At 44.1% G+C, this 72,089-nt stretch overlaps 1 protein-coding gene and 1 pseudogene across 1 annotated transcript; one reads left to right on the top strand and one right to left on the bottom strand.

Annotated features, from left to right (window-relative positions):
• The first annotated feature begins 17,553 nt into the window (after positions 1–17,553).
• On the top strand, positions 17,554–46,581 carry atp5f1d (ATP synthase F1 subunit delta). Its single transcript, XM_070859722.1, has 5 exons — positions 17,554–17,811; positions 27,538–27,691; positions 36,303–36,391; positions 38,671–38,805; positions 46,455–46,581. Exons 1-4 carry the CDS (start codon positions 17,668–17,670, stop codon positions 38,791–38,793), a joined length of 510 nt encoding a protein of 169 aa, XP_070715823.1. The 5' UTR covers positions 17,554–17,667; the 3' UTR covers positions 38,794–38,805; positions 46,455–46,581.
• Positions 46,582–50,660: 4,079 nt separating this feature from the next.
• On the bottom strand, positions 50,661–50,840 carry LOC139229565 (U2 spliceosomal RNA; annotated as a pseudogene).
• Positions 50,841–72,089: the final 21,249 nt, after the last annotated feature.

Raw genomic sequence — 72,089 nt, 5'->3', positions numbered from 1 at the left:
ACAGACGCTGTGTGCGCCAGAGCATACCCGACTTTGTGGCGGAACTTCGGAGGCTGGCTAGTTTATGTGAGTTCTCCGATGAACTAAGGAGCGAAGTACTGAGAGACTTTTTTATTGAAGGAATAGGCCATGCAGGCATATTCTGAAAGCTTATAGAGACCAAGAACTTGACCCTAGAGGCAGCAGCTCTGGTCGCACAGACATTCTTGGCAGGAGAAGAAGAAACGAGGCTGATCTATACTGCGGGTACGACAACTAACGAAACATCGGAACAAGGGGTTCACAGTGTGAAACAAGCCACTACCCCCACACACAGACAAAGGCAGGAGAGCAGGCCTTCAACAGCAGGCAGTGGCGCCAGAAGCCATCAAGGGCCACATGAACGGCCGTTCACACCTCATCAACCCACAATGCGAGCAATCAACTACAGACTGTGAGAAGCTCAAGAGAGATCAGCCAGACGCAGGTCATCCTTCGGAAACAATGGAAGCGGTCTATGCTGGAGATGTGGGGGAAGGCACTCAACAAGGGGGTGTCGATTTCATCATGCTGTTTGCAGAAACTGCAACTATACAGAGCATCTGGCTCGCATGTGCAGAAAAACAGCAGCTCGGCTGGTATACAAATCAGAAGGGTCGGAAAGCGGACCAGAAGACGGTGAGGACAGTGCCTGGGACACCGAGGTACAACGGGTCAACACGATCAATGTCCACTGTTCTTACAACAAGACGCCTCCAATAATGATGAGGGTCCTGCTCAACGGAATACCTGTCAACATGGAACTGGAAACGGGAGCTAGTCAATCTCTTATGAGCATCCAACAATTTGAACAGCTGTGGCCGCACAAAAGCAACAGACCGAAACTCACAAGGGTCGACACCAAACTAAGGACCAGTCCTTGGCAGTGCCATGCTCTCAGTCACACACAAAGGGACGGTGAACCGACTTCCCCTGTGGATTGACCCCGGAGATCTCCTAGCACTGTTGGGGAGAAGCTGGCTGGCAAAACGAAATTGGAAATGGGATGATGTTCACGCCATGTCGTCAGAGGAACGGACCTCCTGCTCAACAGTTCTAAGTCATTTTGAACATCTCTTTCAGCCAGGTGTGAGCACCTTCAAAGGGGCTAAAGTTAAAATCTACATCACACAGGATGCCAGACCGGTCCATCACAAGGCTAGAGCTGTGCCTTATGTGATGAGGGAAAAGATTGAACATGAACTGGACCGGCTTCTGCGGGAAGGCATTATATCACCCGTGGAATTTAGTGACTGGGCAAGTCCCATCGTCCCCGTCATGAAGACTGATGGATCCGTACGAATCTGTGGGGATTACAAGTCTACCATAAACAGAGTCTCCCTACAGGACCAATACCCACTGCCCAGAGCGGAGGACCTATTTGCCACATTGGCTGGAGGAAAACTTTTCTCGAAACTAGATCTCACATCTGCGTATATGATGCAAGAACTGACCGAAGAGTCTAAGCTACTCAGCAGCATCAACACACATTGAGGCCTTTTCATGTACAATCGATGCCCATTCGGCATCAGGTTGGCAGCTGCTATATTCCAGCGCAACATGGAGAGTCTGCTCAAGTCCATCCCGGGGACGGTTGTGTTTCAAGATGACATACTCATCAAAGGCAGGGACACCGACTCCCATCTCTGCAATTTGGAGGAAGTACTAAGTCGATTGGATCGGGTAGGCCTAAGAGTTAAGAAATCCAAGTGTCTGTTTCTCGCGCCCGAGGTTGAATTTTTGGGCAGAAGGATTGCCGCTGATGGAATCCGCCCAACAGAATCCAAAATCGAAACAATTTGTCTGGCACCCAGGCCCCGGAATGTCTCGGAACTGCGCGCCTTTCTCGGGCTACTCAATTACTTTGGGAACTTTATGCAGAACTTGAGCATGCTGCTGGAGCCTCTCCACATGCTACTCAGAAAGGGGTGCGATTGGTTTTGGGGGGACGCCCAAGAACGCGCCTTCAATAAGGCACGCAACCTTCTATGTTCCAACAGTGTTTTAGCCTTTTTTGACCCAGGTAAAAAGCTAGTTCTTACATGTGATGCGTCAGCGTATGGGGTCGGGTGCGTTTTACAGCATGTCAATGATGCGGGTAAATTAAACCCATTGTTTATGCCTACAGATCACTTTCGCAGGCGGAGCGCGGGTACGGTATGGTTGAGAAGCAGGCGCTCGCGTGCGTGTACGATGTCAAAAAGATGCACCAATACCTTTTCGGGGCCAAGTTCGTGTTAGAAACCGACCACAAACCCCTCACGTCCCTGCTATCCGAGAGCAAGGCAATAAACGCCAACGTCTCGGCGTGCATTCAGCGGTGGGCACTCATGTTGGCGTCTTACGACTTCACAATAGGCACAGACCAGGCACAGACAACTGTGTCGATGCACTTAGCAGGCTACCCCTGGCGACCACGAGGACTGTGAGATGGTCATGGCAATCAATGCCTTTGAATCCACAGGTTCGCTCATGACGGCTCGCAAAATCAGAGCCTGGACGACCAGCGACCCCAGGTTATCCTTAGTCAAAAGATATGTTTTAACTGGTGACTGGGCAGAGGCTCACGATGCCTGCCCCGAGGAGATCAAACTTTTCCATAGGCGCATGCATGAACTATCACTACAGGCAGACTGCCTGATGTGGGACAGCCGAGTAGTAATGCCCTTGCGAGGCAGGGAGGTGTTTGTCCGGGAGCTCCACCGCGAGCACCCAGGGGTCGTCCTTATGAAGGCCATCGCCAGATCCCACGTCTGATGGCCTGGCATTGATGCGGACTTGGAGCTCTGCGTCCGGCGGTGCACCATTTGTGCCCAACTCAGTAATGCCCCCAGGGAGGCCCCCCTAAGCCCCTGGCCCCCCAAACCGTGGTCACGGGTGCATGTAGACTACGCGGGTCTATTCATGGGCAAAATGTTCCTCGTAGTCATTGATGCATTTTCAAAGTGAATCAAGTGCACCATTTTAAACTCGAGCACCACCTCCACCACTGTGGAGAGCCTTCGAACCATGTTTGCAATGCACGGAATTCCTGACATATTGGTCAGTGATAATGGTCCGTGCTTCACCGAATTTCAAGATTTTATAGTTGACTATGGCATAAATCACGTTAAGACGGCACCGTTCAAGCCAACCTCCAATGGCCAGGCGGAGCGAGCAGTGCAAATCGTTAAACAAGGCATGCTAAAAATCCAAGGTCCCATACTGCAGAGCCGCCTGTCGCGACTGCTGCTGGCAGACAGATCTCATCCGAATTTGTTGACTGGGGTTCCCCCCCGCGCAACTATTGATGAAACGGACCTTAAAGACTAGGCTCTCGTTAATCCTCCCAGACATGCATGAAATTGTTGAGGCAAAGCGCCGGAAACTAACTGAGTACCATGACCGAAATTTGAGGGGGAGGTGGAATGAGATAGGGGACAAAGTGTTTGTGCTAAACTATGGCAGGGGTTCCAAATGGATTGCAGGGACAGTAACAGGCAAGAAAGGAAACAGGCTACTGGTTGTACAAATGGACAATGGCCAAACCTGCCGGAGGCATGTAGAACAAGTAAAAAGTAGATTCACCAACAACACTGCAGAACCAGAGGCAGACTACAATGTGGAACTCACACCACACCTGGTGGACAGACAGAGGGAACAACCTGAGGAAAGGGCAGTCTCAACAGACAGCCCAGGCGAGATACCAGCAATCATACTGAACGAAACAGACAGCCCAGGCGAGATACCAGCAATCACACCGAAAGAAAAACAGGCACCAAGGCAAACAACTGAACCACAACTAAGATGCTCCACACGAGAGCGTAGACCACCTGAGAGACTAAATCTATAAAGACAATAAGACCTTGGGGGAGGGTGATGTCATGTATCTCACACTACTGTATATAACTGTATCTTACCATGCTATACATGACTGTAACTAGATATGACCTGTAACCACAAGCATACTTTACCACCAGGGGTACATTTGCAGGAGACACTGCACACCTGTCCCACACAGGTATATAAAGGCAGGTCTCAGGCAAGTGTGGCACTCGAGAGCTGTGAAATAAAGGTGCAGGTCCTGAGTGACCTTGACTTCAGCATGTGCCTCGTGTAAGTCTGTACTGCAGGATCAGGACTTTACACAAACCAGGTAACAGACAAAGATATTCATCCATTCTTCATTCGTAGGAATGAATTACCAGTCCATAAAGATTGTATCATGTGGGGTGCAAGAGTGGTTATACCAAATAAATTCTGGTCCAAATTATTAGGAGATCTCCATGACCAGCATCTGAGAATGTGCTTGACCAAGAGTTTTGAACGCAGTTACTTATGGTGGCCAGGTCTTGATAAAGATATAGAGTACATCATAAGTCAGTGTACGACATGTCAATCGGTAAGCAAGCAATCACCACCAGTACCATTACAATCATGGAAATGGCCTCCCAGGGTGTGGCAAAGGTTACATATTGATTTTGCTGAGCTAGAAGGACAACAATTATTCATTGTACTTGATAGCCATTCGAAGTGGGTCGAGGTGTTTCCAATGTGGAAAATAACAAGTAAAACATTAGACATTTTGCAAAGATTATTTTCTTCATTTGGCCTCCCAGAAGAAATTGTTTCGGATAATGGACCACAGTTTTGTTCAGAAAAATTTGTACAGTTCACGAGCAAAAATGGTGTGAAACATAGCAATATTCCACTGTACTACCCTGCTTCAAATGGTGCAGCAGAGCGCACTGTACAAATTGTAAAAGTTGCTCTCATCAAACTAATGTTGGATCCAAATCCAAAGAAACGACAGTTGTCATTGGACCACAAATTGGCTAATTTTCTAATAACGTATCGTAATACTCCTCACACAACTACTGGTAGAACACCAACAGAGTTGTTTCTCAAATGACAGCCACGAAACAGATTCTCATTGTTAAAACCAAACTTGGCACAGTCTGTAAAAGAGACACAATTAAGACAGAAAGGGAATCATGATAGAGGTAGAGTAAAAGAGAGAAATGTGAAATTAAATCAGAAGGTGAGAGTGAAGAACCATCACCATAAATGGGTAAAGTGGTTACCAGGAAGAGCGGTGAAGATATGTGGTCCTCGCACATATTTGGTCAAGATGTTTGATAATGGACAGGTTAGGTTTGTTCACATTGATCATATTTTACCCAAAGACATGGAAGTAGTTGAGAGTGGGAGTGATTCAATTATTTCTGACTCATCAGATAGTTTTGATACACCAGTAGCATATCCTACATCCAATGTACTGGAAACAAATCCAAGAGATTTGTCAGAATTTAAATCTGAGTCCGAGTCAGGAAAAGAAACAGTCTGAAGTTAGACGGAGTTCAAATGGAAATCAAGGGCATCCCTTGGAGAAAAACTTCCCTCAGGATCAACCTCGAATGAGTTTAAATTCAACACCATATTTGGAAGGTTCTGTTCGAGAACAAAGGTATCCTCTTCGAAACAGAAAACAAGTGGTTAAGCTTGATTTGTAAATATGACAAAATAAGTCCATATCCTTTGTTATGTATAACCATGCAAGTTATGTATGATTATTGTTTGTTATAATAACTTCTTCATTAAGGAGGGAGAAGTGTAATGTCTGTAGCTCCACACTGTGGATGCCTGTGTTACTGCAGTTAGTGCTGTTTAATAAAGAGCAGGTCACCTGACCAGCAGGTCAGAAGATTCCGGAACCTGCAGCCATCTTACAGGTTGTTTCTTGTGTGTTCTCCGAAGATATGACACTTTCCATACCTCGGGAGCCTATTATCAGCAAGGGCAGACATCGACGATGAGGTTCAACACCGCCTCCAGTGTGCCAGCGCAGCCTTAGGCCGCCTGAGGAAAAGAGTGTTCGAAGATCAGGCCCTCAAATCTGCCACCAAGCTCATGGTCTACAGGGCTGTAGTGATATCCACCCTCCTGTATGGCTCAGAGACGTGGACCAAATGCAGTAGACAATTCAATTTGCTGGAGAAATACCACCAATGATGCATATAATTACAGCCTTTGCATAACACCTTTAATGTAGAAAACATTCCAAGATATGTCACAGAGCTTGGCCAAAGAGGTGGATTTTAAAGAGACTCTTAAAAGAAGACTGGTGGTGGAGAGGAGGAGGGGTTTACAGAGGGAATTTCCAGCTCTATGTTTTAATGGGTGCATCTGCGCTGGCGTGTCCAGCGAGCTTTCTCCCAGTAAAATGGAGTGGGAGGCCTTTAAAACTTCTACCCACTTCATTAACATGCCTGAGATAAGCCCAAACCATAGGGAAGCCTAGGAAATTTTGGGGCAACGTAAAAGGAATTGAGAAGCGTTGAAATGCGTCTCCAACCCTTTTGCTGACTTTAGCGCTTGGGAAAATGGGACATTCCCTGTGGGCAAAAGTCTGGAAAATCTATTAGTGTTTGGATGGATATTATTATTGCTTCAAGGGCTTCTGTTAGCTGCATAAAAGGTTTTTTCCAATTATTGTATAAGCCACTTTGTGGAACTTAATAGCATCTATTAGGCTGTTTTCAATTGATTTGATTTGTTTAAATTTAAGGACTTTGGGTCATTGTACAAAGTTTGACTCGTAAAACATTCAACTAATGGATTTCAACCTAACTGGTCTGTACAATAAGTAGATTGACTGAACAAAGTGCTCATTTGCCATCTCAATGTATTGCAGTGAACAGTGCAAAGCTGTCTGCCGCTAAGATCGTTTTTCATGGCTGCTGGATGCACATCCAGGCTGCCTCACACCCACACTGATCTCTACAGCAATTTAAAACTCTGTGAATAACTGAATTGATAAGGGACTGATGACGTGCCTGAAACTGCTTTTCGAAGTATGCCTAAACTTGAAAATTGGACACTAACCAATACCTTGATGTTTGATGCAGCTGAAAAGAAAAAGAAATGTTTTGCAGTGCTCTATAAATGACTGACTGAAATATGAATGTTAAAACCAATGTTGCACACAGGGGATATGGCTTATTTTCAGTAATGCTCTTTGCCGTTAACGGGCACTCTCCTTTGGTTTATTGTTAAAGAGCAAAAGACTCATCGGTACTTTAAAGAAAATAAATGAACAGCTAAAAGCAACCATAATGTTAACATCTTGCTGTTTCTTTGTCCAGTCTGTTTCTACTGATTGAGTTGAGTTTGAGGAGGGCATGAGGGGATTGGGAGATAAATTAGAGAAAGATGCAGGTTCAGGGCTAGGGCGGGAGGAGTCATGGCTTGATGGGAAGGCGAGGAAGCAGCAGAGGCAGCTGAATGGATGGTCTCAGTCTTGGTGACAAAGAAGTTCAGGCGCTCTTCACACTTGTTGATGGAGGTGAGGGTGGAGGGGGCAGGGGAGGGGGGTTGATAGTGAAGAAAAGAAGTTGGATGTTCTCTTTGCTGTCCAAGATGATCCTGGAAAGAAAGAAGGAAAGATTTGCATTTACAGCGCCTTTCATGACTTCAGGCCAAAGCGCTTTACAGCCAATGAAGTACTTTTGAAATGTATCCACTGTTGTAATGTTGAAAATGTGGCAGCCAATTTACACAAACAGTATTGTGATAATAGCCAGATAATCTGCTTTGGTGATGTTGATTGAGGGATAAATATTGACAAGGATATTGGGTCGAAGTAGTGCCATGGGATCTTTCACATCTAGCTAAGAGGGCAGACGGGGTCTCGGTTTAACGTCTCATCGAAAGACGGATTAGTGGGCGGTTTTGGTCGAGAAGAGTAATGCCTGATAGTGCCTGATGTGGCCTACCCAGAACTAACAATTCTATGACTAAATGCTCAGGTCTGAGCCCCTTGGACATGAGGGAGCGAAGTGAAGACCATTCCAAAGGGGAATGACCGAGATGGGCAAGAGTACAGATTTCGCTGTAGACAAGGGCATTAAAGGTGAAGGTTATGGACTGATTAAGCAAAGCAATGGCTCCATAATTATTGGCATGAACGGAGGAGGGCTTTAGAGTTTGGAAGTGCAGTTTGAAAGTGAGAGTTCCAGGACAGACATAAAAGTAAGTGGGATTGGAAGGGGGTAGGAGGATGTGGGTGATGAGAGATGCAAGGAAGTGATCAGAGTTTGCCTTAGGATCCTGGGAATAAAAGACCACTGCAGTTGGCAATGTCGAGGAAATGGCCATGAAATGGTTCGGGGAATTTATATGGTGGGACAGGTTTAGGGAGGGTAGGAGGGCAGTGAATCTGATTAGAGTGGAGCTGAGCTGGAGATTGAAATCATCGAAGATGCAGAGTCGCTCAGTGCAGAGGCTGAAGGAGGAAAGGAGGGGTGAGAGGAGTGGAATACCAGAAGAACATGAGGAGAGAACACTTGGTGATAAGGGTTATACTGTAGCAGTTTGGGCAGGCCAGCTAGTGGAAAGTATAGCCAAGAAGGAAAGCTTCAGTAAGAGGCAAGGTGAAATTATATACTTACTGTTTGTGGAGTAGGTGTTGAACTTTAAATGAAACTGTGGGAGTAGAATGAAGACATGGGTTCAAACTAGAGAAGGGTACTTCAAGGACAGTTAGCAGGAATTTTTTCTTCATAGAACAAGTAATCAATATGTGGAATAAACGTCCAGATAGAATAGTGGAGTCAATAACAATGGAATTATTTAAGAAATAATTAATGGGATGATGTTAGGATCTTGTTGGATGAATCACGATGAGCCGAAGGCTTTTCTCGTATGCAATTATCTTGTGAAATTGTGATACCTTTCCTGGCTGGTGACCACTGCTGCAAAAGTAAGGGACACTAAATTTCAGCGTAAGAATTTGGCATCGAGGAAATGGCACCTTTCACGACTTTAGATGCATTTTACAGATGCACTTTACAAACACTTTTGAAGTGTAGTCATTGTTGTAATGTAGGGAAAAGTGACAAGAAATTCACACACAGCAAGGTTCCACAAACAGCAATGAGACAAATTACCAGATAATATTTTTTTTAAAGAAAGACTTCCATTTTCACGATCACCGGACGTCTCAAAGAGCTTTACAGCCAATTAAATACTTCTGGAGTGCAGTCACTGTTGTAATGTGGGAAACGCAGCAGCCAAATTGCGCACAGCAAGCTCCCACACAACAGCAATGTGATAATGACCAGATAATCTGATTTTTGTTGTGTTGATTGAGGGATAAATATTGCCCAGGACACCCGGGGATAACTCCCCCGCTCTTCTTTGAAATAGTGCCATGGAATCTTTTACGTCCACCAGAGAGGGCAGACAGGGCCTTGGTTTAACATCTCATCTAACAGTGTCGTACTCCTTCAGCACTTCATAAGAACATAAGAACATAAGAAATAGGAGCAGGTGTAGGTCATTTGGCCCGTCGAACCTGCTCCATCATTTAATAAGATCATGGCTGATCTGATCATGGACTCAGCTCCACTTCTCTGCCCACTCCCCATAACCCATTATTCCCTTATCGTTCAAAAATCTGTCTATCTCCGTCCAAAATAGAGAAACATAGAAACATAGAAAATAGGTGCAGGAGTAGGCCATTTGGTCCTTCAAGCCTGCACCACCATTCAATAAGATCATGGCTGATCATTCCCTCAGTACCCCTTTCCTGCTTTCTCTCCATACTCCTTGATCACCTTAGCCGTAAGGGCCATATCTAATTCCCTCTTGAATATATCCAATGAATTGGCATCAACAACTCTCTGCGGCAGGGAATTTCACAGGTTAACAATTCTCTGAGTGAAGAAGTTTCTCCTCATCTCAGTCCTAAATGGCCTATCCCTTATCCTAAGACTGTGTCTTCTGGTTCTGGACTTCCCCAACATCGGGAACATTCTACCCGCATCTAACCTGTCCCGTCCCGTCAGAATCTTATCTGTTTCTATGAGATCCCCTCTCATCCTTCTAAACTCCAATGTTTAAAGGCCCAGTTGATCCAGTCTCTCCTCATATGTCAGCCCAGCCATCCCGGGAATCAGTCTGGTGAACCTTCGCTGCACTCCCTCAATAGCAAGAATGTCCTTCCTCAGATTAGGAGACCAAAACTGAACACAATATTCCAGGAGAGGCCTCACCAAGGCCTTGTACAACTGCAGTAAGACCTCCCTGCTCCTATACTCAAATCCCCTAGCTATGAAGGCCAACATACCATTTGCCTTCTTCACCACCTGCTGTACCTGTATGCCAACTTTCAATGACTGATGAACCATGACACCCAGGTCTCGTTGCACCTCCCCTTTTCCTAATCTGCCGCCATTCAGATAATATTCTGTCTTCGCGTTTTTATCCCCAAAGTGGATAACCTCACATTTATCCACATTATACTGCATCTGCCATGCATTTGCCCACTCACTTAACCTGTCCAAGTCACCCTGCAGCCTCCAAGCGTTCCCCTCACAGCTCACACCGCCACCCAGTTTAGTGTCATCTGCAAACTTGGAGATATTACACACAATTCCTTCATCCAAATCATTGATGTATATTGTAAAGAGCTGGGGTCCCAGCACTGAGCCCTGCGGCACTCCACTAGTCACTACCTGCCATTCTAAAAAGAACCCATTTATCCCGACTCTCTGCTTCCTGTCTGCCAACCAGTTCTCTATCCACGTCAGTATATTACCTCCAAAACCATGTGCTTTGATTTTGCACACCAATCACTTGTGTGGGACCTTGTCAAATTTTGAAAGTCCAAATACACCACATTCACTGGTTCTCCCTTGTCCACTCTACTAGTTACATCCTCAATGTAATGTCCTTACACACTGCTATAAATTCACACAAGGCACATTCTGCAGACAAGGTCACTCTGTGACCTGAACCTTTATTCACAGGACCAAGAAGTGATGACCCTGCGTGGGACCTCCCTTTATATACCTGGATGACCAGGTGAGGAGTGTCTCCCACAAGTTCACCCACTGTGGTCAAGGTGTGCATTTCTTAGGTATATACAGTATGCAGTGTTGTTATGAAGGTTACAGTTACATGAAGGTTACATACATGACATCACCTCCCCCCCCTCCCCACAACGTCTTAAGGGGTCAAAGATTAAGTCTTTCAGGCGGTCGACGCTCTCTCGTGGTGCGCCGCAGTTGGGGCTCTTGTTGTTGAGCCTTGGCATGCGTCTCTGTCGCCTGTGGTGATTCCGGCTTGTCCGGGCTGGCCGCAGGGACTGTGCATGCTGCTGAATGTTCTTGTTGCTCGTTCACTGGCGGCGGTGTGGGCAACATCTCATGATCTTCCTCAGGTTCCTCAGTGTCCATGCTGAACCTTTTTTTTACTTGGTCCAGATGCTTGCAGCATATCTGTCCATTGTTAAGTCTGACCACTATGACCTTATTCCCCTCTTTGCCAATTACAGTACCCTCAAGCCACTTGGGCTCCAAAGCGTGCTTGAGAACAAATACAGGGTCATCGATTTCTATACATCTCCCCTATGAGTTACGGTCATGGCACTCATTTTGGCACTGGCGCTTGCCCTCAACAATGTCTGACAGGACAGGATGAATGAGGGACAACCGAGTTTTAAGTGTACATTTCATGAGTAGTTCCACGGGCGGGACTCCCGTGAGCGAATGCGGTCGGGACCTATAGGCCAGCAGGAGGCGCGATAGGTGGCATTGAAGGGAGGGTCCTTGAATCGGAGCATGCCTTGTTTTATGACTTGGACCGCACGTTCTGCCTGGCCATTGGAAGCCGGCTTGAACGGTGCTGACCTGACATGTTTAATGCCATTACCCGACATGAACTCCTGGAATTCATAGCTAGTGAAACACGGGCCGTTGTCACTAACCAGGATGTCTGGCAAGCCGTGGGTCGCAAAGATCGCACGCAGACTCTCCACAGTGGTGGATGTCGTGCACGGATTCAATATGATGCACTCGATCCATTTCGAGTACGCATCAACAACAATGAGGAACATTTTTCCCATGAACGGGCCCGCGTGGTCTACGTGAATACGTGACCATGGCCTGATGGGCCAGGGCCATGGTACTGAGTGAGGCCTCCCTGGGGGCATTGCCCAGCTGGGCACATGTCGTGCACCTGCGAACACAGTGTTCCAGGTCTGAGTCAATTCCCGGCCACCATACATGTGACCAGGCAATTGCCTTCATTAGCACGATGCCTGGGTGCTCGCTGTGAAGTTCCCTGATGAATGCTTCCCTTCCATTCTGGGGCATGACTACCCGGCTGCCCCATAGTAGGCAGTCGGCTTGGATGGAGAGCTCATCCATCCGTCTGTGAAACGGTCTGAGCTCCTCAGGGCATGCTCCATGTGCGGGCGCCCAAACCCCAGTCAGGACACATTTCTTAATCAAGGTTAGGAGGGGGTCCCTGTTGGTCCATATTTTGATCTGGCAGGCTTTGATGGGGGAGCCTGCGCTGTCAAAGGCTTCAACGGCCATGACCATCTCAGCGCTTTGCTCCGCCGCCCCCTCAGTGGTGGCCAGTGGAAGCCTGCTGAGCACGTCAGCGCAATTTTTGGTGCCTGGCCGGTGCCGTATGGTGTAGTCATACGCAGCCAGCATGAGAGCCCATCGCTGTAAGCGAGCTGATGCATTGGCATTGACAGCTTTGCTGTCTGACAACAGGGATATTAACGGCTTGCGGTCCGTTTCTAACTCGAACCTCCTGCCAAAAAGGTACCGGTGCATCTTTTTCACCCCGTAGACACATGCGAGTGCTTCCTTTTCAACCATCCCATATCCCCGTTCTGCTTGGGAGAGCGATCTGGAGGCATAAGCCACAGGTTGGAGTTGGCCCTCATCATTACTCTGCTGCAACACGCACCCAACCCCATAGGATGATGCATCACATGTCAAAACCAATTTCTTACAGGGGTTGTACAGAGTCAACAGCTTGTTAGAACAAAGCAGGTTCCGCGCCCGATTGAAAGCCGTTCCTGACAGTGCCCCCAAAACCAATCGTAACCCTTACGCAGGAGCACGTGTAGCGACTTCAACACTGTGCTTAAGTTCGGCAGAAAGTTCCCGAAATAGTTCAAGAGTCCCAGAAATGAACGCAACTCCGATGTGTTGCCGGGCCTGGGCGCACGACGAATCGCCTCTGTTTTGGATTCGGTAGGCCGGATCCCATCTGCAGCAACCCTCCTGCCCATAAACTCGACCTCTGGGGCCAAAAACACACACTTGGACTTCTTTAGTTGCAGGCCTACCCGGTCCAGTCGACGTAGCACCTCCTCCAGGTTGTGGAGGTGTTGCTCGATGTCTCGACCCGTGATAAGGATGTCGTCCTGAAATACGATTGTTCCAGGGATGGATTTGAGCAGGTTTTCCCTGTTCCTCTGAAAGATAGCGGCCGCTGATCGAATGCCAAATGGACACCTGTTGTAGACAAACAGCCCCTTGTGCGTGGTGATGGTGGTCAGTAGCTTGGATTCTTCGGCCAGTTCCTGGGTCATGTAGGCTGAAGTGAGGTCCAACTTGGTGAACAGCTTGCCGCCTGCCAGCATGGCAAAAAGATCCTCCACTCTCGGAAGCGGGTATTGGTCTTGTAGTGACACTCGGTTGATAGTGGCCTTGTAGTCACCACAGATCCTGACCGAGTCATCCGTTTTTAGGACAGGGACGATGGGGCTTGCCCAGTTGCTGAATTCAACGGGCGAAATTATGCCCTCTCTTAGCAATCTGTCCAACTCACTCTCAATTTTCTCCCTCATCACATACGGCACAGCTCTGGCTTTGTGGTGCCCTGGTCTGGTGTCTGGGGTGATGTGTATCACTACTTTGGTACCTTTGAAAGTGCTGACACCAGGTTGAAATAGTGACTCAAATTTCTGTAGGACCTGTGAGCATGAACTTTGTTCCACAGATGAAATGGCGTGCACATCCCCTCATTTCCAGTTCATCTCGGCTAGCCAGCTCCTCCCCAAAAGCGCGGGACCATTTCCAGGGACAATCCAGAGTGGCAGCCGGTTCTCTGATCCATTATGTGTGACCACCAACATTGCACTGCCTAGCACTGGGATATCTCTTCGGTGTACGTCCGTAATTGTGTGTCAATGCGTTCTAGTTTGGGTCTGCTAGCTCTGAGTGGCCATAGTTTCTCGAATTGTTGGACACTCATAAGTGACTGGCTGGCCCCTGTGTCCAGCTGCATGCGTACCGGGATGCCATTTATTAGGACTTTCATCATCATAGGTGGCGTTTTGGTATATGAGCTGTGGATGTTTGCCACATGAACCCGCTGAACTTCAGTGTCCATTGCTTTGTCCCAAGCATCAACCTGCCTTGCAGACCCCTCTTCTGGTTCATCTGCCTCGTAAATTAGCCTTGCTGCGGGCTTCCTGCACATTCTGGCTAAATGTCCAATGAAGTTACAATTTCTAGAGATAAATTGTTGGAACCTACAGGTTTTTGCAGCATGTCTGACCCCACACCTCCAGCAAGAGCTGAGATCGTTGTGAACAAAAGGGCTGTTACCAGGCATTCCTCTCTGATTGTCTCTTTGATTACTCTTGAGCACTCTGTTAAAGGGTGTCAATGGTCCCATCCCGGGACGCAGTGTCCACCGTGATGGCGTAAATGTCCATTCAACCTGCCATTGTCTCTGTTGAGGACCCACTCTAGAGTCCGTTGCTGCCTGGGTGGTGTCAAATTGCCCTTGCCTGCCTGCGGGGTTCTGAGTCGCGTTTACAATGTTAACTCTCTGATCCATCGCTACATTGGAAGCAGAGTTGTGCGCGTATATTATCTTGGTTTCCTCCTCCCCCGCCATGAAAGTCTGAGCCATCAACGCCGCTACTTCCAAGGTCAAGTCCTTGGTCTCAATTAGCTTTCTGAAAATCCCGGCATGACCAATGCCCTCAATAAAGAAATCCCTTAACATCTCTCCTCTGCAGGCGTCTGTGAACTTACAGAGGCTGGCCAAGCGCCGAAGGTCCGCAACGAAGTCCGGTATGCTCTGTCCTTCCCGACGTCGGTGTGCATAGAATCAGTGTCGGGCCATGTGTATACTGCTTGCCGGTTTGATGTGCTCACCGATCAGTTTGCTGAGCTTTTCAAAGATTTTGTCCGCTGGCTTCTCGGGTGCGAGCAGGTCTTTCATCAGCGCGTACGTCTTAGGTCCACAACTGGTCAGTAGCTTGTCGGCCGCTGCGCTTGTCGGCCGCTGCGTCTCCCAGCCAGTCCTTCGTGACAAAGCTCTGCTGGAGCCTCTCAACGAAATCGTCCCCATCCTCACCAACACAGTACCATTCCTCTGTGCTACCGGTGGCCATGCTCGTGAGTCGTTGATTCCTGTTTCTTGTCGCCAAATGTAATGTCCTTACACACTACTATAAATTCACACGAGGCACATTCTGCAGACAAGGTCACTCTGTGACCTGAACCTTTATTCACAGGACCAAGAAGTGATGACCCTGCGTGGGACCTCCTTTATATACCTGGATGACCAGGTGAGGAGTGTCTCCCACAAGTTCACCCCCTGTGGTCAAGGTGTGCATTTCTTAGGTGTACACAGTATTCAGTGTTGTTATGAAGGTTACAGTTACATGAAGGTTACATACATGACACTCAAAAAATTCCAGAAGATATGTCAAGCATGATTTCCCCTTCATAAATCCATGTTAACTTGGATCGATCCTGTCACTGCTTTCCAAATGCGCTGCTATTTCATCCTTAATAATTGATTCCAACATTTTCCCCACTACTGATGTCAGGCTAACCGGTCTATAATTACCCGCTTTCTCTCTCCCTCCCTTTTTAAAAAGTGGTGTTACTTTCATATTCAATGACCCAGCCTCTAAAGCTCTTTGGGGCAGAGAATTCCACAGATTTACAACCCTCTGAGAGACGAAATTCCTCCTCATCTCAGTTTTAAATGGGTGGCCCCTTATTCTGAGACTATGCCCCCTAGTTCTAGTTTCCCCTATGAGTGGAAAAATCCTCTCTGCATCCACCTTGTCGACCCCCCTCATTATCTTACATGTTTCAATAAAAACAGCTCTCATTCTTCTGAACTCCAATGAGTACAGGCCCAACCTACTCAACCTGTCTTCATAAGTCAACCCCCTCATCTCCGGAATCAACCCAGTGAAACTTCTCTGAACAGCCTCCAATGCAAGTATATCCTTCCTTAAATGCGGAGACCAAAACTATAAGCAGTACTCTAGGTGTGGCCTCACCAATATCCTGTACAGTTGTAGCAGGACTTCTCTGCTTTTATTCTCCATCCCCCTTGCAATAAAGGCCAACATTCCATTTGCCTTCCCGCTTACTTGCTGTACCTGCATACTAACTTTTTGTGTTTCGTGCACAAGGACCCCCAGATCCCTCTGTACTGCAGCACTTTACAATTTTTCTCCATTTAAAAAATAATTTGCTTTTCTATATTTTCTGCCAAAGTGGATAACCTCACATTTTCCCACATTGTACTCCATCTGCCACATTTTTGCCCACTCACTTAGCCTGTCTATAGCTCTTTGCAGATTTTTTTGTGTCCTCCTCAGGATTTGCTTTCCCACCCATCTTTGTATCATCAGCAAACTTGGCTACATTACACTCGGTCCTTTCATCCAAGTCATTAATATAGATTGTAAATAGTTGAGGCCCCGGCACCGATCCCTGTGGCACCCCACTAATTACTGTTTGCCAACCGGAAAATGACCCATTTATCCCGACTCTCTGTTTTCTGTTAGTTAGCCAATCCTTTATCCATGCTAATATATTACCCCAACCCCGTGAACTTTTACCTTATGCAGTAACCTTTTATTTGGAACCGTATCAAATGCCTTCTGGAAATCCAAATACACCACTTCCACTGATTCCCTCCTTATCCACCCTGCTCGTTACATTCTCAAAGAACTCTAACAAATTTGTCAAACATGATTCCCTTTCATAAAACCATGCTGACTCTGCTTGATTCAATTATGCTTTTCCAAATGTCATGCTACTGCTTCCTTAATAATGGACTCCAACATTTTCACAACGACAGATGTCAGGCTAACCGATCTATAGTTTCCTGCTTTCTGTCTGCCACCTTTTTTAAATAGGGGCGTTACATTTGCAGTTTTCCAATCTGCTGGGACCTCCCAGAATCCAGGGAATTTTAGTAGATTACAACCAATACACTGGAGCGTCATCCTAGATTTATGTGCTCAAGTCCCTGGAGTGGGATAATGATGTTGATTGAGGGATAAATATTGGCCAAGGCACTGGGGATAACTTTCCTGCTCTTCTTTGCAATAGTGCAATGGAATCTTTTACGTCCACTGTTAAATCTCAGTTGAATGTCTCATCTGAAAGACAGCACCTCCGACAGTGCAGAACTCCCTCAGCACTGCAATAGAGTATCAACTTAGATTATTGCACTCAAGTTTCTGGAGTGGACTTGAACCCACAACTGTTCTAACTCAGAGAGGATAGTGCTAACCACTGAACCACGGCTAATGCAAGGCTCGAAAGCAAATGAGTGAGATGTGTTAAGTCCTCATTGGGAGCACTGCCAGCAAAACATGCCTCCCATTGCATTGTGGTGGTTGTAGTTCCCACTCAATGAGATGGAGAACTACAGAGACCAGAGGGCGCTGGTGTGTTTGCGCGCCTGCGCGGGGGGGCCGTGGTGCAGGCTGGGTAGCAGCTTGTCCTTGTCGGTCTGGCGGCGCGCGGCCATTGAAAGGAGCCAGCTTCCCTCAGCCTAAGCCCAGCCCGGCCCGGTACCACAATCCGCGGCATGTTCGCCCCCACCCTCCGCTCCATGATCCGGACCAACGCTTTGCACCTGGCCCGGGCGGCTCTGGCCCGAGGCTACGCCGAAGCGGCGCCGGCCGCCTCCTCGGCTGTCAAGATGTCCTTCACCTTCGCCTCTCCGACGAAGGTAAGGCGGCAGGGCAGGCCGCGGCCTGGGCATGGGCATGGGCCGAGCGCTGCGGGCGGCGCCGGCACTCTGAGGGTTCTGTGAGGGAATGTGTGTAACAAATGTTCAGCATGAGTTTCTTTTATTTTTAAATCTTTTATTTATATAATATATATAATAATTTAAAACATATATACATATATAAATATTTATATTTAAATCATATATTATCTTCTATATGTAATATATTTATTTATTTATTTTTAACTCAAGTTTCCTCTGGCTGAGGAGTCTCCAACTAGGGGTCACAGTCTCAGAATAAGGGGCCATTTAGGACTGAGATGAGAAAAAACTTCTTCACAGAGGGTGATGAACCTTTGGAATTCTCTACCCCAGAGGGCTGTGGAGGCTCAGTCTTTGAGTATATTCAAACAGAGATCGATAGATTTTTGGTGTACAGTTTTGGTCTCCTAATCTGAGGAAGGGCATTCTTATTGAGGGAGTGTAGCGAAGGTTCACCAGGCTGATTCCTGGAATGGCAGAACTGACATATGAAGAAAGACTGGATTGACTAGGCTTTATATTCACTGGAATTTAGAAAAATGAGAGGGGATCTCATATAAACATATAAAATTCTGACTGGATTGGACAGGTTAGATGTAGGAAGAATGGTCCTGATTGGGAAGTCCAGAACAGGGGTCACAGTCTAAGGATAAGGGGTAAGCCATTTAGGACAGAGATGAGGAGAAACCTCTTCATTCAGAGAATTGTGAACCTGTGAAATTCTCTACACAGAAAGTTGTTGAGGCTAGTTCATTAGATATATTCAAAAGTGAATTAGATGTGGCCCTTATGGCTAAAAGGATCAAGGGGTATGGAGAGAAAGCAGGAATGGGGTACTGAAGTTATATAATCAGCCATGATCATATTGAATGGTGGTGCAGGATCGAGGGGCTGAATGGCCTACTCCTGCTCATAATCTTATATTTTAAAATCATATATATATATTTTTTTTTCTGATTATCACCAGCTCAGGAAAGTTTTAGGCCTGTAGCCCTGAGAGCCAAGCTGCAGTCCACCTATCACCCCTACATTTACAGCAGACGTCAGTCATCTCAAGCAAACACTGCAAAATATAGCATTTTATTTAGTTTTGGGAATTGGTGTAATTCTACTTTAGCATCAAGTACTTTCTTTACTTTGTGCTCGATTCATTTGAAGCCTGAATCTCATGTGCATCACAGCAACAACTGGTCCGTGCTGGGATTTATGCTCCATGGGAGCTTCCTCCTACTCCATCTAACTCCATCTGTATATCCTTCTGATCCTTTCTGCCCCATATGTTTATCTTGTACTAATTTGAAGAAGAGCAGGGTGTTATCCCTGGTGTCCTGGCCAATATTTATCCCTCAATCAACATCTAAAACAGATTATTTGGTCATTATCTCATTCCTGTTTGTGGGAACTTGCTGTGTGCAAATTGGCTGCCATATATCCGATATTACAATAGTGACTGCACTTCAAAAATGTACTTTATTGGCTGTAAGGCACTTTGGGGCATCCTGGGGTTGTGAAAGATGCTTATATAAATGCAAGTCATTACTTTTTTTTCCCCCCTTAAATGCATCTATGCTATTCACCTCAACAACTACTTGTAGCGAGTTCCACCTTATTGCCACTCTTTGGGTGAAAAAGTTTCTCCTGAATTTCCTATTGGGTTTATTGGTAACTCATATTTATGACCTAGTTTTGGACTCTCCTACAAATGGAAACATTTTCTCTATGTCTACCCTATCAATCCGTTGCATAATAAAGACCTCTATCAGGTCACCCCTCAGCCTTCTATTTTCTAGAGAAAAGAATTCCAACCTGTTCAGCCTTTCCTGATGAGAATAACCGCTCAATTCTGATATCATCCACGTGGATCTTTTTTGCACCTTTTCCAATGCCTCTATTCTTTTCACAATATTCCCTTTTCAGCTGCACGCGCTCTGGAGGTCCCATGCAGCCAGCTCACTGGCTTTTAAATGGAAAAAAGCGCGCATGCGTAGAATTTTGAGTGGGCTGCGAAACCCCCCAAAAATTAGAGGGAACATTGTGGCACAATATTCCCAGTGTGGTCTAACCAAGCTTTGATACAAGTTTAACATAACGTTTCTGCTTTTCAGTTCTATTCCTCTGAAAATGAACCCCAGTAATTGATTTGCTTTTTTTATGGTCTTATTAACCTGGGTTGCAGCTTTGTGATTTGTGTATCTGTACCACTAGATCCCTTTGCTCTTCTATCCTATTCCAAGCAGTATGTGGTCTCCTTATACTTCCTACCAAAATACACCATATCACACTTGCATTGAAAGTAATTTGCCAATTGCTTGCCCATTAATGTCGTCCTACATTTTCACATTTGTTATATTAACTATACCTCCCAATTTGGTTTTGTGTACACACTTCAAAATTTTAATTTCGATTCCAGGGTACAAAATCATGAATGTACATTGTGAACAACAATGGTCCCAGCACTGATCCCTGTGAAACACCACTTCCCAGCTTTTGCCAGTCTGAGTAGCTACCCTTAACCCTTACTCTCTGTTTTCTGTTTTGTAGCCAGCTTACTATCCATTCTGCTACCTGTCCCTTCACTCCATGTGCTCTCACAGTAATCAACAGTCTACTATACGGTACCTTTTATCTAAAGCCTCCTGAGAATCCAAATATATTACATCTGCATTACCCTTGTCTACTCTTTCTGTCACTTCTTAAAATAATTCAATTAGGTTGTCAAGCATGAGCTTCCCTTTTGAAATCTGTGCTGACTACTCTTATTTTCTGTTTCTAGATTTTTTTTTTCCTATTACATCTTTGAGGAAAGATTCCATTATCTTTCCTATCATTGACGTTAAGCTAACTGGTCTAAAGTTCCCGGAACTTTGTTCTAGCTCCCTTTTTAAATATAGGAATAACATTAGCTGTCCGTCAGTCCTCTGCCACTATTCCTTTTTCTAAGAATTGTTAAAATATGTAATAGTGCCTTTGCTGTCTCTTCACTAACTTCTTTTAATATGTGTGGAAGCAATCCATCCAGACCAATAGTTTTAACCTCTCTAAGTTTGATTAGTTTATCAATTATCTCCCCCTTTATCTTAAATGTGTCTATCGCTTTTGATGTAGAGCTTTCTATCTCTTTTAACTGATTAATTCTTAGTCTCTTCCATCCTCTTTTACTGTCTTCATATGTTGGAAGGAGTCGGCCTCAGGGCAGACATGTTGCCAAAGCCTCTTATTGAGCACGTGCATTAAACAGTTGGTAATGGGTAAGACTGGTAGGCAGTGTTGGACTTGGCCTTCTAGGGCATCACTAGTGGGCAGTGTTCAGCTCCATTTGCAATTCCTCAGATAATGAAGCAGTCCATGCAGCAAGACCTGGACTACATATTTGTGTTTTAATGGATTGGAGGAGGGGCTGTGTTGGGGTGCGGATTGTTGGTGCACATTGTCTCATTCTTAATCTGGCTCGCCTGTCTTGATTAGGTTGCAGAGGACATAGGCACCTATGAGGCCCTGCACATGCAACCTGAAAAAGCACTTTTTGCTGGGTCATGTGGTATTTGTCCATATTGTGGTCAAAACGATGGTGACAGTGCATAATTTGTGCAGCTCACCTGTGCCACTTGGAAGGAGCTCTGTTACTTAGCAAGTCTATCCAGGCCATGAGGGCTGCTGATGAGATTCACTAAGATCGCGTAGCTTCAGCTATGATAAGAAATTGGGTCTTTTTTCATTACAACAAAACCGGTTAAGTGGAGACTTCTCCCAACCATGTTTAAAAATCATACTGGATTTGAGAATTCTATGACTAAATTTGAGTTATGCAAATTTGTGGCTATATATTTTTGTTACATTTATAGGGCAGTGTCAACAGAAATTGCACATTTGTACAAAATCATTCAAAGTAGTTTTCTGATATTCTGATGTCAGCAGCCACTTGCATTCTATGACAATGAGATTTATGATAGTTGTGTTCATTAAATTCCTACCTGTGGGAATGAATCTTGTGATAAAAGTCATGATACTTGGTCTTTCTGGAAAGCGAGCCCAATAGACATGAGGGAGATCGCCATGGTTTTAATTCCTTAATCCTAGTGTGGACCTATGAATTTTTTAAGTACATACTGAATAAAAACAAAATGCTGGAAACTATACAACAGGTCCGCCAGCATTTGATGAGAAAATACAAGATATCGTTTTGGGTGGTGATCCTTTGTGCTGCTGAATCTGTATTCGAGTTTCTTCCAATAGTACATTGGATTAGAAGCAGTACAAGTTGCTGGATAATGAGGAGAATGGGAGAGTGCTAATATCTGCTTTGGATACATGAGACATTGTCTCTGGAAGAGCAGCTAGATAACAGTGAGCAAGAGTGTCGGAGGCAGCACTCGCTCTGAAAAGCAGGGCAGGTAAAATAAATTGTACGTGATGCTAGAATTATGTTGCAAATGGTAGATGTCTCGGCTAGTGGGTTGAGAGTGTCATGAGTGGAGGTGTGGGCAACAGGACAGATGCAGGCAAAGGCCTTGTAACAATGTGAGCAAAATGAATAAAAAGGGTATTTTGGAAGCTCTGGCTCAAAACGTAATGGCCCAGAATTTGCTGTCAAAATAACGGTGGGGTTAATGGTGCCCGCTGTTATTTATGCGTAAATGGAACAGCAATTTCAAGCGAGGGGCAGATGCGCGGTTAAATGCCAATACCCAAAAGTTGCTGTCCGAGTTGTCCAGCTGCACCGCTAGCTTTGTGAAAACAGCATCTCGCTATCTGCCTTACCGTTGAAAGGCGTTAAGTTGCTATATTTGCAAGGTAGATACAAACTAAACTCGCCACAGAAAGTTAAGCCTGATCATTACAATCGTAAGTATCCTTTTCGCGACGTGGCAGTTGTTAATTACTGTCTCGATCAAGGTTCACTTTAAGCTGCACAGTGCTCCAGGGGTCCCGCACAGCTGGTGAGCCGGCTTTTTAATTGAATAAATCGTGCAACCCGTTAAAGGAACTGCCCGGCCCCAAAAATAATTATGGGGAACATTGCTGCCATTTCACTTCCCTGGCACTCATTCTGTCAGATTTTAATTAATTGTTGGATATTTTAAAAATGTATTTTAGAATTTTTAAAAAATGTTTTACTTTTATGTTTCTTTCTCTATCAATCCAATCTTTCTTTTTTCTGTACCTGATTTGACATTGATTTCAGTCACTAATTTGCACTTCCTTCTCTTCTATGTCATTTGTTTATTTCTCAGTCCTTCAATCTGATTGGTTAAGGAGGGACACAGTTGGTTATCCTGTTCACTTGCCTTCCAGGTGCCTCGTTATCAGCTCGCGCGAGTAGCAACTTTCCTTGCAAAACAGCTAGGGCTGGGTTTTTGGCGAAAAAGAGCTTTACGCCAAAATTACCGTTTTTGCTGCACTATCGTTTTTAGACCTAACTTTCGGCCTTTACATCTCGGTAAAGTCTGTGTTGCACGAGGTTTCGCAGCGCAAACCGCGAGTTTCGGCAACTTTAGTCCGAGGCCGGTAACGCTGCGAGAAAGGCCTTGGGAGGGGGGGAAAAAAACAACAAAAAAATTGCAAAAATCATTCATAAGACCATTACCTACTAAATCGCTGAAAAATAATTTAAAAATAAAAATATTAACTTGCCTTTTTTGCAGGTCTTCATACTTATCGCTGCTGGCCGGGCTGCACCGACAGGTACCTGTCGGTATTCTGGGTGTGGCGGAGAGTGCCGAAAGTACGACAGTAACGCAATCCGCGGCGTTGCATGTCGGCGCACCTCTCCCCGGCAGTACGTGGAAGCACCGCCCCAAGGAGGTGACCGAGGATCCCACTGACTGGATTTTTGCCTCTGAGGGTCAAATCGTGGCGAAAATCTAAATGTGCACCAACAAGTATAACTAATAGCAGGTGCTGTTAGATGCTCTACTACAGCATAATCTGAGCTATAGTCATTAGAGCAAATATGAGTTTAGTATTATTGGGCCCAAGTTTCGGGTGGAGTTGCTCTAGTTTAGTTGGAGTGTCTTAGAAATCGCAATTCTCGGCATTTAGTTTGCTCCAGTTCGAGTAAGTTAGTTTAGTTTCGTTTTAGTTTTTTTTTCCAAAAGGGGTTGTGTCCAGCCACTTAGGCCTGTTTTGCAAGTTTGGGCAGCGAAAACTTACTCCAAACTAACTTAGAATGGAGTAAGTGTCCAGTTTTGTAAGTTCTGAAAAACCTTACCTAGAGTTAAGTTCAGTGCAGGCACAGCCAGAGACGGGGGGGGAGGGGCAGCATTAAACACAAAGGACTAAAGCATTAACCCGTCACTTAAAATGGCCTAAAACCTCTTGCGATGATATTTTGCCTCATATTTGCTGAGTGAGGACAGTTGTTTCTCTTTTTATAAAGAAGCAAGTGTAGGCTCCCGGCTGAGGCAGACACATCAACAGGGGCGGGGAAGGGAAGTTAGAGGAGTTTCCAAAGCACTAAACACCTTCACAACAACATTAAAGAAGCATAAGTACATTTAAAGCAGTACATTTAAAGCACCAAGCACTAAACGAAGCACAAAAAGTAATAAGCAATTAATTATCAAATTAAAAAAATAGAAGGAACCCTGCACCTAAAGCACCAAGGCCAAAGTAATAAGCAACCAATCAATAACAAATAAAAAAATTATGTGAAGGGAAGGTGTTTCTGTCAGCCTCTCCATGTCTCTGTCAGTGTCTCTGTGTTTCTGACAGTGAGGAGGGGGAAAGGGGCTGAACGAGGGGGGAGGCATAGAGGTTTCGGGAAGGAACCACAGAGCTTAGGGCCTTGGCAGCTGAAGGCACGACTGTCAAGTGGGATGCAATGAAAATTGAGGATGTTAAGGAGGCCAGAATTGGAGGAGCGCAGATATCTCGGTTGGTTGTAGGGCTGGAGGAGGTTACAGAAATAGGGAGGGATGAGGCCATGGAGGGATTTGAACACAAACCAAACCGTAATGCAGATCCATCTCCATGTAAAATACATCACTGTCATTGTAAAGTGTAACTTAATTTAAGTAAATTTTCACTACAGAGTTTACCGAATGTGCTCTTTATCAGCTCTGTATCCCATTAATTTATGTTTGAAGTCCAGACTCTTCCATTTCAAGATGTTGCTGGCAAGATATCTGTATTTCAAACAATGGAACTTGCCGATTGCTCATTTAAAACCTCATTCAGTCCGCACCCCATCCCATCTTCCCATACAGTGCACTTTATGGTTATTTTGTATATTTTTAGAACTTTATGTTTAAAGTGCATTGCCAACTGTACTATTTATTATTTGCAGGCTTTATGAAACATTAGAACAAAATAATCCCTTAAAATTTGCAGCCAGTAAATACACTTCATAGAGTAACGAAAGTCGAGACCACACAGGCTCTGTCACATTGGCAATTGTAAAATCCTATCTTTACACTTTTACATGCTATGAACGCGGCAGCGGGCCTGCAGAGCGCCGGGTGGAGGGGCTGAGGGCGATTCTACCGTGCATGCGCGATCACGGCAATCCCGATCCTACTGCGCATATCCAGCATCCCGACACTGTTTCCAGCGCAGAACACTGGCTCCGCCCACAGACCCAGTCACCATGCCACGCCAGCAGCTAGAAGGCCTGGGACAGCGGCCAAAATCGGCTCGAAGATTTTTGGCGCACCTCCAAGCATGGAAAACGGGCGCACCTCTGGCAAGTACGCCAGAAATCTCTAGTGGCCAAAATTGAGCCCTCTGAATTTGTAGACACGGTCATGAGGAAATGGTGTTGCACAATTTAAAAGTCATTGCTTCCATAGTTGTGGAACTTAAAAGGTCACTGATGCTGTTGGGGGAACAAACTCCAGGATAAATTTTAAATTCTCTTGATTTATTGTTGCATTTCTGAGGTCAGTACACACACCAAAAATTACTGTACTGTCACTTCTAGTCATCGGCATAATCAAAACAGTATTTTATACAAATCACAATTGATCTTGGGCAAGGCAAAGGGGGTTGTAACCGTTTTGGATCGGTTAACCCAGGATTAGATCACACCCTTGAAATTACTCCCTGATTATTCAAAGAAAAAATCTCAATTGTGCATGGAAGATATACCGATCACATGTTAGTGCATTCCATGTCATTGACTTGTGGTGTTACAAAACACAGGATTTATTGATGTCGTTACTCCTGATGTTTGAGAAACCAAATACTCCCAGCTCAGGGAGAGCATGGGTTATTAGCAGCAGTATAAAGCTTTAAATATTCTCCCCAACCAACAAAAGAGCCCTATAATTGTGGTGTAATTTTTGATTTGGTGAAATGCTGTACTTTTTGAAAACGTAATTTTCTGTCCTTTTCTCAAATGTGTTGATCCCTTGCTTGGGGTACAGATACAGTGGCACTGGTTGCACTCTTGTAACTACACAAGTGGTCATTCTTTATATGAATATCAGAAATAGGAGCAGCAGTAGGCCATTCAATAAGATCATGGCTGATCATCGACCTCAACTCCACTTTCCTGCACTATCCCCATATCCCTTGATTCCCTAAATATACAAAAATTTTAGCGATCACTGTCTTGAATATACTCAACGTCTGAGCCTCCACAGCTCTCTGGGGTAGAAAATCCCAAAGATTTACCACCCTCTTGTGAACAAATTTCTCCTCATCTCAATCCTAAATGGGCGACCCTTTATTCTGAGACTGTGACCCCTAGTTCTAAACTCTCCAGCCAGAGGCAACATTCTCCCTGCATCTATCATGTCGAGCCCTGTAAGAATTGTGTATGGTTCAATGAGATCACCTATCATTCTTCTAAACTCTAGAGAATATAGGCCTAGTCTACTCAATTTCTCCTCATTGGACAATGCCCCCCTCCCCATCTGAGGAATCAGTCTGGTGAACCTTTGCTGCACTCCCTCTATGGCATATCCTTCCTTGGGTAAGGAGACCAAAACTGTACACAATACTTGCTGGACCTGCATGTTAACTTTCAGTGATTTGTGTACAAGGGACACCCAGGTCCTTCTGAACACCCAATCTTTCACCATTTAAAAAATACTCTGCTTTTCTATTTTTCCTACCAAAGTGGATAACTTTACATTTCTCCACACTATTCCATTTGCCATGTTCTTGCCCACTCACTTGGCCTGTCTATATCCCCTTGAAACCTCTTTGCATCCTCCTCACAACTTCCATTCCCACCTAGCTTTGTATCATCAGCAGTATCTTCATGCTGGAGCTTAAGGCAGTGAATGACTGCAGTACAGCTGACCCCTGGAGGCATCACTTCTGATTCAATCTCAATCTTGCCCTTGTGATATCCTTGCATAAAGTTCCAGTAACGGTCTGGGAGCAAAATGCCTAGTACGTTTTCCTTTCCCTACATTTACGGTAATGAGGTCAACTGTAGCATTTCTACTTTTTCACCAGAGATTAGCTCAGCGCAGACTAAAGATAGAACTTGTGACCTTCCTAGCATTTGTAGTTTATGGGGAAAAGTATATTTCAGTTGACAACTTTTTGTGTGGTAGCTGTGTTTCTAGTGACATAAGTTGCTTTTGAAAGTTACTAGCCTCTATGTAGATCCCTGCAAAATTTAGAACAATGATCTACAATGTTACATGGGTTTTGACTTTAATGGGGAAAGGTGAGGGTTGCGGAGACCTGTGCTGCAGTTTTCTTGGCTGTTAATTGTTTTATTCCCGCCAGGTATTTTATAATGAAGCCAACGTGAAGCAAGTAGATGTTCCAACACTGACTGGAAACTTTGGCATTCTCCCTGCTCATGTACCCACGCTGCAGGTGCTAAAACCTGGAGTTGTGACTGTCTTTGATGAAGAGGGTGCACAGACCAAGTATTTTGGTATGTCAATTTCTGTATTTACAGTATATAATTTAAAAATGGAATTTCATAATTGAAGAGCTTTCCATATTACTGCAGACATTTTCTACTGTCAATTGTGTAAACTGTAGGCCATTAACACCGATACTGCTACACCAGCTGAGCATCAGTATAATAATTGTCCGCATGCCCAACACAAGACTCCCAAAGCAAGCGCTCTACTAGGAACTCCTGCACGGCAGGCGATCCCCCGGTGGGCAGAGGAAACATTTCAAGGACACCCTCAAAGCCTCCTTGATAAGGTGCGGCATCCCCACTGACACCTTGGAATCCCTGGCCAAAGACCGCTCTCAGTGAAGGAAGAGCATCCGGGAGGGCGCTGAACAGCTCGAGTCTCGTCGCCGAGAGTATGCAGAAAACAAGCGGAAGGAGCGTGCGGCAAACCAGACTCCCCACCCTCCCTTTCCTTCAACGGCTGTCTGTCCTACCTGTGACAGAGACTAATTCCCATATTGGACTGTACAGTCACCTGAGAACTCAGTTTTAGAGTGGAAGCAAGTCTTCCTCGATTTCGAGGGACTGCCTATGATGATGAATAATGGATTTTTGTCGCTAATTTCCATTTAATTGACTTGAGTGTTAAAAATGTCGATAACCCTTGTGCAGCTTTTTGCATTGATACCATTTAGTTGTCTTAATGCTAGCATTGGTACAGGCTCATGTGCAGCCTGCAGTTTGATTACTCTAGCTGCAGTAACTCATTCATTGGCAGAAAAGCTTTTGTAGGCTACCCCCAAATATAAAGGATAAGTGCTTGTATCTGACACTGGCACACTTGATGATTGGGAACCAAACGGAATCTCAGATGTGTAACTAGTTTGAAAATTCTTGGATACGAAAATAGAAAAGCTAAGTTCAGAAACTAAAAATGAAGAACAATTATGCCAAAGCAATTTTTTTATCACACCTGTGCTGATGCTAGTTATTCAGCTGGAGCTGTCTATGCTCAAACTATTTCTCTGTATCTTTTTTCAAATCCTTATCCGGTTCCCTTTTAACCAATGCTGAAGTCTCTGCTTCAAAGTCATTTGTCATAAAGTTTCCATTATGAAGGCCCAAAGAAAATAACTGCTGTAGTTTCTGTGTCGGAGGATCAAATAATTACTGTAGTGCAGAATATCCCTTTGTAAACGTACTTTCTGCATACAGTTGTCGAATTTTTAGCACTTCTGTTTCAGCATTTGGCTCCTCTTTACAGCTTGTCGCAAACAGCTCCAAGTGTATAGTAATGCATCTCTTTTTTTTTTAAAGTGGGAGGATATTTTAATTCTGCCCTTTTCTATGATTGCAAACCTTTAGCTTTTGAGTTATTTTCAGGATCTATACTACAGTTGTAATTCAGGTGCTACCTCCCAAATCCGGAGCTCCAAACTCCGGTATGTTCCGAAATCCAGACATCGCACGTGGTGGAGGGGTTGTCCGAAATCCGTTAAAAATGTTCTGAAATCTGGACCTTTTTTTCAAAACAGTAAATAATCCCACTCCCCCCCCCCCCCCCCCCCCCCCCCCACGCACAGATATACACACACACGCAAAAAATAAGAAATCACAAAATATCCACAAGACACTTAACTATCGAATCGCTGCAAAAGAATTACAACATCAAAATTTAACTTGCCTTTTTTGCAGGTCTTCATACCTACCGCTGTCCCAAGGGCTGCAACGCAGGTTTTTCCTGGGTATTCTTTTTCTTACCACATGTCACCGCTGAGCCAAATAGGTTTCTGGATTTGGGACGTCAGATTTCGTCTCCGAAATCCAGAAATAACCAAACCTCAGCCCAGACATTTCCGGATCCTGGATGTCGGAAATATATTCCGAAATCCGGAGCGGCCTCGGTCCCGAGGTTTCTGGATTTGGGAGATCGCACCTGTATCCATTTGCAGGACATGGAAAGGCAGGTTTTCTTTTTGTAATAGGTTATATTTTTCTGAAATTGTGCAACCTCGTGTTTTTAATTCTTCCATCAGTTTTTAATTGAGTAACTACATCATCTGATGACCTGCTGTGGCCTGCAGTAACCAGGAGAACATTTGCCCTTTATATTCCAATTGTCTTGAAGGCGGCATCTAGTGGCAGGAAAGTAGAATAGCAATAAAGAAAATAAATAACCAGCATTTTCACTTCTTTGTTTTCCATGTTTACTTTTTTGTTTCTTTAACTGCTGTCCCGTTCTCATTTAACTACAAACTGCAAAACAAATCTTAAGTTAATGTTTTCACTGAGTTGTCGGGATCTGGAACGTTCTACCTGAAAAGGTGGTGGAAGCGAATTCCATAAATAATTTTAAAAGGGAGTTGGAAAGATACTTGAGGATGAGGAACTTGCAGGGTTGTGGACAAAAAACAGCCAGCACTGGCACGATGGGTCGAATGGCCTCCTGTGCTGTAAGTTTCTATGATTATATTCTATGAAAAATTGTCTATTTTAATTCTGACTCTTAATGTTATTCCCCTTCCCATTCTCTCGATTCTATGACCCATTTTTTAAGCAATTTCTAATAACCTAACCTCTCCTTTTTTAAAAAAAAATTTTAACTTCTGAACGCCTGTTGGCTCCTATTGTTTATTTTTGGAGGTGGGAGTAACTTTTAGAAACTGAGTTTTGATTAACTAGATACCGAATCAAAAAACAGTATTTTCTGATCAAAGATCTGAACACCAAATGACGCTGTTGCATGTGATTGTCAATATCTGATGTGGTTTTGTCCCAACTAGAATGTGGTCGCTGCAGATAAGCTAACTTGTCAATGACCCGCCCAGAGCACCTGAATGAGTAACTTTGGATGCAGCATATTCAGAACCAAGAATGCTAAAATGTGCCTTCAGTACTTTTGGTATGAGGAAAATCAGCAAGATCTTCCACTCCTGATTGCTATTTAATGACTCCTACTGGAAAGTGCAGAGTTGTGAACATGTAGTTAGGAAAGGATTGTATGCTGCTGCAGTGTTCTGCATGGTCAAATAGCTTGATGCCTGTGTGCTATTTAGACTCTGACACAACAAATGGTGGCTAGCGTCCTCTTGTACCCCAGCATGTAACAGTGCCTTCTGGAGAGCAGTGGACAAAATAGAAACTGCTAAATTAAACTCAATCTTTTCATAGTAGGTATGAGATAGATTCATGTATTTATGGTTGCCTTCGATTTTGACATTATTTGACTTTATTAGAGATTTGTTTGTGAATAAAATAAATAATGTGGCAATTTTTTCCCCATGCAGTCAAAACCATCATCATAGGCGGTCCCTTGGAATCGGAAGATTTGCTTCCACTCTTAAAATGAGTTCTTAGGTGGCTGAACAGTCCAATACGACAAACACAATCTCTGTCACAGGTGGGACAGATAGTCGTTGAGGGAAGGGCAGGCTCTTTCTGCTACCTGCACTTGATTTGTGAGTGCTCTCGGCGATGAGACTCGAGGTGCTCAGCGCCCTCCCGGATGCATTTCCTCCACTTAGGGCGGTCTTTGGCCAGGGACTCCCAGGTGTCAGTGGGGATGTTGCACTTTATCAGGGAGGCATTGAGGGTGTCCTTGTAACGTTGCCAACAAGCGAGAGGTTAACCACTGCCCCTTAACATTCAATGGCATTACCATCACCGAATCCCATAGTATCAACATCATGGGGGTCACCATTGACCAAAAACATAACTGGACCAGCCACATAAATACTATGGCATCAAGAGCAGGTCAGAGCTTGGGTATTCCCTCCTGACTCCCCAAAGCCTTTCCACCATTTATAAGGCACAAGTCAGGAGTATGATGGACTACTTTCCACTTGCCTGGATGAGTGCAGTTCCAACAACACTCAAGAAGATCTACACCATCCAGGACAAAGCAGCCCGCTTGATTGGCACCTCATCCAACACCTTAAATATTCACTCCCTCCACCACCGGCGTACTATGGCTGCAGTGTGTACCATCTACACGATGCACTGCAGCAACGTGCCAAAGCTTCTTCAGCAGCACCTCCAAAAGATCACTTGGATGAACTTCAGCAATTGTACATCCCTGCCTGGATTAAAAATAAAACAGGGAAGGTGGCTCAACCGTGGCTAACAAGGGAAATTAAGGATAGTGTTAAATCCAAGGAAGAGGCATACAAATTGGCCAGAAAAAGCAGCAAACCTGAGGACTGGGAGAAATTTAGAATTCAGCAGAGGAAGACAAAAGGTTTAATTAAGAGGGGGAAAATAGAGTACGAGAAGAAGCTTGCCGGGAACTTAAAAACTGACTGCAAAAGCTTCTATAGATATGTGAAGAGAAAAAGATTAGTGAAGACAAACTTGGGTCTCTTGCAGTCGGATTCAGGTGAATTTATAATGGGAACAAAGAAATGGCAGACCAATTGAACAAATACTTTGGTTCTGTTTTCACGAAGGAAGACACAAATAACCTTCCGGAAGTACTAGTGGACCGAGGGTCCAGTGAGGAGGAACAGAAGGATATCCTTATTAGGTGGGAAATTGTGTTCATGAAATTGATGGGATTGAAGGCCGATAAGATAGTTTGCATCCCCGAGTACTTAAGGAAGTGGCCATAGAAATAGTGGATGCATTGGTGATCATTTTCCAACAGTCTATCGACTCTGGATCAGTTCCTATGGACTGGAGGGTAGCTAATGTAACACCACCTTTTAAAAAGGGAGGGAGAGAAAGCGGGTAATTATAGACCGGTTAGCCGGACATCAGTAGTGGGGAAAATGTTGGAATCATTATTAAGGATGAAAAAGCAGTGCATTTGGAAAGCTGTGATAGGATCAGTCCAAGTCCGCATGGATTTATGAAGGGGAAATCATGCTTGACAAATCTTCTGGAATTTTTTGAGGATGTAACTAGTAGAGTGGACAAGGGAGAACCAGTGGATGTGGTGTATTTGGACTTTCAAAAGGCTTTTGACAAGATCCCACACGAGATTGGTGTGCAAAATCAAAGCACATGGTATTGGGGGTAATATACTGACGTGGATAGAGAACTGGTTGGCAGGCAAGAAGCAGAGGGTTGGGATAAACGGGTCCTTTTCAGAATGGCAGGCAGTGACCAGTGGAGTGCCGCAGGGCTCAGTGCTGGGACCCCAGCTCTTTACAATATGCATCAATGATTTAGATGAAGGAGTTGAGTGTAATATCTCCAAGTTTGCAGATGACACTAAACTGGGTGGTAGTGTGAGCTGTGAGGGGGACGTTAAGAGGCTGCAGGGTGACTTGGACAGGTTAGGTGAGTGTGCAAATGCATGGTAGATGCAGTATAATGTGGATAAATGTGAGGTTATCCATTTTGGGGGCAAAAACGCGAAGACAGAATATTATCTGAATGGCGGCAGATTAGGAAAAGGGGAGGTGCAACGAGACTTGGGTGTCATTGAAAGTTGGCATACAGGTACAGCAGGCGGTGAAGAAGGCAAATGGTATGTTGGCCTTCATAGCTAGGGGATTTGAGTATAGGAGCAGGGAGGTCTTACTGCAGTTGTACAAGGCCTTGGTGAGGCCTCACCTGGAATATTGTGTTCAGTTTTGGTCTCCTAATCTGAGGAAGGACATTCTTGTTATTGAAGGAGTGCAGCGAAGATTCACCAGACTGATTCCTGGGATGGCTGGACTGACATATGAGGAGAGACTGGATCAACTGGGCCTTTATACATTGGAGTTTAGAAGGATGCGAGGGGATCTCTCAGAAACATATAAGATTCTGACGGGACGGGACAGGTTAGATGCGGGTTGACTGTTCCCGATGTTGGGGAAGCCCAGAACCAGGGGACACAGTCTTAGGATAAGGGGTAGGCCATTTAGGACTGAGATGAGGAGAAACTTCTTCACTCAGAATTGTTAACCTGTGGAATTGTTGATGCCAGTTCATTGGATATATTCAAGAGGGAGTTAGATATGGCTCTTATGGCTAAGGGTATCAAGTGGTATGGAGAAAAAGCAGGCAAGGTGTACTGAGGGAATGATCAGCCATGATCTTACTGAATGGTGGTGCAGGCTCGAAGGGCCGAATGGCCTACTCCTGCACCTATTTTCTATGTTTCTAAACACACAATCTCTACCACCTCGAAGGACAAGAGCAGCAAGCACATGGGAACATCACCACCTCCACGTTCCCCCTGCAAGTTGCACTCCATCCTGATTTGGAAGCATATCGCCGTTCCTTCATCGTCACTGTCAAAATCCTGGAACTCCCTTCCTAACAGCACTATGGGAGTACCATCACCCACAGACTGCAGCGGTTCCAGAAGGCAGCTTACCACCACTTTCTCAAGGGCAATTAGGGATGGGCAATAAATGCTGGCCTTGCCAGTGATGCCCACATTCCGTGAACGATTAAAAAGTGGCCAGCCTTCATTTCCAAAACGATGTGCTGGAACATTTGGCTGTCTGAGGGATGTTAAATGTTAAAAAGATTAAATCTTGTCCCTGCTCAGCATACATGCATTTTATAGCTTGCTGGTTTATTCCTAATAGTTGCAGGAAATGGTGGAATACAAATGGCAGTCAGTAGTGCTGTTACTTCTCATCAGTAAAATCAAATATTTAATTGTAAAATACAGCTTGACTTGTAATTTTGAATCTGTTAATTGAACTTCAACTCACTTATGCTATTTCCTGGTTAATTGCAGGTAGCCCCACTTCCACTTGAGTTGTATAGTTCAGTGCATAAATATGGGCCTTTGGTCAGTGTATTATATATTCTTGATTTGCCTAGTCTCCTGGGCTACTCTTTTCAAATAGTGATTTGACAATTTATGATTTTTACCCTGTTTTTAATAACTTCCCATGTGCTCGTGATTATCTTGGCTACACAGAGCCTTGCCTGTAAATTAGGTTAATTGCCAGTGGCCAAATTTATGCAAAAAATGATATAAATAAGCCCACTTTTCTGGATGTTAAATCCTGTAGTCCATAGGTTATTTTTGAAAAGTTGAGGGTACACATCATGGCTCACAGAAAAAATAAATAAAGGGTCTTGTGAGCAATATTGGTTGCGGTCAGTGTTAGTGATTTCTAATACCCAGTAATGTTAAATTTACTGTTAGTTTTTTTTAGTTTTATTGTTTTCAGGGGCATTTATCATTCTGGTTATATTGAGGCACATGGGGCCCAAGTTTCCACATGATTCGCGCCTGATTTTTAGGAGCAACTGGTGGAGAACGGACTATTTTAGAAATCTCAATTCTCCACATTTTTTTTTCTGCAGTTCTAGTCAGGTAAAACAGTTCTAGTTTAGAACAGAATTTTTTCTTCAAAAGGGGGCGTGTCCGGCCACTGACGCCTGATTTGAAAGTTTCCACAGTGAAAACGTACTCCAAACTAAAGTAGAATGGAGCAAGTGAAGATTTTTGTAGAACTGAAAAAACCTGTTCTACACATTAAAAAAATCAGGCGCAGGTTACAAATTAGGCGTCCAGAACGAGGTGGGGGAGGGAAGGGAACTCATTCGACAATAAATCCTTATTTATACTTCTACAAATATTATACAAATAAATCCAACCTGAATAAACATTTATAAGCCAAGAAAAGATTAAATAAACCATCTTCCTACCTGTGTAAAAGTGCTTCAGCCAGGGAGAATTCTGCAGCCGTTCGTGCCGCTGGGAGGGGGAGGGAGGGAGAGGGAGGGAGAGGGTCGGGGAACAGGACCGCGGGTCGGGTCAGTCCGGGGGGGGGGGGAGCGGGTGTCGGGTCGGGTCGGCGAGAGTGGGGGGGGAAGCGGGTGTCTGGTCGGCGGGGGGGAGAGAAGAGAGCGGGTGTCTGGTCGGTGGTGGGGGGGGGGGGGGGGGAGAGAGCGGGTGTCTGGTCGGCGGGGGGGGGGAGCGGGTGTCTGGTCGGCGGGGGGGGGAGCGGGTGTCTGGTCGGCGGGGGGGGGGGGTGTCGGGTCGGGTCTGGTCGGCGGGGAGGCGCGGGTGTCGGGTCTGGTCGGCGGCGGGGAGCGAGTGTCGGGTCTGGCCGTGGGAGGGAGCAGGAGCTGGCCGTGGGAGGAGCCTCATTCACGCAGCCCCAGTGAGGCCATTGCGCCAGGACTAGGGGCTGCGTGCTTCGGGCCCCTCCCACACAGTTCGGCGCCTGGAGCTACTGCACTTGCGTGCCGACTGTAGCGCATGTGCAGAGGTCCCGGCACTGTTTTCAGCGCAGGGACCTGGCTCCCCCCCCCCCCCCCCCCCACAGCTCGTGCTGGCTGCACCTACGGCCAGAGGACCTGTAAGTAGGTGGAGAACACCAAGGATTTTTGTAGGCGCGAAAAACGGGCGCCCAGCTCGGAGGGGCGCCCGTTTTTTTTCTTGTGGAAACTTGGGCCACATGATGTGGTTGAGCATGTCTTTATGGTATTAGTTTGTGGTGAGGTTGTTAAAGCCAGTGATCACTCAGTGGCAGTGTAAAGTGTCGTTCTAAGAATAATAAATGCCTGATGTGTTTTAAGAATATATGCCATTCTAGGCTGAACAAAGTGTTGGCAATGTGCTAATGGCCAGAGCTGCAGGAGGAAAAATAGGTGAAAGATACCAGAAATTAATATGATCAATCAAAATCCAAGATTAGTGCTTTTGCACTGTATTGAAATGTTGTTTCTTTCTTTTCAGTGAGCAGTGGTTCTGTGACAGTGAATGCAGACTCTTCAGTTCAGCTCTTGGCTGAAGAGGCAGCAGCTATGGATGACTTGGATATCGCTGTAAGTACAAATTTATAGAAGTGTTGGCCAATTCTGATTGAAAATATTGCCTGATCCAGTCGGATATCAAGATTGTGCTACATTGCACTGCTTGAATCTTGAATCTTTATTGTGTGATTCAGGATTCATAAGAACATAAGAAGCAGGAGTAGGCCATACGGCCCCTGGAGCCTGCTCCGCCATTTAATACGATCTTGGCTGGACCCGACCATGGACTCGGGTCTGCTTCCCCGCCCGCTCTACATAACCCCTTATTCTCTTATCGTTTAAGTAACTCTGTCTATTTCTGTCTTAAATTTATTCAATGTCCCAGCTTCCACAACTCTCTGAAGCAGCGAATTCCACAGATCCACAACCCTCAGAAATTTCTCCTCATCTCAGTTTTAAATGTGTGGCCCCTTATTCTAAGATTATGCCTTCTAGTTCTAGTCTTCCCCATCAGTGGAAACATTCTCTCTGCATCCACCTTGTCAAGCCCCCTCATAATCTTATTCATTTCGATAAGATAACCTCTCATTCTTCTGAACTCCAATGAGTAGAGGCCCAACCTACTCAACCTTTCCTCATAAGTCAACCCCCTCATCTCTGGAATCAACCTTGTGAACCTTCTCTGAACTGCCTCCAAAGCAAGTATATCCTTTCATAAATATGGAAACCAAAACTGCACGTAGTATTCCAGGTGTGGCCTCACCAATACCCTGTACAGCTGTAGCAAGACTTCCCTGCTTTTATAATTCGATTCCTTTGGCTTTCCTGATCACTTGCTGTACCTGCATACTAACCTTTTGTGTTTCATGCACAAGTACCCCCAGGTCCCGCTATACTGCGGCACTTTGCAATCTTTCTCCATTTAAATAATAACTTGCTCTTTGATTTTTTTCTGCTAAAGTGCATGACCTTACACTTTCCAACATTATACTCCATCTGCCAAATTTTTGCCCACTCACTTAGCCTGTCTATGTCCTTTTGCAGATTTTTTGTGTTCTCCTCACATATTGCTTTTCCATCTTTGTATCGTCGGCAAACTTGGCTACGTTACACTCTGTCCCTTCCTCCAAGTCGTTAATATAGATTGTAAATAGTTGGGGTCCCAGCACTGATCCCTGTGGCACCCCACTGGTTACTGATTGCTAACTCGAGAATGAATCATTTATCCCTACTCTCTTTTCTGTTCCACGAGAATTTTGGTAACGTGTAATGGGAGTTACTGACCAGTGCCGACATTACTGACTGCACTTACAATAATTCATGTGAAGTGATTTGAGGCGCTGCTTGGAAAAGTGACCTGGTACAAGTCTTTTTTTGTGTGTATGAACTACTTGATTTGTTTCTCTGCAATTTCATGGATGTTTTACTTTCTGTGTAGATGTCAAAAGTTGCAAACACTACACTTTTTTTAATTTGAGAAGTTTCTTATATGGCAAACAGAGCAGATCTGACTGGATCCAGACTCTTTGTGATTAATTTCAAACTCACTCGTGCCCTGCACTTTAAACCTTGCCCCTTCATCTCAGTTTCTCAATTAGGAAAAAAAATATACTGTGCTGCCTCTGGCTTAGACTGGGTCTGCTTTGAGCTGGGCCTAACTTGAGGTCCAGTTATGGATCACATTATATTCTGAAATTAGTTACAGATTTTATAGTTAAATATGTAAAATTGTTTGAAGTCTAGTAAAGCAATTCTATATTGAAGAAATGGCATCAATCTTCTGTTACTATCACTAATAAATAGGGCCTCTGTTAAACTTCTGGAACATCAAAGTACATTTTGACCTTGTATCAAACTTTGGGGGGGGAGGGGTGTGGGAAGCTGTAGTTGTGTATAGAAATAGTATAAACTGGCAATGGTATTTTCAAATTGGATTAAATAAGGATTCCTGCATAAAAGCACAGCTGTTTGTGAAACATGTCATAATTCCTTTTATGGTCAGATTTTTCACTAGGAAAAATTAATGAAAATTGCTTGACTATTTTCCTTTCTATTGTTTAAATTGGTACTTGTAATGCTGTGTAAAAAATTTAATTCAATGCCTTCCTTTTGGATGGCCCAACTAAATTAATTGTAGAGCAGATTTTAAGATTAGAGTAATTAATATAGCACGTATTGTGTAAAATCTGCTTGAATTCACAGCAATTTTAATTATTCTGTTAGAGGTAAAAAATTAAATGCAGTCATACCCCTATTTTCGTAAAAAGGTGTAGAAGATGCTTTACTGCAGACAATGTTTTCAGTGCAATTGGTATTCTGTTATTAATGAATGCTTTGAACTTTTGTTGCAGGCTGCAAAGGCTAACCTGGACAAGGCCACCGCTGAACTATCATCTACCTCTAATGAGGTAGAACGGGCAGAGGCCTTAATTAGTATAGAAGCTAATGAAGCAATCATAAAAGCACTGGAGTAGCTTGATTATTGGGTAAGAGCTTATTTAAATTGAGCAAAGCCCTGGTAGTTTTGTTCTGACCTGCTGGACCGATGCTTGATTTAGTTTGTACTGTTTTTAAAAAAAAAAATGGAATTACTGCACACCTGGAGGATACGTTGCAGTAATTAAACGGTGAGATGTGCCAATAGAAGTGAGCTCTTATCTTCATTTCTAAGCATATAGACATCAAGAATTAGTCTGCTGGATACTTTTTATTAAAAAAAATATCAACTCTCATGTTTCACAATTGTGCAAGATAGTGGTCCACCAGGGAAAACCCTAATAAATAGTCAACCTTTGGGGTCAGGCCTTTATTGAAGCAAGACTTTTTTGGTTCAGTATTAGTTGATTAGTTCCCATAACAGAGAATTTTACATCATCTTACTTAAGCTTTTGCACTTTGAGGCGTATTACACTGCATCATTTATATTAGTATATTTTTAATTTCCAGAGCTCCACTTTATAAATTGCCAAACACTGACTCAAATCATATTGAAATGCATCATTGTGCTACAGAGGCGCTGCACTGTTCTCCCCTTACTATCATAAGGAGTGTGATTCTAACAAGGTTTTGATATTCATATGCCAGGTTCAGACCGTTATTATTGGCCCCAATTGCTACTTGCCTGGCTTTGATCACTCTTCTGCTGAATACTATCCAGTGGACTCCTTTGAGATGTGGTGTAAAGTTTTGGCACCACAAAAAGGGTTTGCTACAATGTTTTTTCATTTTAGTCCTTTTTTAAACAATCAAATGGGAATGTAGTGTGTTTATATTTAGGAGATTAGCTTTTTATGACCCTTGGGATGGGATATTCCATCTGGTTATCTGCCTTAAAGCTTTTGAGCCATTTCCACTGTCTGTAAGGAATTGCGTGTTCCTTTGAACACAAGCTTAGCATTCTGTTCAGTCATCCAAATTCTCGTCTATCTTTTCAGTAAAGATGTGATTTTTGAAACTAATTCAGATGGACAAGTTGTGGATAGCTGCACAACATCAGAGTGCATATAGGTTTCCACAAGTTCGAAGTGTGATATGTTTGAGATGAAATTAGGTGGAGCGATATCATTTGTAACGGGGTGTGGGGTGTGGTCTCTGGACAGTGATCTAGGGCCCAAATTTCCCCAAGAGTTGCTCTGGTTTTTTTTTTTGAGCAACTTGATTTTTCTGGAGTATCTTTTTAGTTGCAATTCTGGCCATTTAATTTGCGCCAGTGTAAGCAAGTTAGTTAGGTTTTTTTTTAGGTTTTTTTCTTCAAAAGGGGGTGTTCCCAGCCACTTGTGCCTGTTTTGGCCATTTAAATGAGTTTGGCCAGCAAATAGTTGCTCCAAACTAACTTAGGCCAGCGTATGTTGCCACTTCTGTCCGCACAGAAAAACCTTACCTAGAGTTAAGGAATCGGCACAAGTAACTACATTTAAAGCACCACCAAGCACAAAACGTAATAAGCATTAAATAAAAAATAACGAACTGAAGTAAATAATTAAATTAACAAATAAAGAACTGAAGTAAATCCTACCTGCAACTAAACTCAGCAGCGGCTGGCCGTGCGCAAGTCCCTTTGGCCTGGGATAAGTGCGGGAGAATGTGGCGGGGGGAGGGGGAGGAGGAGGAAGGGAGAAGGCTCAACGCTGGGGGTGGTGAACGCGGCATCTTAATGGGTGGGGGGGGGAAGGAAAGAGATCCACAGCGGGCCCGCCCTAGCTGGTGCGGGAACCGACCGGCCGGATCAAAACTCTTCTCTCTCTTTCCACCCCCCCCACCCCACAGAAAAAAAACACTACCCACCCACCCACCAACCTATCTCTTGTAGCCCTCAGCGCGGGAAGGCAGTGGCCAGCCATTCTGCCCGGGATAGGGATGGCGCGCGTCGGCTCCTCCCACACAGTCTGCATCACACACTCTCAGATTCTGGGGGCGAGGAGCTACTGCGCATGTGTGCACACTGTAGCACGCATGTGCAGAGGTCCCGGCACTGTTTTTGGTGCCGGGACCTGGCTCTGCCCCCGAATCCAGTTGCCACGCTACGCCACCATGGAGGAGAGGCTGGGGAGCGGCCATACTCTGCCCGAAGATTTTTGGCGCCCTTGGAGTTCTACAAAAGTGGTGCATCTCTGGTGAGTATGCCAGAAATCTGTACTGGCCAAATTTGGGCCCCTAAAGTGGACAACTTGGGTGCTTCCTCGAACCCTTACAGCGACTCTGGCCAAAATCAACTAACTTTTCATCGTCCAGTGATTGCACCTGAACATTCCTCACCTTCAAAGCTGACACACTGATTTTCACCAGTTAAGCCTTAGGGGCACTTACAATTAATTTTAGTGTACATTTGCAGGTTTTAGCTACTGCTTGGTTTCGATGTAGTTGCACTGCTAATGTTTTGCCACTAGATGACACACTTTGTAAATTGTGTACTTTATAGTGTAGTGTCTCTGTGGTATCCTAGGGCCCAAGTTTCCACATGATTTGCGCCTGATTTTTAGGAGCAACTGGTGGAGAACGGACTATCTTAGAAATCGCAATTCTCCACTTTTTTTTCTGCAGTTCTAGTCAGGTAGAACAGTTCTACTTTGGAACAGAATTTTTTCTTCAAAAGGGGGCGTGTCCGGCCACTGGCGCCTGATTTGAAAGTTTCCACAGTGAAAACGTACTCCAAACTAAAGTAGAATGGAGCAAGTGAAGATTTTTGTAGAACTGAAAAAACTTGTTCTACACATTAAAAAATCAGGCGCAGGTTGCAAATTAGGCGTCCAGAACGAGGTGGGGGAGGGGGAGGGAACTCATTAAATTCGACAATAAATCCTTATTTATACTTCTACAAATATTATACAAATAAATCCAACCTGAATAAACATTTATAAGCAAAGAAAAGATTAAATAAACCATCTTCCTACCTGTGTGAAAGTGCTTCAGCCAGGGAGAATTCTGCAGCCGTTCGTTGCCGCTGAGCGGGACGGGGGTGGGGGGGGGGGGGGGGAGAAAGCCGTTCGTGCCGCTGAGCGGGGGGGGGGGGGGGGGGGGAGAAAGCGGTTTGTTGTTGTGGAGGGGAAGGAGACAGCCGTTTGTTGCCGCGGAGGGGAGGGAGGGGAAGGAGACAGCGGTTTGTTGCCGCGGAGGGGAGGGAGGGGAAGGAGACAGCGGGTTGTTGTGGAGGGGAGGGAGGGGAACGAGACAGTGCTGATGGCAATGTGATTTTATTTAACAATGTTCAAAAATTAAACAGCTACAAAGAACTACAAAAATGGCCGAGTGCCAATGTTTTTTTTCACGCTGAGCATGCGCGAACGCTCCAACGCGCACGCGCAGCGTTGCCGGCAGGAAGAAAAACTAATTTAAATAGTACCCTCCCACTTACAAAATCGGCGCAAGTGTAGGCTCCGCCCCCCTGGGCGCCACGCCAAACAGACAAGTAGCTGCAAAGCGCTCGAGAATAGCGCGTTTTTTTTCTGGCGCCGTTTTAGGCGCGATAAACGGGCGCCCAGCTCGGAGGGGCGCCCGTTTTTTATCCTGTGGAAACTTGGGCCCCTAGTTTCTCCATTCTGGAGGATATATTATCTGTAGCTGATTATATTTCATTTTCCTTGCACCCGTGCAAAAGCTACACTTGGAAATGTTGTTTTTCCCCCCGAGTGTCTATCATCAAAACCCATTTCTATCCAAGTTTGATCTTTGGTCTGCGGAATTAACAGATCCCAACTGGGTCGCATTGCATTCTACAGTTGGCCTCCCTCAGCAGTGTTGGACTAAGGGGTGGGATGAATATCAGCCAGGCTTTCTTCTCTTAACCGTAACATTGAGGATACCGATGGAAATAGATTTGGGCTCCATTGTGGTGACGACATCTGATGGATAGCCTGAAGGCACTCAGTCATTCTCACACATTGGAAAATTATGCTTGGTTGGGGTACATGCAATTAACTTGAGGCTTGTGTGGGGTGGGGCAACAGGGAAACCATTTCTAGTTACCAGAACATTGGGAAATTTGGAAGGGGGAGGGGGCGAGGCTGAGCAATTTCATTGAACTGGGCTTTCTTCACAAACATGTTAAATTTGTGGGAGTGGGTAGAGAAAGAAGAAACTTTAAAAAAAATATTGAAAACTTCTCTCGCCCAAAGTAATTATAGAGTCTTATTGTTTAATGCTTTGGTGAGCTGCGCTACCACTAGTATGAAACTGGCTGTCCCTTAATTCATAAGGGTAGAAGAAAAGAGGTAGATTAAGTGAACAAAAGCAAGCCCAAAAAAAAGTATTAAAAGGGAAAAATTGCAGTAATGGTATTGTTGCGTTGACATTACTAAATGCCACTTCTGAAGTGGTAATAGAAGAGCTTTATTTTTACTTATGGTGCGGGCGTGTGTAGCTGATCTAAATGATCAATCTTTATAGCAAGGACATTTTTGGGAAATTATAATTGTTGATGCTAATTCATTTTTCCAAGAAAGAGGCATTGAGGTTTGTGAACCTGGGGACAAAGTGGTGGGAGGAATTGAAGATTAAGAAAAATTTCCAGTAATCCTAGGAATGCAAACATTTATTTTGGAATTGTGTTGTGTAATTAATGTGGGATTGGTTTAAAAAAAAAACTCAACTTTTGGTTTATAGATAACATTTCTCAGATTGGGAAAAGTTAATTGTTTTTGTATAAATTTGTAAAGAGCTCCAAAGAACAGCACTTGCAGATATGTTTAATTTATAGAGCCAACAAAAATGCAACCCTGGAAGAGGTTGAGTCTTGATCTGATTGAGCACAGCCTCCTGATTTTTGTACTTTTAAAAATGGCAATAACAATTTTTTTTTAAACCTGCAAAATAAATTTCCTTTACATTTGCTGAGCATGCAGATCAGAAATATTGCTACTTTTTGGGATTTCTCTCAAACTGTTTGGTTAAGGAACTTACAGGAAGATGTGTGTTTACTCTGCACATTATCATGTCTGAAAGGTCTCACTGCTGCTCCAACAATGATTTACAGTGAAGGCAGACACAGCAGCTGTCCTGTGCCCACCAACATCTCTCAAACTGCAATGTGGTGAAGAGCCAGTTGATCTGTTCTTGATTGAACAGCAACCAGAACTTGCATTTATATAGTGCCTTTTAATGTAGTCAAATGTCCCAGGGAGCGTCACAGGAGCAATATAAATCAAAATTTGACACCGAGACACATGAGCTCTTGGGGCAGATGACTAAAAGCTGGGTCAAAAAAGTAGGTTTTATTGAAAGAAAGACTGACTTGGATTTAATAGCGCTTTTCATGACATCAGGACATCCCAAAGCGCTTTACAGCCAATAAAGTACTTTTTGAAGTGTAGTCACTGCTGTAATGTAGGGAATTGAGGGAGGAACAGTGACCAGAAAACTCTGCTTTTTGAGCAGTGCTATGGGATTTAACACCATCTGAGCGGCTGACATTAGTAGAACACTTTCATCCAAGGATGGATTACAAATTTAGAATGGCCTTTTTTGTGCTTAATGGAATATTGATACTTTTGCAGTTCACCTTAAAACCTGGAAGATTGTATTTAGTTCCCTCGCTGCTTTCTACAGTTTTTCAGTCATTCCAGTTTACGGAGTATATCTGCTTTTTCTGGCTAATGACTTCAAGAAAAAAGCATTGCCGCTTGTGCGCTCTTTTCTATTTGGATAATCTGCCAAGCTCCCGTATTTTGCTGCAATCTTTGTTGTGGGAAAGTATTCTAATTAAACAGAGCAGATTGTACAGGTACAATGCATGCGTCAGGTTTGAGTTCTCGGTGCCTCATTGTTTTGTAAGTTTCTATGAGGATTAGCAATATTTTGTCTGTGTTATGGGGAATAGTAGATATTCATTCATGGTTTTAAGATGGTGTCATAAAGCACAAGATTAGTTCTCGAATTGTGGACTGAACTCTAAATTGCTTCCAGGTTCTTGTTTTGGCAGCTTGTTTTCCGAGTATAAAATTCCTCTCCCTCCCCCAACTCATTAGGTAACAACTGTGGCTAAAAGACCTACTGAGTGGCCTACTCTTGGATGAGACATTAAACTGAAGCCCCGTTTTGAGTCTGCTCTCAAGTGGACGTAAAAGATCCCATGGCATTATTTCTAAGAAGAGCAGGGGAGTTATTCCCTGTATCCTGGTCACTACTTATCCCTCAATCAACATAACAAAAACAGATTATCTGGTCATCATCACATTGCTGTTTGTGGGTGTTTGCTATGCGCGAGTTGGCTGCCGCGTTTCCCACATTACAACAGTGACTACACTTCAAAAAGTACTGCATTGGCTGTAAGGTGCTACGGATTGTACAAGAATAGCCCTGCAACATTGTTTTTCTTCCTTGTCTTGCGCTTGGTATATGGGGGAAATTAGGTCTCTTTCACCAATGCCTTTTACACCAGACTAAACTTTCAATAGGAAAAATTGAGGCCATTTTATCTGAGTGCACTGTATTTTCTACCGAATAAGCTGCTTAATTACCTGATTATGATATTGTGTAATTTATTTGATTACCGTTTCATCAAATAAATTACATTGGCTTTAATCTCTGACTTATTGGCAGTGTAATTTGTATGTGTATATCACGGCTGTCAGACTCACAGTTAGAAGTAACACTTATCAGCAAGACTGACGGAACCCATTTAAACATGCGGAACTGTGTTTCCTTTTCAGAGTGACATGCATCAAAATAGGTTACATTGCAAACTGAAATAAGTGTTGTGTCACTCCTGATAATTAACCAGGTCAGGTGTAGGAATGTATATTTGCGATGGGATGCTGGTCATTTATCTGTGCCGTCATCTTCAGAACTCTAGGTGCTTTCCAGTTCTATAGAATCAACATACAGGAAATAGCTAACCATCTTTATATTACATAATGGTTAAAAACTATTTTATATCAACAGTATAGTTTCAAATATTAAATGTTTATGGATTGAGAAAAAATAAACACATGGAAAAGCCTAGGGCAAGTAAAATTTAGTTAGTAACGCTAAATGTCGAGTCCCAAAGGATATTAATTTTAATATTTTCAAATGTGCTGACATTTGTTGATCCAGTTGTTTCTTAATGGGCAAAATCCATAATTATTTTTAATAGAAAAAAACAGTGCCCAGGAAGGAGAGACAGGAGAGATCCTGTCCCCTGGAAATACTACCATTTTAGGAAGTGTTTGGTCTTTATCTGGGGACAAAATGGTTGTCATTTTTAGTTAGACAGTGCTAACATCAGGGGTCTCCTAATAGGAAAAAGTCATCGGTTGACCTCTGGCAAATCACTCTCCAGCCATTCCTGTGAGTGGGTATTAGCGTCTTTTCCAGTACTGGATGTCAATCCTAGCATTGATGAAAATAAAAAAGTTCCGTACCAACTGGCATTCTAATATAGATTTAAAATACTTTGCCCAGGGAATTTATATCACATTGTCTGCATTTGCCTTCCTAACCTGGGAGTGCTTGATCTAGTCACAAAGAGCTTAAGTGGAAAATTGTTACATTCACAGCACTGATAGCCCACAACTTGATGAGTACAAACATTCAACCCCCAAAAAACAAGTATGGATACACTGCTTATATCCAGGTATGGCATTGATCGGTCTCAATGCTCTGTGCAAGGTTTGCATTTGTTCTTGCCACCTACAAGTTTTAAAAATATTTCTTCTTACAGGTCCCTTTATGTTGACAGGACGAGCTGTATGTCATGAAGCTGATTGTTCGACCTTCATTTGGGAAGAAGACAACACTTTGTACAGTTAATTGAGTTGAGTTTATGCAAATAAACATAACAACCAGTCTGTTTGGGTTTATTTTATTCTCTGAAAAAATATTGTTAAACTCCCATCACCAAGGTGTTGTTTCCTTGCAGAGGTATTGTTCCATAGGTGTTAGTCACCCTTCCAAGGTACTTCATCCAAGTGATCATTACTCTTGAATGAGGCTGGATGGTGAGTGTCAGAAGGCTACAAGACTTGGGGGACAGGGTGGGGTGAGGGGGGCGGGGGGGCCTTCACAGCCAAGCTGTATCCTATCCTCTGTCAATGCAGAGATGAATTGGTGTGTCTCTACCGCCCCTCCAACTGCGATCAAATAATTGCACTGACGAAGAATTAAACCTCTCGTAACTGATCTGTCAATGAATAAACTTTAAGCCATCAGGAAAGTCTGGGTTCTGCTTTTTTTTAACTAATATATTTCAGGAAAAAGATATGGACTTGGTGGCATTTTCACAAAAAATGCTAGGTTTGCAATCTAGAAGACTTTTATATTACTGCTACTGTACTTTGGCTTCTAAATAGTTGGATTTAAGGGCAAAGCATGATGCCACTGGGAAGATATAGAACTCATGATTCTGTGATCACCTTATATACTCAGCTTTATTATGTCAAATTAGTTTTGGCAAATGTGAGCTGAACATCGTAACCTGCTCAGGAAATGTTGTTTGCGCTAAGTCTCAAGTTATCTGCTGTAAATTCCACAATGATTTCAAATTGTCAGCTGAATTTTCTGTCTGAAATGCAACAGGGCAGGTAAACAGATTTTGTATGGTGACTTCACATTGTGTTGATTCAGCAAGATAACTATCAAGATGTCAAACTTGGGAGAGTTTTGCATGAATTTATAATGTGAACTATTCCATTAATATACAGTGTTTAAATCTTTGGATGATTTCCATAGTATGTTTTCTCTTGCTCCCTTGGACTCAATTGCTAAATGCACTGCGAGATAAGAAATTGCGCCACATGTTTTAGGGATGGTCATGGATTGATCTCTGATCTATACTAAGCTGATCTAAAAGCTTGGGCACTACATTTTGATTCTGCAACCTTGGGCTAGGAAGGTGAAAAATCAGATAGGGATCCATTGCTGATTACAGTCTAATGACCCCTTATGAAATGTACGCATGTGTGGATGTCTGGTAAGGACAGGATTGAATGCAGCTGTGATGTTCCCCCTGCTACCACCATCACCTGCATGCTTGAATTACTTGCCAGCCCAGTGTTAACTAACACCGGAAAGATTGTCACTTATGTAAAGTTCATGAAGGGGACTGACGCCCAAGGAACTACCCCAAGTTTGTGTCCCACCTTCAGGAGAGAAAGAGAGCAAGATGGAGAAAAGCTGCAGGACTCCAGCAAGGACTGCGGTTTCATTATGTAAAACACATTTGGTGACTGGCTTCCCTCAAAAAAAAACAATCGTCTCCATCAGCAAAGAATTATTAGCTTCAACATGTTCTTGTTTCTGTCTATTGTTTAGTGAGTGCTGATGACCGAGAAGAGAAACCAAAGGTCTTGGGTGTCTTAGTGAGTGACTGCATGAGAAGACTAATCTGATGCACACCATTTACACTGATTTGCTCTCTCAGGCAGCGGATTTGTTCAAGTCTAGATTACGTTTTTGCACGATTATTAACTTTGACGATTAGGCTGAATTTGTACAATTTTCTAAACGTTTAAAAATAGAATCTGTAATAGTATAAACTTATTTTACACTTAAAAGTATTGGTTCTAAGATCTTAGAATCTGATTTTTCAAAATATACTTTCTGTTTACAATGAATTGCAATGTATAATGTCCATTGTGAGTTTTCCCCATAATTTTCTTGATCTTTTTTCTTGATTGATTTTGACAATTACATTTTCTTTTAATAAAGTTACCCTCTTTGCCATGGATAAACCCGAGTGACCACGCTGTGCATAGTTCTGATTGTAGCTATTTATGGATTGCTTGTGGCCAATTAGAGTTTATTTGCAACTTTGTGGAGATAATTACAATGTCAATACATCCCAGAAACATGACGAGTATTGCATGTGATTACCTTTTGTATCAGTACACTCCCAGTATTCCAGGTTTATGTTTGTCGTCTTTAGCAGTGATCTAAATACCTTTCTGTGACTGAGCAATATTCACCACACCTTAGGGAAGTGCAGTTCATGACTATTTACAGATATCTATGCAAATTTTAAGATTATTTTTCCACATTTAAAAAAAAAAGGAGCAAAAGTTTTTTCTTTAAATCAGATTGATTTCTCTCTCCATTGTATTATATAATTATTGACCCACACTGAAGGAAGTAAAATATTGTCTAGATCACTACAGGTCATGTAGAATAATGTATGTTTGAAAGAATTATACAATAATTATTTTAATTTGAGGATCTAGGAGTTATCGTCACTTATGGATGCTGTCTGGATTCTAAAATTAAACCAACATTCAATTCCCATTATATTTTTTTTAAACATTCATAGATTATTTCACCCTGTCATCCTACAGTGTTTGTAATGGGTTATTTTGTAGTGCCTACATATGTAGCCTATAATTTTATTGTTCATGATGGTACAGTGTATTATACCAGCTATAAGTTGCCACAGTGTACTGGTTGGACCTCTCTGGTCCGGAAACATCCATGGTTCAGCATTAGTCACGGTTTCCCGTGCATTCTCTGTTCTGTGCTGCAGAACTGCTGCTTTGCATGGGTGGCGTTCCGGTTTCCCACACTTTCTAGCTCTGTTCTGTGAGGTAACCGGGCTGGGTAAGGGAAGGACAGGCGGCTGACTGATACGCCGAAGCTGGGCCTGAGGGAGAGGAAGGTTTATTTATTTTTTAAAAGCAACAAACCAGCTCGTTAATTAATAAATGTGGCTGGGAGATTTCTACACAGAGGGCGAGGCCGAGGCCAGAGTTTTGCAAGCGGAGTGTGACGGAGGCGTTCAGGAGCCCAGGCGTGGTCTAGAGTTACCAGTCAGCGTGACCTCCCGTGGTTTGGAAAATTTGCTGTTTCGGCACTGGCCAGGTCCAGAGGGTGCCAGACCACAGAGCTCCAACCTGTACTAATGTGGGTTTTCATCTGATTTTCCCTCCCCACCTCCCACCCCGGTTGATTTCCTGATCTCAACATCATGCTATTCATGTCAGGTGCTATTCACAGGAAGAGTTGGCGAGTCGGCTTCGGGTTACATATCTTCCCAGCTGTCTCGAGCTCCCACCAGTGTGTCGTCGTCGTCATCATCATAGGCAGTCCCTCAGAATCGAGGAAGACTTACTTCCACTCCTGAAGTGAGTTCTTCGGTGGCTGAACAATCCAATACGAGAGCCACGGACTGTCACAGGTGGGACATAGTCGTTGAGGGAACTGGTTTGCCGCATGCTCTTTCCGCTGCCTGTGCTTGATTTCTGCATGCTCTCAGCATTGAGACTCGTGCTCAGTGCCCTCTCGGATGCACTTCTTCCATTTAGGGCGGTCTTGGGCCAGGGACTCCCAGTGTATAGTACATAGAGAATGAATACACAATGGGGGAAAAGAGGAGCAAATTAGTTTTAAAGAATATTGCCTTCAGACAAATAAAAAATACTTTGAATCAAACTACTTTGTATTTTTTTGGCTAACTCCCAACAAATTGAATATGTATCTGAGGATACTTTCTCACCACTTGGTCATTTGATGCTGCAATTACCTTTTTGATTGTCACCCAGTGAGGTTACTGAAAACTAATTGTGAATAAATTAGCTCCATAGGTACAGCCTTAACACCAGCTGCCTTGGTGATCTTGTCATTACACCTGCACCCACTAATCATGCTGGTAGTAGCAGTCTCCAAACCAGTTCTTCTGATTAAATACTTGAGAAATACAGGAGGAGGAGGGCAAATAAGAATCCAAGTGCTGTTAGATAATACCACTTATTTGTGGTAGGACCTGGGTTTGCTCTCACTATCCCCCTACACAATGAATTCCCAGACTGAGCCATTTTCATTGTTGAGAAATGCTACACAGAGGGAGGGGCACTTTTTTTTTGTTCATTCTTGTCAGATCAACTCCAGCGCCAAAGATCACTTTGCGCTATTTACACTTGATCTTAGCCAAAAAGCCGAGAGGGGAAGCTGCACCGTTCCTGGAAACACTGCAATACCAGGTCGGTGCGTGGAGTGGACGGAGCAAGCCCCTGTTCCATCTCCCTGTTCCAAAAAACAATTTAATATTTGGTCCCCATAGGAGATATTAAACTGATAAGAACAGATACTACACTTGATCTTAGCCAAAAGGCCGAGAAGCGATGGGGAGGGGCACTTTGGTCTGTCATGCAACCCCTAGCAACTGGTTATAGAGTGGTATTAGTGGAGACCTGGGATTAGGTAAATTACTCCCCCTCTCAGTCAAAGGGAGTCAACAGGGAAATAAAAATAAAATGTCTTTCTTAAAAACATCCTAATTATTTATAGCTGATTTTGAGGCATACTGAAAATGTGAGCTTTAAATCATTTAATTACTGACTTGTGCTTTTATTTGGCTTTCCATATTTAACCTATGTAGTCATTTTATCAGTGACAACTGTGTATGTTTGCATTTCAGCAACACATTCTAGTTCAACCATAAGTAAATTGTGTTGAATTATGAGCAAGTTTATCACTTGCTACAATCTTATTTGTAGTTTAAGGCAGTCACTGCAATGACAATGCATCACACTGAACCCTTTAAGTACTTGTCAGAGCTTTTGGTGTACTTAACCATATGGCGCTCTTGTTTATTCAGCAGTCTTAACAGTTTAATTTATTCATAATCAAAATCTGCTCATCTGTCCACCTTCAAGGGAGCCAAACCATCAGGGAACACTGGTCCAACCTACACTGTTGGATTCAGAGGTTTTGCACAGAAGGCTGGGAAGCTGGCATTGGAGGACTAGTATCATTGTTAACACCTAAAATTCGCTTATACTCATTAGATTATTCAGCACTTATTTTTCTGAGGGTGATCTCAACATTTCTCTGCCTTACCCTTAGTGTTGGTGAGTGATTTTTATTTTTAATCTATTTTTCTTGTTCTTGGTTATAAGGGACTAATATTTTTTAACTAATGTTAAATGATCCGTGCCAGTTTTCTTAAGGTATTCGAAATAAATGGAGAAAATGGTACCCTTTAAATATGGATATTGCAGAATATTAAACAAAATGACTCCAGAAGAAATCAGTTCCCTTCCTACATCCCATTCTATAGCACTGAATGCTAGCACTCAAACACGTAACACCACAATAACTTGAAGGTGTGAACTTTTATTACAATTCTAGTAAGATTCAAAACGGTGAGGTTTAATTTCCTCAGGTAATCTATTGCTTAATGCATTTGTGTGCAGATGCCATGTGTCAATTAACGCAGTTGTTAACAATTGTGTTCAATTAGTGGAAAAAGAAATTTCGATGAATGTGTTAAGTTGATACCAGAAGAAATTAGACCTGTTACTGTCAGCTTGGCTGAATAGTAATACTCTCATATCTGAATTATAGGGTTGTGGGTTCAATCCTTCAGCACCCTTAGCTTGTAATTTAGACTGACACTTCAGTGAATTGTTGGAGGTGCTGTTGCTTTGGATGAGATGGTAAACTGAACAGTAGCCTATTCAGGTGGATGCAAAAATCCCATGGCCCTATTCAAAGAAGTGCAAGGGAGTTATTCTGGAATCCTGGCCAACATTTATCCCTCAATCAACATCACTAAAACACATTAATTGGTCATTTATTTAATTTGCTGTTTGTGACACCTTGTGTGCAAATTGGCTGCCAGATTTGCCTGAGTAACAATATTGACTACACTTCAAAAGTACTTTGGTTCTGAAGTGATTTGGGTTTTCCTGAGGATGTGAAAGACACTATATGAATAGAAATTGTTTCTTTCAATTCCTGTGTCTTGGTCAGGCATAATTGCTATTTCTATGAGAGCTTGTGATGGGGAAAGGGAAGCTAATACTCTATGTCCACTTTTATTTTTGTAAATGTTTGCTTTTAGGGAGTAAAATAAACCAAGGCATACTCTTGTGAAAAAGGTGACATTTATGGATGGTCTTCTTACTGTGTCCAGACCACTTTAGGATGAATCACGTGAGCTGAATCTGGCAACATCTACCATTCTCACCACAACCACAACAGTGGCTGTGATTTGATGTTATCTTTTATAGGAAGTCATAATAGTTTAAAACTTGCTCTAGATAGGATTATGAGTATCTTGCCATTTCTGGTTTGCATGGAACTGAAATCAAGGTAAGCTCCTGAACGACGCTGAATTTGGGGCCTGTCAGTTTTGGGTACCCTTTTTCGTATGAAAATTGTAACGCAATCCATATTGAGAAAGTGGTAAGGAAATTTGAAGTACTTGAGTCAAAATATTTCAAATTGTAAATCCCATAATAGGGCACCCACGCCAGTACAGCACTGCCTCTCTAGATACTGAAGGGTGTTACTATTGTGATGCATTATAAAGGTCTAAAATCAATCACATTATTTCAATGATGCACAGTGAATCATACTTGAGCTGACTCAGCGCTGCAGAAATGGGCAGGGTGTAAACTTCCTTAAACTTGGAGCAGTTCATCGAGGCAAGCCTACGTTTGGTACTCTGACTACCTATTTGAAAGGACTCCATTTCAGTCTTCAGCCTACTGCTGGCTTGGCTTTTCAAAAATGTAATTGCATTAATTATTCAATGGGATATCTGACTGAAAAACAACTTTTAAGATTGCTGTTAATTTCCTTAGAACCCTTTCTAGTGCAACTTAGTCCATTCTTGCATGTAGAAAAACCTTTGTGTTTAAACCCATGAGCCATGCTCAAGTCATTTTCTATTTAATTTCATTACAACTGAAGTGCAGTTTTAATTATAAGGCAAAGCCATAGATTTATTGTGTTCATTAATGAATTGCAGCTAGCACACACCCAGATAAATATAGCTTGAGGCTCCTACATTATATCATTATAACATTCATGTTGTATAATTTGCAGCAGAGATGCAAGGTCCAGCCATGTACAACAGTCTTATTTTGTTCCAAGTGAGTAATGCACACATCTCTCAAACAACACAAAGAATGTTTTGGCCAGATTCCTTCTATATTTAATTCTTCATTGGCTAGCAGCTGGTCTCTGCCATCTGGGCATGCATGCCTGGGATTTGCATTTAGGGTCTTGATAAAAGTGGTAGCCTCAAGGCAGAGTTCTCCATGGACTAATATGGTAAAAGAGGAATACAGACAAAGAAAAAGGCCACATTATTTTTTAAGTGAAATAAGGTCAAACTCACTTTTATAGTTGCTGGCAAATAATCCCTCCCTTGTAGTGGAAAACAATGGATGTACTTGTCAGTGAAGTGCTTGTATCTTGTTTTAAAAGTATCCAAAGACAAATTACACAACTTGAAGGACTGTGTGCTGCTGAATGAAGCTTCTCGCTGCCACATTAATTCTGTGCAGAATAACTGATGGTTTGCAGCAAATTACATGTGCACATACAATCAAGAGTTGGAATTGAGGTCAATATCTGCAAGAGTGGTTCCCACTAATATTACTAAACAACCCGAGGTTTATACAAATCATAAAAATAAAACCTAAATTCAAATAAAATTCTTCCCTGTTAGGAGCTGATCATTCTGCAATAATAAAAATCATGGGCAGAAATTAGAGTGCAAAGCACCTGTTTTTCGGGTGTAAAATGGGTGCAAAGCGTACTAATTTCGCAGTGGGGTGGCCTGTGCATAATCGGCATTGGACCCACTGATAAATATATGGGGCTCATTTGTTAGGCATCCAGGGCACTGCTGATCGAATCTCCCAAACGGCAAATCTTCCCCCTTCCAAGGATCTACCTGAGGGTCGCGGTGATGCCGGCAGCTGCCCAAAATTGACCTCCCGCAGCGGGCCTGATCAGAATTGGGCCTCGGGCATACCTGTTCCCTGCGCCCAGTTTGCACTGGAGACCAGCGCGCCGTAATTTCCACCCCATAGTGTCTCGTACCCATGCAAAATGGATTGGCACAACACTCGTCACTTTATGGAAGAAGAATTGTAGCAAAATATTTTCAGTGTTTGTTGTGTGGTGACGGGCGTGATACCAGCAGTGTGATAGTCTGGCATGAAACACAAAAAATTCGCAGCAACCAGTCCAATTGGGACTGCATTGTAAGGCTGGTTTGTCACTTTGGAAACAAGTGTATTTAAAAAAATGTTTCCAAATCAATTATGTTGCATCTTTCTTTCAGTGAAGTACAGAGTATTGCTGTGCCACCAGTTTGTGGTTAGTATGTGTAAGAGTGGCTTCCACATTTAAAAAACAAAATGATTAAAGCTGAAATTGAAACTAACTTCTAGGGGACTGAGTGAACCAGAACAATGACCTTTCAACTCTTGGTCTTGGTTTTGATTCCAGCCCCAGATGATCAAATGAAAGTCTCTCTAGCTCACTCTTGCTGCTGGCTCTAATACAAAATGAGTTTGGAATTCTGAACCAAGTTCCTGGTGATTGTGGGATCACAGCAGATACAGGTACTTTAGGTGTAATTTTCAGGTTTAACGTTGCCAGTGGAGGGCCTTGTTCCCGTTAAGAGCTCATATTGCGGGAGATTTTCAAGTTGAGCCCAGAATTGGTGTGGTATCGGTGGTGCACCCGTGGAGCTCACCCATGGCCACGGTTGGAGGACTTCAACCATTACCGGCTGCGGGCGCCAAATGGCCACTCTGCTGCGACCCACGGGGCTGGTGCGGCGGAAAATCGGTCAGTTTGTGCATGGAGCCGGCCACGGGTAAGGATCTATTGGAGGGGGAGTGGATCCTGGGGGGGCGGGGGTGGGGAGGGGGGGGAATGCTCTGCCGAAATTCTATTTAAAAAGCCAAGATTTACACGGGGAGAAGCCACGTGCAGCAGTCCATGCTGAGCTGAGGCCCGAGCCTAATTTAGCTTGGGGGGCTTCGTTTGAATGGAAGTGGCAAGCTATGAGCGCCCAACAGGCACCCTGATGCACCTCTGGGCCTAATGAAATCTGGCCGGTTCCAATGCTGAGCTGGCCCACAGGAACGTCCTGTGGAAGCCAAAGCCAAGAGAGGCGAGCCCGGGCCGACAGACCCGCAGTATTTTTGATGTGTCGAAAGGAGCACTCCTGCTTCTGTGGCTCTACAAAAATATAACTGAAAATGTTTTGTGACTTTTTTTTAATGAGTGTCCTCGCTGGTTATTCTGCTCAAGACCTACCTGAATTTTTGCATCTGGGGCTTACAACCGCATAGGACCCGATTTGCGTAGTAAAGCAGCCTTGTGCTTGTTTCAGGTTGGTCGGCTGCTTGGCCATTTACAAGTTGGTCTGGAAATGGCTCAGGCAGGCCTTGGGTAAGCAGAGGTGCCTCAATCCACATTTTTAATTCCTGGCCGCTTATCTTTCAGGCACATAACGGACGATCCGAGTTGAATTTCTTCTCATTTTTTGCGTGGTCTCATGGTCGCTTCACGGACCGCTGGTTAGGCTGCTCAATGCCTGGGAAAACCTGGGGCTAGCATGCACTTCGGATCCTCCACCCATTGCTCCGTAAAAATCGCATAGGACTCCGATTGCATATTTAACCAGCCTTCTGCCAGTTTTGGGTTGGGGGGAGGGTGGGATGCAAATTTGTGTGTCAGCTGTGGCTCAGTGGGCAGCACACTCTCCTCTGAGTCAGAAGGTTGTGGGTTCAAGTCCTACTCCAGGGGCTTGAGTACCCCAAAAAATCTAAGCTGACACTCCAGTGCAGTGCTGAGGGAGAGCTACACTGTTGGAGGTGCTGTCTTTCGGATGAGATGTTAAACTGAGCTCTCTTAAGTGGACGAAAAGATCCCACGGCACTCTTTCAAAGAAGAGCAAGGGAGTTATCCTCGGTGTCCTGGCCAATATTTATTCCTCAATCAACATAACAAAAAAAAACGATTATCTGGTCATTATCACATTGCTGTTTGTGGGAGCTTGCTTGTGTGCAAATTGGCTGCTGCATTTCCTATATTACAACACTTGAAAAGTATTCATTGGCTGTAAAATGCTTTGAGACATCTGGTGGTTGTGAAAGGCACTATATAAATCCAAGTTTTTCTTTTAATGGGGATGTGGTAATGCCAGCCTGTCCCATGATATGCAATGGCTGCATTACCATTATACCAGTATATGTTAGACAAAATGAAAGCCAACTAATATTGTTCTTTGCTTCTGTTTGAGTCACTACCTTGTTTTTCTGGTCTTTTGCATTTCTGAAATATTTCAGTCTGGACTCAGACAATAAAGAGAACTCTTTGTTGCCACTAATACAATGAACTTGAGTGTATTAGGTTAACACCCTTCTTTTGGCTATGTCTCACGAGTATCCACAATCGTGTTTGAGCGTGTAGCCTTCTGTCCATTTGGATTGCTGTGATTAAGTGAACAATTTTAGCTGTGTTAAGCGAATACGTTTATTTCCCTCTGCCAGTTTTCTCCCCTCACCTTCTGAAAGCAATTGAATCCTCACTGCAACAAAGCCTTACAGGCACCAGGCATTCTCCGGTACCTTGCACAAGTGGCCACTGTTTATCATTATTCATGTGAACACAAAATCCAAGCTGACACTCCAGAACAGTATTGAGGGAGCGTCGGAGGTGCTGTCTTTCAGACGAGACGTTAAACCGAGGCCCTGTCTGCCCTCGTCGATGGACGAAAAAGATCCTATGGCATTATTTTGAAGACGAGCGGGGGTATTCTCCCCACTGTGCTGGCCAATATTTAACCCTCAATCAACATCACTAAACAGATTATCTGGTCATTATCACATTGCTGTTTGTAGGAGCTTGCTGTGTGCAAATTGACTGCTGTATGCCCTATGTTATAACAGCGACTGCACTTCAAAAAGTACTTCATTGGCTGTAAAGCGCTTTGGGACGTCCTGAGGTCATGAAAGGCACTATATAAATGCAAGTCTTTATCTTCACGTGTGAACCTTGACAGTGAGCATCAACAGGCTATTCAACTACAGGGAAGATCAAAGCCTAGCTTCACCCTGTCCTCGCTCACCATCCACACACAGGCACACCCAGCAGTAATCGCCAGACAGCAATGAACTCTTTGTTTTTCTCCGCCCTAACCCAGAGGCGGCCAGGCCAAATTTAACGTCCCGGCTGAAATCAACTAACATAGCAACAGATCGAACTGGGGTCTTCTGTGTCTATATGCATTAGCCGCTCACTGGACAGACTCAATGAGCCATCAGGGGAGCCTCATTTTTACATCCAGATTACATATTTGTGGTTAGAATGTAAAACTCGCTACCACCAGGAGAAGTTGTGGGAATAGCATAAATGCATTCAAAGCGCTGCTAGATAAACACATGAGGGAGAAAGGAATAGAAGGATATGCTGTTGGGTTTGATGAATAGGAGTGGGAGGAGGCTCGTGTGGAGTATGAACACTGACATAGAGCAGTTGGGCCAAGTGGCCTGTTTCTGTGCTGTACATTCGATGTAATATTTTTTTTCTGTACTTAGACTTGAATTACAAATACGCCTCTTCATGATGTATTGCATGACTACAGTCATTTCCAGAATCTACTGAATAACCGCAGTAATAACCTTATGAATCATTTCACATTTTGGAAAACCTTCAACAATAATAAAAATTCTGCAAAAAACTGCAAATGTAGCATAAACATCTGAACTTGTAAAGGGTTGTAAAAGTCAATTATTCCTTTAAATGTTCTTCTAACAAAATGCTCTTCAGATGAGGTATTAAACAGCGTCTGCCTAGTCACTCTAGAGGCTTGAGTACTGAGGGAGTGCTGCACGGTCGGAGGCACCGTATTTCAGATGAAACATTAAATCGTGGACAAAAAAGATCCTATGGCGCTATATTTAAGAAAAGTAGGGGCGTTCTCCCCAGTGTCTTAGCCAATATTTAATCCTCAACCTCATAAATACAGATTATCTGGCCATGATCACGTTACGGTTTGTGGGAGCTTGCTGTGCGCCTATTGGCTGCTGTGTGGCCCTACATTACAACAGTGACTACACTTCAAAAGGTACTTCATTATCTATAAAGTGCTTTGGGATGTCTGGTAGTCCTGATAAACACTATATAAATGCAAGTCTTTTCTATTCAGATGGACACGAAAGAACCCATGGTGGGCACTATTCGAAGAAGAATAGGGAGTTCTCCCGGTATCCTGGCAAATATTCCTCCCTTAATCAACACCACAAAAATTGTCTCATTGCAATTCGCTTACTTAACGACAACCCCTGGACTTAACAAAGTAAGTTATTGAACGTGAAGCACTTTGAGATGTTTCTGAGAGATGTGATAAGATGCTTAATAAATGAAAGTGTTTCTGGAGGTCTTGTTGAGCCCAAATGGTTCAGCATGTTTATCCATTGAGCAACTGAATCATCCAGCTCGGGGAAGTCTCTTGCCTCACCTGGGATGATGGAAGGGGTGCTACAGTTAGCTTCAACAGCAACAACAACAACAACAACTTAAATAGCACCTTTAATGTGGTAAAAGGTCCCAAGGCAAAATTTGACACTGAGGCACACAAGGAGATATCGGGGCAGACGAAAGAGTAGGTTTGAAGGAGCGCCTTAAATGAGGAAAAGAGGTAGAGAGGGTTTAGGGAGGGAGTTCCAGAGCTTAGGGCCTTGGCAGCTGATTTAAGGAGGGATATACTTGAAGCAGTTCAGAGAAGGTTCACTTGGGCTGATTCCTGAGATGAAGGGGTTGTCTTGTGAAGAAAGGTTGAGCAGGTTGGGCCATCACCCTTTCCTTCAACCACTGTCTATCCCACCTGTGACAGAGACTGTAATTCCCATATTGGTCTGTTCAGTCATCTGAGAACTCACTTTTAGAGTGGAAGCAAGTCTTCCTCGATTTCGAGGGGCTGCCTATGATGATGATACTCTTATTAGAGTTTAGAAAAATGAGAGGCGATCTTATTTAAACGTATAAGATTCTGAGGGGGCTTGATAGAGTAGATGCAGAGAGGATATTTCCCCTCGTGGGGGAATCTAGAACTAGGGGGCATAGTTTCAGAATAAGGGGTTGCCCATTTAAAACAGAAATGAGGAGGAATTCTTCTTTCAGGGTCGTGAATCTTTGAAATTCTCTACCCCAGAGACCTGTGGAGGCTGGGTCATTGAATATATTTAAGGTGGAGATAGACAGATTTTTGAACGATAAGGGGGTCAAGAGTTATGGGGAGCGGGCAGGGAAGTGGAGTTGAGGCCAAGATCAGGTCAGCCATGATCTTATTGAATGGTGGAGCAGGCTCGAGGGGCCAAATGGCCTATTCCTGCTCCTATTTCTTTTGTTCTTATGAAGGCACAGCCACCAATGGTTGAGCGATTAAAATCAGGGATGCTCAAGAGGCCAGAATTAGAGAAGTGCAGATATCTCAGAGGTTTGTGGGGCTGTTTAACACCGAGCCACATAAGGAGATATTATGGCACATGACCAAAAGCTTGATCAAAGAGGTAATTTTTAAGGAGTGATTTGAAGGAGGAAAGCAGTGCCCCTAGGTTATGGAGGAGAAAATTAGCCAGGGTGCCAACTCCAATATTATTTTGAAGTGGCACTGTGTTGGTTTCCCATTTATTTTCTGATCGTATTGATTGATACTGCTTTACCCATATCAGTTGACATTAAAGCGTATCACAATAGACAGGGTACAGGAAAGGATGCCACAATTGGCTGCAGCAGGGAAAAGCAGTCAGGGTTCCCACTTCTCATCTGCTATTCAGTGAGGTGGGTGGGGTGGCTTGACCCATCCACCTCCACGGAGGTGTGTGGGGGGCCTGACCCATCCACCTCCATGGCACGAACCTGGTATTGCAGTACTTCCAGGAACGGTGCAGTGGCTCTCGGCCTTTTGGCTAAGAGCATTGGCACAGAGTGATCCTTGATGTGTGCAAGGTGACCTCTGGCGTTTGTGATTTGACAAAGAATTGGAAAGATTGGCAACGAAAAATAAAAAATAAAAAAATCTGCTATTCAATGACCACTGCTGAAAGTGTGAAAGGGATACCCTCAAAGCCTCCCTGAAAAAGTGCAACATGCCCACTGACACCTGGGAGTCCCTGGCCAAAGACCGCCCTAAGTGGAGGAAGTGTATCCGGGAGGGCGCTGAGCACCTCGAGTCTGATTGCCGAGAGCATGCAGAAATCAAGCACAGGCAATGGAAAGAGAGTGTGGCAAACCTGTCCCACCCACCCTTTCCCTCAACGACTATCTATCCCACCTGTGACGGGGACTGTAGTTCTCGTATTGGACTGTTCAGCCACCTAGGACTCATTTTAAGAGTGGAAGCAAGTCTTCCTCGATTCTGAGGGACTGCCTATGATGATGATGATGATTGGGTGAGGATATGACTGGATTGGCTGTGATGCTTCTACAGTCAAATAGTCTGGTAACACTCACTGTCATGTCTCACACATAGACAATGGTCACTTTGACAAGGTGCCCGGCAAGTCCTGTAGATCCAGCTTGGAGATCCATCTTAAGATGGAAAAACCAGCACAATTTTTAAATTTTAAATGAACAGGAGATTGCCTTTGAAAAAAAAAATTCTACAATGTATGTTTGCCCCAGGCCAAAACGATTGAGCAGCTTTCATACCTGAGGCATCCAGGCAGCACGTGTGGAACATCAGACCACTTTTATTTTATGCATTCAGGGGGCCAAAATTGCCCCTTTGAACAAGGGACGTTAGGGGGCAGACGACGGAAGCGACGCGGCCCGGGTTGCGCCCTGTGTGAGAAGTTGCCCCGCGGGAGCCTGGTCAGCGCCGGGCAATGTCACCCACAGCTTTGCGGGGCGCAAAGCTGCCAGTGGCTGGGGCGCTGCAGCCTCCCTTAAAGGGGAGGGCCTTATGCGCGGCCGCCATCTTAATTTGATTGTCGGCCGACTTTGGAGTTGGCCCGACAATGGTGGGCCGCTGGTTCGGCCGGGCAGCCCAGCACCCTGAAACCCTGCCTGGTGGCCCAGTGGGCGCCACGGAGCCGGCGCAAGGCTTCGCAGCATCCCACCCCTTTAAGAGAGGGGGAGGGACGTTGCGACGCATCAGCGCGACGCTGACTCATGGCGCCACGCTCCCACCCCGGGAGTGCCCCGCGAGCACCAGCATCTTTTTTTTTCAGGTAAAGAGCCCAATTCCGGGGCTTATGTGTCCTCCTTCTGCCAGGCGATTAAAAAATCGGATACATCAAATTCAGCCCCCCAAACCCCAGTGCGGGGAAATTTTGTCCCCTAAGTATCTAATGGGGAAATGTAATTTTCTAGTGGGCCAAGCATACTACAGCAGGAAAGGTCATGCACATAGATGGTGCTCAGAAATTTGGATGGCAGAGTCATAACCTAGAATTGCACCAATTATTTCATCCTTAGTTAGAATATAGGGTTGAGATGTATCAAATCTAGGCATGGAGGTCAGTAAGTAAAAATAGTGAATGTTTCATGGGTGAATTATAACAATGTATGACATACTGAGATCTTTGGGAGATTATGTATAAGCCCATAACTAATTAGCAAGGTCATTGATACCTATAATTCATCCCTTGACTCTCGACTATGTATCCAGCAAACTTTCTTTTATGTGCTTGTGCATATGAAAAATGGTTGACGCTTCCTCTGATATGAATTTAGGTTGTACTGATCAATGAAAAGTGAGGAACAAAATGTGTGAGACATGAAGGGGAATGTCGCAGAATGGAAGTCTGTCATCTGAGCTGCATAATTATAAAGCCAGAACTGCCCACTGCAACATCAGCACGTAAAGTGCACAAGGATATAATCTACAGAAAAATACAGGAGGCAAAATACCTGGTGCACATTAAAAGATGATAATTGTGTTTAGAACATAGCTACAGGAGTAGGCCGTTCAGCCCTTCGGGCCTGCTCCGCCATTTGAATAGATCATTACTGATCTGCGACCTAACTCCACATACCCGCCTTTGGCCCATATCACTTAATACCTTTGGTTATCAGAAAGCTATCAATCTCCGATTTAAAATTAGCAATTGATCTAGCATCAATTGCCATTTGCGGAAGAGAGTTCCAAACTTCTACTACCCTTTGTGTGTAGAAGTGTTTCCTAATTTCACTCCTGAAAGGCTTGGGTCTAATTTTTAGACTATGCCCCCTAGTCTTAGACTCCCCAATCCGTGGAAATAATTTCTCTATCTGTTTGCATTTGATCCTCAATGTTACAGTTTTTAGATATTTTTCTAATTTTCCCACCGCTTCTCTTCTGAATAAACTGACGCCCTCCACACACTCTCCAGTTGGCTTGTTCCAGTTGCCATTCTTCATACACAAATCTAGACAGTTAGCCAGAGATGCAACTAAGTTTAAAGAGTTCAGGCATATCAGGGACAATTCTTGGCTTGGAAAGAGAGTGTAAGTGAGATTTCCTTACTAGGGGAGAGTCTATGGTATGTTCCCCCCCACCCCCCAAAAAAAAAATGTTGATTTTTTTTTTACACTTGTGCATTCTGCATTTTCAAGTAGACTTTCTGTAGATCTATAAATTTTATGATGCATATCTCACATTTCTGTATTTAATAGCGATTGTAACAAAATGGATGTACAGTACTTGATTAATAATCAAAATTCCTCGCTTTCTAATAGTCATCAATTAAAATGGCTTTTAAAAAGTAGCAAAGAATATGATATTAGGGGGTTTTGACCCCAATTAAAAGTTACTGATGGAAGCTGTAGCAGGCCATTTTAAAATGATGTACTCCATTTTTAACTGCCGTGACATTCTAAGTGACAAATAATTGAGGGTAATTTTCCAACTTTGCCCTTCTGGCAGTGAATCTTGTCCAACAAAAGGGTATATCGCATATTCATGCATTTGCAACGCACGGTTTTCCAATCAAATGGCTGGAAAACCATGCAGCGTGCCCAGATTTCTGAAATGCGCTCCCGGTGGGCGAGGTCCTCTTCTGCAACAACAACAACTTGCATTTTATAGCGCCTTGAACGTAGTAAACCGTCTCAAGGCGCTTCGTAGGAGCGTTGTCATAGACCACACCTGGAGTACTGCATACAGTTTTTGGTCTCCGTATTTAAGGAGGGTGTAAAGGGGTTGGTGGGGGGGGGGGTGTTCTCTATGAGGGGGTCAGGTTCCCTTCTGACCAACTTGAGCGGTTTCGAATCGCTCCCCCTCCCTTGGGTTCTGTACTCTGGATTTATTTGGGTGGTGTGACAAAAGTGCAGAGGACACTGATTTGATGCAAAGAACTTTATTTTTATTACAGTCAAAGTAATACAGGCTTATTACTCTCGTAAGAAAATACACGGCCAAACTTACAATCACTCTAATAAAGAACAATACAAGGAAAGGTACAAGGTCAAACTTATAATCACTCTAATAAAGTACCATACACAACACATTCAAAGGGGGTTGCAGTAAAATTATACCTCCCACCTCCCAATACCTAATTCCAGCTAGGTTAGACTCCAAGGCAGGCAGGGACTTATGCTTACCAATCCTTTTGATAGTTAATGGTAGATGGTGATGTTCTTCCTTCCTTCAGGACTTCAAGACTTCGAGGCTGGAGAGTCTCTCCCCTCTCTCTCCTCTCTCTCTCCCCTCTCTCTCCTCTCTCTCACCTCTCTCTCTCTCTCCTCTCTCTAACCTCTCTTGAAAACAGTGGGCAGTTATATGATTTCAGTGTTCTAATCTTGCTGCCCAATCTGTTCACAATCCTTTGTATAATTTTGGCGGGCTTGGTTCTTCTTTGTAATATTTTGTCGGGCTCGTTAAAGTTGATATGTCTTGGGTGGGTTGATGTTCGAAAAATTGTTTCCTGATGGAAATATTAGTTTGGTAATTGCAATGTCCTTTTGTGCTTAGTATTTCACATACAGGCTGGATTGGGCCTCTTTGAGATGTATATGCTGAAATGGTTTGTCCAGACCCATGTTGATGGGGAGCTATCTCTGGGTGGTAATGTCTCTGGCGGAGGAAGATTTCCAAATACTCATTCTTCCAGACAGGTTTACTCAGTCCTCAGACCCAGACAGTTCCAATAATCAAGTGGGCTTCTTTTGTTCCCTAGGTCCGCCACAGGCTTGAATTTGTCTTGTAAAAGTTCATAATTCTATTAAAGTTTGTAGTTTCTTCCATAAGCACTTTAGAGTTCCAAACTTTTCGGTAGATAGTCCCAAATTAAATTTCCTTTCGAATGAACCCAAACACAGGGGGGGGGGAGTTCTGGTGCATTTTGCTTTCTGCAAGGGATAAAAACATAGAAACATAGAAAATAGATGCAGGAGTAGGCCATTCGGCCCTTCGAGCCTGCACCGCCATTCAATATGATCATGGCTGATCATGCAACTTCAGTACCCCACTCCCGCCTTCTCTCCATACGCCCTGATCCCTTTAGCCGTAAGGGCCACATCTAACTCCCTCTTGAATATATCCAACGAACTGGACTCAACAACTTTCTGTGGTTGAAAATTCCACAGATTCACCATTCTCTGGGTGAAAATCTTTCTCCTCATCTCGGTCCTATATGGCTTACCCCTTATCCTTAGACTGTGACCCCTGGTTCTGGACTTCCCCAACATCGGGAACATTCTTCCTGCATCTAACCTGTCCAGTCCCGTCATAATTTTATATGTTTCTATGAGATCCCCTCTCATTCTTCTAAATTCCAGTTAGTATAAGCCTAGCCGATCCAGTCTTTCTTCATATGCCAGTCCTGCCATCCCGGGAATTAGTCTGGTGAACCTTTGCTGCACTCCCTCAATAGCAAGAATGTCCTTCCTCAGATTAGGAGACCAAAACTGCACACAATACTCAAGGTACAGTTTCACCAAGGCCCTGTACAACTGCAGTAAGACCTCCCTGCTCCTATACTCAAATCCTCTCACTATGAAGGCCAGCATGCCATTTGCTTTCTTTACTGCCTGCTGTACCTGCATGCCTATCTTCAGTGACTGATGTACCATGACACCAAGTCTCGTTGCTCCTCCCCTTTTACTAATCTGTCACCATTCAGATAATAATCTGCCTTCCTGTTTTTGCCACCAAAGAGGATAGCCTCACATTTATCCACATTATACTGCATCTGTCATGCAGTTGCATTGGAGACAGTTCAGAGAAAGATCACGAGGTTGATTCCTGAGATGAAGGGGTTGTCTTATGAAGAAAGGTTTAGCAGGTTGGGCCTATACTCACGGGAGTTTAGAAGAATGAGAGGGGATCTTATTGAAACATATGAGAGGGCTTGACAGGGTAGATGTAGAGAGGATGTTTCCCCTCATGGGGGGAATCTAGAACTAGGGGGCATAGTTTCAGAATAAGGGGTCGCCCATTTAAAATGAGGAGGAATTTCTTCTCTCAGAGGGTCGTGAATCTATGGAATTCTCTACCCCAAAGAGCTGTGGAGGCTGGGCCATTGAATATATTTAAGGTGGAGATAGACAGATATTTGATAAGGGAGTCAAAGATTATGGTGAGCAGGCAAGGAAATGGAGTTGAGGCCAAGATCAGGTCAGCCATGATCTTATTGAATGGTGGAGCAGGCTCGAGGGGCCAAATGTCCTATTCCTATTCCTATTTCTTATGTTCTTATGTAAAATTTGGGCACTGAGCCATATATGGAGATATTAGGACAGGTGACCTGCAAATAACTGCTGCTCAGGTAATACTCTAATGGAGAATCATATTTCATTTTGATATCTGAAATTGATCTGTTAGAATTTATATAAAGAGCACGTCTAATTAATACTGCAGACTGAAAGCCCATTTTATATGTTTGATTTGTCAATCAGGAGCACGATTTCTGTAGATTGAACACATGAACTATAAAATAAACCTGGATATGTGAGGGGCTGATTTTCAACTGACGCATGCATGTTTCTTACATGAAAAACCGGGTAGCCAGCAGTTAAAAATTGGGTAGGTGGGAGGGGGGAACTCAGCCATCCAAGATGCCCAAGACCTGCCCACAATACAATTTTCAGGTGGGCCTGTTTAGATGGGCGAGCAGCAAGCCTGCCTGCTATTTGGGCGGCAGGCTGCTTACAAATGCAAATCGGGGTCCTATGCTGGTTTGCAATTTTCAGGAGCAAATTGGGCGGAGTGGGCACTGCACACGCACTGCCCATTTGTACCAGGGAGCGCTGGACGCCACTTTTTCCTGCATTGTTTTGACGTTGGTGGTGTGTAAGTGTAGTGCCGTTTGCATCTGTGTGGAATTTAACGCAGTATTTATTGAATTCGGTGAGTGTCGGCATCAGTGGAATGTGTTTGGACGGAAACATTGGGCCCAAAATTAATGAACTCACTGCCCACTGCTGCCGACTGCCACCAACATTCCTCTGGAAGATCCGCCCAGTGCCACTTTCGCTGTGGGCTGGAGCGGGCTGGAGGAGAGAACCGCCGGGAAATGCCCGCTGACATCAGCGGACGGCCAAGTGGCGCGATTGACCTCCCGCCCGCCAATTGATGCGGGCGGGAGTTGGCGGGAGTCGGCGCCAGAATGGGGGTGGACCGCTGACTGGAGGCTGGTCTGTCCCCCGATGGTAAGTATGAAGATTCTGAAAAAAAAGGTTAGTGAACATTTTTTTCCCCACAGCGACTTACCTCAATGGGGTCCGCTGAAGGTCTTCCAATGGGTTTTTTTTTCCTGATGATTTTTCTTTGCAGGTCTTCGACCCGTCTTTGCCGCCGAGAATGAGAACTCCCACCGGCTGCTGCCCAGATTGGCGGTGTAAGTCCCTCATTTGCCGCCCGCCGCCCTTTGAAGGACCTTCACGATAAATATCCTGCCCAAAGTACCATCAGGTGCCTCGGCGGCCATCGGCGGTCCTTTGGGCGGCACTTGGGTGGGCCGGGGCCTTCACCAATTTCGGGCCCATTGTTTCCAGACACAATCACACTGACTGTGCCTCACCAATTTGGCACATAGTGAATGTGAACTGGCAGATTCTGTTGGCACACTCATTGCCACATTCTCAGACACGGCTCGTGAAAAACCGGCACACCCTGTGTGAGCTGTGCACTTGCAAATATTGTGACATTTCACAGCTACCTTCTGTTTTTTACGCACTATGCAAGACAGGATATGACTCCTGCCTTGAAGAATTGCTGTGGTTATGGCCCGAAGCTGTTCTTTCACAGGGAGCACGCCGCCTAAAAACCTCACTTTGCGATAAACTCGGAGCAGAATTCGGGGAAGTTAATAGACCAGCCCTTCTTATCTGGAAGTCCTCTAAACAATGCTCTATAGCCAGCTTCTCCAGCAAGTAGCTGAGTTATAAAGACCAAGCAGAACCTATGTTCAATCAGAAGTTCAATCCCATCTGTGTCGACTTAGCTTATTTCAGCCAGGTTGACAATAGAAAGCATGAATTTGTCTCAGCAGCTCAGGGTTAAGCACATGAAAATTGGCAATGGCTCCCACTTCTGATTGCTCTCCAAACATGTATGTGGAAGTTACTGAAGACATTGGGATCAGCTGTGATGCCCAAATGCTTCAATAGCTGTCTCTTTGTCTAGGCTTCTCCTTGAATAATGGCTCCTTGGGTGAGGTGTAAGAGGATAACTAGTGCCAGAGTAAGGCCCGATCCCATTAAGCCGAATGAAAACAAGAATTCAGCAAAGAAAATGTACTTTCTTGGGTTATGATGATACATGGTAGTGACAGATTTCTACCCTGAGGAGCTCACATAGTTCTGTACATTTTGGTTGAAGGATGACTGGATCAAGGTCTTCTAATTGGAATCATCACAAAAAAGTAGTTAGAACTAAAAATTAATATTTTGTCCATCATCTTCATTCTTGGCATTAAATTGGAGCACTTTTTTTCTTTTTGCATTTTCCCATTTTATTTTATAAATATTATACATCAAGGCACAGTACTCAAACAGTCCGATGTTCAAGATCATCTCATAACCAACATCTGAAGTGCTTCGGTAAAAGTGTTGATCCTGATAGAACATGTGGAAGGAGAAGTGTCCAGAATCCATTTGCTACGTAGGAGTCAACAAAGCCTCTTCACTGCTGTATTTTTAAGAAAGAAAGACTTGCATTTATATAGCACTTTGCATGACCTCAGGACATCCCCAAAGTGCTTTACAGCCAATGAAGTAGTTTTTTGAAGTTTAGTCATTATTGTAATGTAGGAAATGCAGCAGCCAACTTGCGCACAGCAAGCTCCTTCAAACAACAGTGTGATAATGACCAGATAATCTGTTTTAGTTATGTTGATTGAGGGCTAAATTTTGGCCAGGACACTGGGGATAACTCCCCTGCTTGAAATAGTGTTATGGGATCTTTTACCTCCAGCAGACAGGGCCTCGATTTAGACGTCTTATTCGAAAGACAGCATCTCCGACAGTGCAGCACTCCACTGGAGTATCAGTCTAGATTTTTGTGCTCATGTCCCTTGGAGTGGGACTTGAACCCATAACCTCCTGACTCCAAGGCAAGAGTGCTACCCACTGAGCCAACAGTAGAATAAAGTGTTAGGGCCTTTACACCCTCATAATTTAAAACACTGAAGCAGCTTTTAGTTTTGTAATACCTTCTTCTGTCAACAGGTGTCACTAGTGGAATTAAATACAAAAAGGAAGTAGTACTTTTGTTTTAGATCATATATTTATTTAGCGTTTAAAGATAATTAAGGTTCTATTTGGTTGTTTGCGGATTCTTCCACTCCTCCCTACTACCCCCTCCCCCACACACATTTTGCTTCGTGTGAGGTGATGTTACGATACACGTTTCACATTCATTGTGTAAAGGTCATTGTTTGAGTTATATAGAAACGTAACAGATCTCCATTCCATTCCTGTATTGTCATTATTGCATGATCACATCTAATAGTGAAACTGGTAAAACTCAAGTTTGTTTACAAAAGGAAATAAGGGCTTCTATTCAAATTTCTATTCAAACGACTTCCGCATCATTGCTTGAAAATCTGTCCTCACAAAAATATTGCTCATCAATAATTCAAATTCCTTAATTTTGCTGTCTGATCAAAACAAGCAGGTAGCGAATATTCCCACAACAGGCAGCTCCTGATCGGCTACCAAGCTTGTTCAGAGTTGGGAGCCTCTTCTCTCTTTGAAACAAGTAGAGCCATTCCAAGATGGAGGCCGTCCATCCCTCTATATCATGTCACTGCAGCAAGGAAGTATATCCAAAATGGCGGATCTTCATCAGGTGGCAAAACCAAGAACATGTAAATACTGGTAAAATAGTAATTGAAAGCTTCATACTTATAGAAAGACATATTGGAGGAGGGTTCCCTCCATTTGCCGTTTGTAGTAAAAATATTACCTTTCTGTCCAAGGTGGAAAAGGGTCACATTGACCTGCTCAACATATATAGTTCATATGGCCTTAGGAGCCAGGCAGGAAGTTTACACCAGCCTGTGCGGGAAAGTTTGTAAACTTTGACCTATGTATATAAAAGAGAGAGGGGGCGAAGTTCGGGTATTGTGCGGCTCCCATTAGTGCCCACGGGAAGCGCTAACAGGGCGCAAATTATTTTTTGCCCGGGCGCAGCAAAAGCAGCTCCTCTCGCTAAATTGGGTGGGGGCGTTGAGGCGGTGCCAACAGGTAACGCTCCACTCGACTGCACCTGCCGATGATGACATCATCGCCGTGCGCAGCGCCCCGTTACCGCCCCGGAAGCTAAATTCAGTTGCGCCCCCTGTCTTCCCGCTTGCCGTTGACAATGGCACCGTCGGCTGTCGAGTTTCAGTCGGGAGTCGGCTGCAGGAGCGCTATTTAACCACGTCATCTTTGGAAAAAATGTTGGTCAGCGATTACTGTTTGCAGCTTACTTCCACATAGTCAGACAGGCTGTTGGACAGATTTCAGCGATTTTCATTTGAAGGAGTGTTCTGGCTGTTAAGCATTCCTCTCTTTCACTGAGGGCACATTTGAAACGACAACATTTATATCGTTTCATGGGGGCTGTGTTGGCACTCGACCACCTGCTCTGGCAGAGAGAAAGGCAGGGAGAACAACAGCAAAATGTGGTCAGAAGGAGGAGGCCCAACAGGGCTCTCAACAGGCGACCTTACCCTCCCAGAGAATTCCGGCAACAGTCCTCCTACACCAATGTCACTGAGGAGCAGTGTGTTCGAAGGCTGCGCTTCAGCAAGGACGTGGTCACAGAGCTCTGCCACATCCTGCAACCAGACTTTGAGCCTCAGACCAGGGTGAGGATGGCCCTGCAGTGGCAGTCAAGGTCACCATCACGCTCAATTTCCACACCAGTGGATCCTTCCAGTGTGAAACAGAAGATATCACCAACATCTCCCAGTTTGCCATCCTTTGCTGTATCTGCGAGGTGACAGATGCTCTGTACAGAAGGAGTAGGGACTACATTTCCTTCCCCATGATCAGAGAGAAGACACTGGAGTGTGCATGTGGCTTTGCCTGGATAGCGGACTTCCTCACGATGCAGGTCACTTTGCGGGCACCGCATCACAATCCTGAGACATTCCGTAACCACAAAGACTACCACTCACTGAATGTGCAGTTGGTGTGCGACCACACATGCCGAATCCTCACCGTCAATGCCCACTTTCCTGGCAGCAACCACGATGCATTCATCCTGCGCCAGACCGGTGTGCCAGCTCTCTTCCAGCCACCACATCAAGTTCGCGGCTTGGTTGCTCGGGGACAAGGGCTATCTGCTCTCCACCTGGCTCATGACTCCCCTCCCCAACACTCCTGCCCAGCACCCATATAATGAGAGCCATGCCGCCACCAGGAACATCATTGAGCGGACCATCGGAATGCTCAAGCAATGGTTCCTCTGCTTTGACTGCTCGGGAAGAGCCCTCCAGCACTCGTCTGAACGGGTGTCCTTTTTCGCCGTCGTCTGCTGCACAACTTGGCCATCATGAGGGCGCAGCCATTGCCACCAGGCATAGCCACCCACCTCAGGAGGACGAGGAGGATGATCCCTCGATCAACATCACTTAAAAAAACCCAGATTATCTGGTCAGTATCACATTGCTGTCTGTGGGAGCTTGCTGTGCGCAAATTGGCTGCCGCGTTTCCCACATTACAACAGTGACTACACTTCAAAAAGAGTACTTCATTGGCTGTAAAGCGCCTTGGGACATCCGATGGTCGTGAAAGGCGCTATATAAATGCAAGACTTTTCTTTTTTTCATTGGTTAAGAGCTAACTCGCCTTTCCTGTCTCTCCCAGCAGGCAGTGCTTCCTCATGCTTTCGAATGACTCCCCTGACCTTAGAGATCTTCACCTTTTGCATGCTCCCACTTTGATTCGTTCGTGCACTTGGGCATTGGAAGGAGCTCAGTTAGTGCTTACTTATTCTAGTGTAAAGTGAATGCATTAACCGTGATGCTAGGTTGCTGATCCACAGACTAATCCATGCAGTTATTGAAGTTTGCGCTTCAAACCCCAGTACAGGTGTCCTGCCTTCTGCTGGTGTGCCTGCCTGTGCTATATATAAAGTTAGAACTCCTGCCATATATTCTACATATCTATGGTAGATCCCACTTAGAAAGACCAGGTC

Source organism: Pristiophorus japonicus, chromosome 18 (assembly GCF_044704955.1).
Source record: "Pristiophorus japonicus isolate sPriJap1 chromosome 18, sPriJap1.hap1, whole genome shotgun sequence".
Taxonomy (NCBI): domain Eukaryota; kingdom Metazoa; phylum Chordata; class Chondrichthyes; family Pristiophoridae; genus Pristiophorus; species Pristiophorus japonicus.
Note: the sequence above shows the minus strand (reverse complement) of the source record. Positions and strands in the feature narration are given on the sequence as shown.

Bases quoted from the DNA above. Each gene is read 5' to 3' on its own strand.
- atp5f1d (XM_070859722.1), top strand. From the start codon at position 17,668: ATGTTCGCCCCCACCCTCCGCTCCATGATCCGGACCAACGCTTTGCAC. The intron at 17,812-27,537 runs GTAAGGCGGCAG...TATTCCCGCCAG, and splicing joins CCTTCGCCTCTCCGACGAAG to GTATTTTATAATGAAGCCAA. The intron at 36,392-38,670 runs GTAAGTACAAAT...CTTTTGTTGCAG, and splicing joins TGGATGACTTGGATATCGCT to GCTGCAAAGGCTAACCTGGA.